A 72,089-nucleotide genomic window follows, 5' to 3' on the forward strand; every position below is an offset into this window, starting at 1 on the left:
CTATTTATCTGTCTTCAAATCCATTGTTTCTTTCTTCTGCCAGCTTATGTCTGATGTTGAGCCTCTCTAGTAAAATTTTTATTTCAGTTATTGAATTTTTCAAATCCAGAATGTATTTATTTTTTTTTTAATTTTGTGTATTTTGATAAGCTCTATTTGGTGATGTATCTGTCTTATATTTCCTTTTGGTTCTTTAGTTATAATTTTTGTTGGTTTTTTGAACATATCTAAAATAGGTAATTAAAGGTTATTTTCCTAGTAAATCCAATGCTTGACTTTCCTTATGAACAGTTTCTATTGACTGCTTTTTGCCCATGTATGGTCCAAAGATTGTTTCTTTGTGTATTTTATATATTTTTATTGTGGAAAACAGTATAAAATTGTATAATTTGTCAACTCTGGAAATTATATTCTTCCTGTATCCAGTTCTGTTATTGCTGCTATTTGATGTTTTTCTTGTTTTATTTTTTAAAAATTTTGATTGAAATATACTTGACATACACTATTAGTTTCATGTGTACAACATACTGATTTGACAATTATATACATTATGAAATGTTCACTGTGGTAAATGCAGTTGCTATCTGTCATCATACATAATTATTCCTGACTATATTTTCCTGTGTTGTCCTTTTCATCAATATGGCTTATTTGTATCAGTTTCCTATAGCCCTTCAGCTCTCCCAGAGTTAAGCTCTACTGATTTTCAAAGTCAGACATGATGATGGCTTGCCCCATGCCAGTCATTGGGGCCAGGGGTACCCAATGTGGGTCCTTATCCCCTCATTACTCAGGGAGGACCTCTGTGGCTATGATATCCCTCCCACTTGTGGGTTGATGCACCAGGGGTTTGGTGTCTCTGCACCCCCCCCATCCTTCTCAATGTGGCTTTTTCTTTATATCCCTTGCTATGGAAGAGTTGTTTGGCTGGTCTTCAGGTTGTTTTCAGAGTGAATTGCTTTTTTGCACTTGCATCCTTGATGTGTACATGGGAAGAAATGAGCTCAGTATCTTCCTACTCTTCCATCACCCCTACAACCTTCTTTGTTGCTGTTTGTTTAGGACTTCTCTGGACTCATTGTATAATGTCTGTATTCTTTGTGTGTGTATCTGCTGGTCTCTACTTGGTTAATTTCATAGAAGGGAGATATACTTAAACACCTTGAACTATTCGGTTTCTAGGACTTTGCTGAATGCCTCTGTGTCTAGGTGTGGGTGTGTGTTGGGGTACATATTCATTGCTTGAGCCAATAGATTAGAACTGTCATAACCTTCACATACTACTTATGTTAAGCCTAAAGGTTAAGCAGAGGTTAGAGTACCTTTTCGTGTCTCTTCTGGGCATGTGCATGGTCCTACACATGAACACAGCCTCCTAGATTCCCAGAAATATTATGGAGTTTTTCAAAGTATTTTAGTTCCCTCCTTCTCCCCTTTCCCTTTGTGGAACATCCACTAAACCAATGACGCATTTTATTAATGATTCTGTTTGATTCCACAGCCTCTGACAATTTTTTTCTAAGTTTTTAAGAAAACTTTAAACTTCATTCCTATTAATATGTGATGTCTCTACTTTTCTAATAATGGTACAGATAGCTATGTACCTCAATTCCAATGCTCCTAGAATTGAATTATTAATTAAAAATAGAGTATAATTATATATCAATTATCAATACATTTATTGAAAATATTGAAAATCCTTATTCATCAATGCATTTATTGAAAATCCTTATTCACGTTTTTGAGCTTTTTTTTTTTAAAAGATTTTTATTTATTTATTTGACAGAGACACAGTGAGAGAGGGAACACAAGCAGGGGGAGTAGGGGGGGAGAAGCAGGCTTCCTGCGGAGCAGGGAACCCAATACGGGGCTCAATCCCAGGACCCTGGGATCATGACCTGAGCCAAAGGCAGATGCTTAATGACTGAGCCACCCAGGCACCCTGTTCTTGAGCTTATTGTTTTAATCATAATAGTAAACTTCTTTTTAATCTATTTAAACTTAGCTTTCTGTATTGATTTAAATTTTTATTAGCTTTAGTAGAAAGTTTTAAATAATGACAATTTAAATAATTTTCTAATACTTCACCAATGTAGCTATAGGCATCTTGTTTTATTATAAAATTAAGTTTTAATTGTCATGCACAATGCCCAAGGAAAATGTAATGAATGTATTTGAGTATTATTCCTGATTAAATTTGTATATTTTATTAGATTAGAAACAAAGCTTTGCCAGTGGGAGTATATCATTACATGGTAGTATAGAATGGCCCTTATTTCATGGGAAAACTAGTTTTGTATTGAAATTGCATTTCTTTTTCTTTAAATCACTCTTTTCCTCTATCTTTTGGGAAATTTTCAGCAATTGTGAGACACTGAATAAATTATTTAATGTATGAGAAATAACCAAACACAATTAAATTTGTTTAACCCTTCATATTATTTCATGTTATCTAGATCTCTTGTTAAATAATATGGCATTCTTAAAAAAACTTTCTCATATAGACCAACCTATATCAAAATTGATAATTTTCCAGATTTTTGTGTTTTTACTTATAAATTTGAACTTAAAATAGGTTTAATAAGTAATCTAAAACATTGGGGTATTGATTCTGCAGTATATTAATCGGTGTTATGATAGAAAAAAATTCGTGGTAGTCAAATGCTTCTTAGAAATGTTGGATTAAAAAATGTTGAGATTTCTTTATGGCAGAAATTCTCAGTGCATTTGCAAAGTTTAAAAAATGTTAGTTTTATCAACCTGCCAATTTTCATCTTGACCAAAATTACATCATAAAATATTTTTATTAGTGTTCTAGAATATTGCTAATTACTAGAAGCCTAAAGATCCACTTTTAATATTTACCCAGCCAATTCACAGAAATTACTTAAATCAACAATTATAAAATATATGTAAAAATAAGGCAATTAAGTATAACAAAGAATGCAGTGCTACATACTGAATATTACCCATTTCCCATTTTACCCCACCAGACCGTCTAGGGCAGAAAACAGCTTTCTTTACCCTGGGCCAACCTAGTAAAATATTTTGAACAAAGATTTAACTGTACTGAGTTTCTTTCAAGGCTTTTAATAATATTTCAAGGTTATCAAGTTATGTTCCTCAGCCTTATGTAAACTTAGGTTTTGACCACCTCTGTAGTCTCATCTTGTGAACTAAACCCATGTTTATTGTTTTTGCTTGTTTTTTAAATCATTCCATACTCCTCTAATAACTATTCATTTTAGTAGATGAGCCACCTTATAACTCCTCTAGGTCTACTTCTCTTGAGGCCATTACATCAAAGTGAGAACTAGTCTCAAACTAGTTTTTTCCTGTGTTTTTCTTTTCTTTGACAAGTGCTGAGTAGTGAGAAAGTTAATTGTAATTGGATCAACTGTGTCTTTCATAGAGCATGAAAAATATTTAATTGCCAATACACATGTATATGGTTACTGTATATACTATATATATAATGCTATGACTCCTTACTTGGAAGTATGAAACACAGGGCAAAAAGAAAAAAAAAGGTGGGGAAAGGGAGAATGAGGCAAGGTTTCCCTCTTATTATGACTTTTTTCTTTCCTTTTCTTTTTTACCATTCTAAATTATTTAAGTTATCTTTTGTCACAAGCAAAGGGTTAGAAGATCAGTCTACAGGTCATCATTTGGTACAAATAAAGAAATGAGCTTAAAGTCCCATACACTTTACTGGTCCATGTACAGAGAGAGTAATGGTCCAAACCGGTGCTGTGGTCCACGGTGTCAGGGAAGTGGTCCAGATTTTCTTTATTCATATAATTGTGGGTTGGAAGTGGCTTTGCATGAAGGTTATGGAATAGAGTGTGGTTGCCATCTTTCCAGAGAAAGAGCATCTCATCATGCAGAGATGACGTAGAGATCATGTGCTCTCCCTGATGTGACTTCAGGAAAGCCGTCAGCATATTGACTCCAACCCCACGAAGAATGATGAAGTAGATGAGGACCTTCTATGTGTTATCTGAGCCCTCCTCACATGGGGTGTCTCAACATAGGCCTCCCCAGTTGTGACTGGAACCCATGTAGTAGCCCAGAAATCAGGGACTCAGCTACCACCTCCATTTTTGGCCTGAAGCTATCATTACCTCTTAATTCACACCATTATTCTAGAGATTAGAAATAAAATATGTATTCCTGTTTAAAAAAAGAATTATGACATTTAAAATTGTGATGGCAGTAAACATCAAGTTATGTTCCTTAGAAAATCTGTGCAATGAAACACATATTCAGTCAATTTCACAATTCAGAAGAAAATCATAGAAACTAGATATGATGAGAGAAACATTAAGAGAGAGAAGTGGAAAATAAAATCAAATCTACATAATGGCAACGTCATGAAACAGAACTGATATAAAATGATGAATGAAAAAACTACCATGTTAATGTGAAAGAAGAGCCCCATTGACAAATTTTTTTTTATTTAAATATTTTAATTTATAAAGCTCCAAAAACACCAAGCAAAATTAATGAATCATCACGTTACTTTTGCAAATTACAGAGGTTTTTTTTTTTTTCTTTTTAAAATTATTATTTATTTATTATTTATTTATTTATTTTGGTTTTGCTCTATTTTTGGTGGGTGGGGAGGGAAGGTAAAAAAAAAAAAAAGTTTGGTTTTTGCTTCAAGGAGCTTTCCTAAAGGGTGGTAACTCATTCATTACACATTCCCATTGATGAACACTGTTTTCTTGGCTTTCATGACAGTTTGAATTCAAGGTAATGTGCATGAAATTTATTTTTCTGAAATTCAGTATATACATTCAGACACACATGGGGTGACCCTTGTGTTCTCGTTCTCATACAAAAGATATTGGCACTTTGGCTTCAAGAACAAATAAAAAGTATCATAAATACAACTTGTGATTTGGATCTGGGCTAATGACTAAGGAACTATTCAGCTGTAATGGTCTTGGATATTTCAATGTCCTGTGAGCTTACAATTAATAAAGAGACAGCTGATTCTAAGAACTATGCCACCAGCAAGCAAGTGAAGGAAGAGTTATAAGTCTGATGCAAAGTTCAGAGCAAAATATCAACTATCGCCTCACTTTTGTGATATTTATAGAGAGTGAGGATAAGAATTATATGAATAATGATAAATAAAAAGTGTCTTCAGAAATGGGAAAATATTTTCATTAAATTTGCCACTTGCTCTAGTTTAGTAAGATGCTTGTGAGGAAAAGAAGTAAGGCAGGAAACTAGTTATGTTGTTTAGAACTTAAGAGCAAATAATGAATACCAATCAACTTCCTTGGTTTAATATTAATTAAATTGCCTTAAAGTGTTTTACTTTGTGAGGTGCCTAGGTGGCTCATTTAAGCATCTGCCTTCAGCTCAGGTCATGATCTCAGGGCCCTGGGATAGAATCCCATGTCTTCATCCTGCTCTCTGCTCAGCAGGAGTCTACTTCTCCCTCTCACTCTCCTTCTGTTCTCTCCCTCCCTCTCTCTCTCCAATAAATAAATAAAATCTTAAAAAAAAATCCCATGCTACTTTGTAACTTGAACACCTATGCTGTGCCTTGAAATTTCAAAGCAAAAAGTAAAATCACATAGAAAGCCAGAAATGTCATCAATGCATCTACACAGATGCTTGCTTGTAGTCTTTGGTATCCCAAACCTTTTTTTCACACATTGCACAGATGCCCTTTTTGTAGGCACAGCCCTGGCAGGAATGAGAACCTGGTTGGTTCACAGAACTTTTACAAATGCTGCAAGTGGAGAACGTATTCTTTCCATATGGATCGAATCTTGCTTTTTTTTTTAAGTCAAAGCTTTATTTTCGTTCAGCTTTCTTCTGCCACTTTCTGTGGTATTCCTTGCACTGTCTTGCCATGTGTTTGGAGTAATAACAGTACCAAGTTTCTTTTCACCCGGGAAATGCAGTTAGCTTCTCCCAAAAGATGCAGCCCCTTAACTTACATTTTTCACACACCATCCTTCCCAGGCGGTTCCCTTGGCTGCAGAAACAGCAGCAGCTTGGAAAATATCAACACAACCGCCAGGGAAGGATCTTTTCCTTTTTCTTAAAATCCGGAAAGTAATATAATGATGTATCAGTTGCTAGGTTCACATCCTTCCCATATTTCTGAAGACACAAGTCAAGTTAAAACTGATAGTTACCAAACATTTGATATGATAAAAACATAATACCATTAATGGAGGAGGAATTTCCTCTACTGAATATGAGTAGATGGAGGTGACTGAGGGGGTAAAGAAATTAAAAAAAAAAAAAAGTTTTCACAAGAAACTGAGAATGCATGAAACAAGGATGATAAAAATTCTGATTAACCACAGATAGTGGCAAATTGAATTTTAACAATATTTATGGTTTTCCAAAGCAACCAAAGCAGCTCATCTTCACGAGGCTAGTAGTGGGTACTAAAACTCTTTAATATACCCCATCCCCTACTACTATGATAAATTACACACACAAATGGTTGGCATTCTTAAGAAAATTGGTTAAAGAGAAAGACTAGAAAATAGAAATGTGTTTTCTTTTGCTCAGCAAGTGAATAACTTCTGTTAGGTTTCTGTTTCCTCTCTGGGGGCCTATTTGACAGTAGCCCATTGCCTTTAAGAGACAGCCCCACACCCTACTCAGTACAACAGTATGTTTTATTCTATGATTTCTGTAGGGCACAAATATCATAGTATGATCATGTAAAATACATATGTACATTTTTTGTTTCAAGTTTTTATTTAAATTCTAGTTAACATATACCGTAATATTGGTTTCAGTAGAATTTAGTGATTCATCACCTACAACACCCAGTGCTCATCACAAGTGCCCTACTTAATACTCCTCACCCATTTAACCCATCAGCCTGCCCACCTCCCCTCCAGCAACCCTCATTTTGTTCTCTGTAATAAAGAGTCTCTTATGGTTTGCCCCCTCTCTCTTTTCCCCCCTCCCCTATGTTCATCTGTTTTGTGTCTTAAATTCCACATATAAAAGAAATCATACAGTATTTGTCTTTTTCTGACTGACTTATTTGTTTAGCATAATACATTCTAGTTCCATCCACACCATTACAAATGGCAAGATTTCATTCTTTTGATGGCTGAGTAATATTCCGTTGTGCATATATACAGCTTATTCTTTATCCATTCATTAGTCAATGGATATTTTGGCTCTTTCCATAATTTGGCTATTGTTGATAATGCTGCTATGAACATCAGGGTGCATGTATCCCTTTGAATCGATATTGTTGTATCTTCTGGGTAAATACCTAGTAGTGCAGGGGTGTCTGGGTGGCTCACTTGGTTGAGTCTCCAACTCTTGATTTCAGATCAGGTCATGATCTCAGGGTTGTGAGATCAAGCCCTACATCAGACTCTGTCCTGGGCATGGAGCCTGCTTAAGATTCTTTCTCTCTCCCTCTCCCTGCCTAGCTCTTGTTCTCTCTCTCTCTCTTTCTCTAAAGAAACAAACAAAACAAAACAAAACAAAACAAAAACCTAGTAGTGCATTGCTGAGATATAAGGTGGTTCTATTTTTCTATTTTTAACTTTTTAAGGAACTTCCATACTGTTCTCCAGAGTGGCTGCACCAGTTTACATTCCCACCAACAATTTAAGAGGGTTCCCCTTTCTCCACATCCTAACCAACACCTGTTGTTTCCTGTGTTGTTAATTTTAGCCATTCCGACAGGTGTGAGGTGATATTTCATTGCAGATTTAATTTGTATTTCCCTGTTGATGAGTGATATTGAGCATCTTTTCATGTGTCTGTTAGCAATCTGTATGTCTTCTTTGGAAAGATGTCTATTCATGTCTTTTGCCTATTTATTAACTGGATTATTTGTTTTTTAGGTGTTGAGTTTGATAAGTTCTTTATAGATTTTGAATACTAATCCTTTTCAGATATGTCATTTGCAAATACCTTAAATGTGCACATTTTAATTAGCAGACGGTTCTTTTTATATAGATCTTGAAATACAAATCAGAATAAAATCCAGATGGAATAAGGACTTAAATGCATAGAACCTAAAATTACTGAAATACCACAGGAGAAAATTGAAACTCTGAGCTACACAATAAAAGCAGACATAGTGATTTGATTAAGTATCAAAAGCTTCAAAAAGTAAAAACAAATTTCAAAATAGAGAATTTCTGCAATGCAAAATAATCAATACAGTCAAGAGATCTCATAAAGAAAATAGAAATAGAAGATAAATATTACATTGAACAATTGTCACAAAGAAGCAATTCAGAAAAGCAAAATATAAAAGATAATAAATAAAATATTCAAACTGCCTAGTATTCAACTAAACAAAATTTAAAATTAATATAAACATTTTATTTATAAATTTGATTCAAAAATTAATTAAATGTAAAGCATTCAGATTTGTAGAAATATAAACTTTGGACCAATATTCTTTGTATTCTTTGGGTCATGCTTTTTATTTAATAATTTAGAGACTTTTTCCACATCCATTTATAAATTTATAATTCTTTCAGAATACCTTCAAAGTCTTATATATTCTGGATTCTTCATCACTTATTTGCCGTTCCTATGCAGACATTTAATTGTCATCACTTGGTTACTATACAAACAGTTCTGTAGTGGACAACCTTACCACCCAATTTTGTTTGGTTGTGTTTTCTTAGTACTCATCCATTCTCCTGGGAAAATCTTGCCCCTTTTCCCAACCATCAATTCAGGAATCACAAGATTGGTCATTTACTTTTAAAACTGTATTATATTATTGAGACATGTGTTGTTACTTTTGTGATCTCAGAATTCTTCCTCAGTTTGGTCTTATTATATTAACAAAATCATCTTCTATTGAAAGGTAAAAATATTTTCTTTTTACTGAAGATACACTTATTACTTATTTTTCATTTTCCTTTTGTTGGTGGCACGAAATTGCTGAGAAAAGGCATAAGAAACAACTTTATTCTGCCAAATATAATTATAAATCAGTTTAATTTTTAGTAATATTTTGTAATTTTTTTATACATTATATAACTTAAAATTAGGGTATTTACAAACTATCACAAACACCAGAATATTAAAATTACATATTACTTCTTTGCTCTTGAAATTACATCTGGTAAGCATTTTTTATTTTTTAAGGAACAATGTGGGTGAATGGTAGTCCTTTATTGGAGTATAATATAATCACACGGTTATATTTGTTTCAGGTGTACAGCATATTGATTCAACAATTCTATACATTACTCAATATTCATCATGATAACTGTAGTCACCATCTGTAACCATACAATATGATTACAATACTATTAACAATATACCCTGTGCTGTACTTTTCATCTCCATGACAGTTATCTTGTAACTAGAAGTTTAATTTTTTTAATACTTTGTATCTATTTTGCCCATCCTCCCATCTACTTCCCCTCTGGCAACCATCAGTTTGTTCTCCGTATTTATAGGTCTGATTCTGCTTTTTGTTTATTTTTTTATTTTTTAGATTCTGCATTTAAGTGAAGTCATAGGGTATATGTCTTTATCCATCTGACTTATTTCACTTAACATAATATCCTCTAGGTCCATCTGTGTTGTTGCAATGGCAAGATCTCATTCTTTTTTATGGCTGAGCAATATTTCAGTGTGTGTGTGTGTGTGTGTGTGTGTGTGCGCACGCGCGCGTGTGTATAAACCATATCTTCATCCATCAGTGGGCATTTGGGTTGCTTCAGTATCTATTGTAACTAAAGCTGCAGTAAACATGGGGCTACATATTTCTTTTCAAATTAGTGTTTTTGTTTTCTATGGGTAGATAGCCAGTAGTGGAATTACTAGATTTTATGATATTATTTTTAACTTTTTGAGGAAGCTCCATACTATTTTCCACAGTGGCTGCACCAATTTACATTTCTACCAAAATTGTACAAGGGTTCCCTTTTCTCCACATTTTTGTGAATACTTGTTACTTCTTGTCTTTTTTTTTTTTAAGATTTATTCTAAGGGCGCCTCAGTGGCTCAGTTGGTTAAGCGACTGCCTTCGGCTCAGGTCATGATCCTGGAGTCCCAGGATCGAGTCCCACATCGGGCTCCCTGCTCGGCGGGAGTCTGCTTCTCCCTCTGACCCTCTTTCCCCTTGTGCTCTCTCTCTCTCATTCTCTCTCTCTCAAATAAATAAATAAAATCTTTAAAAAAAAGATTTATTTATTCTAGAGAGAAAGCACACAAGAGCAAGGTGAGGAGGGACAGAAGGAGGGGGAGAGAGAGTCTCAAGCAGACTCTGTGCTTCAGGGCTCGATCTCACAACCATGAGATCACGACCTGAGCCAAAACAAAAAGTCGGACACTCAATTGAATATGCCACCCAGGAGCCTCTTTGTCTTTTTGATACTGCTTATTCTGACTAGTGTAAGATGATAATTCATTGTGGTTTTAATATTTCTCTAATTATTAGTGATGTTGAGCATCTTTTCATGTATCTGTAGGCCATGTCATCTTTGGTAAAATGTCTATTTTTGCCCATTTTTGAATCAGATTCTTTTTTGGTGTTAAGTTGTATACGTTCTTTATGTATTTTGGATATTAACACTTTATAGGATATATAATTTACAAATATCTTCTCCCATTCAGTAGGTTGCCTTTTTGTTTTGTTGATGGTTTTCTTTGCTGTGCAAAAAGTTTCTATTTTATTGTAGTTCCAACAGTTTTTGTTTCCCTTGGTTGAGGAAACTATCCACAAATATGTTGCTAAGGGCAATGTACAAGAGATTACTGTCTATGTTTTCTTTTAGGAGTTTTGTGGTTTCAGGTATCACATTTAGGTCTATAATCCATTTTGAATTTTTTTTCTGTGTGATGTGAAAAAGTGGTCCAGTTTCTCTCCCCTCCCCTCCCCTCTGTTTCCCACCCCTCCTCTCCTCTCTTCCCTCTCCCCTTCCCTTCCTTTCCCTCTCCCTCTCTCTTTTTCTCTTCTTTTTTCTTTCATATAGCTGTTTATTTTCCCCAAAACCATTTGTTGAAATGACTGTCTTTTCCCAATTGTATATTCTTACCTTCTTTATTATAGATTAATTGACCATATTGCTGCATGTTTATTTTGGGCTGTCTAACATGTTTCATTGACCTATGTGTTTATTTTTGAACCAGTATCATACTGTTTCGATTACTATAGCTTTGTAGTATATTTTGAAATCTGGGTTTGAGATACCTCCAGCTTTTCTCTTCTTTCTCAAGATTGCTTTTGTTATTCAGGATCTTTTGTTCTTCTATACAAATTTTAGGATTATTCTAGTTCTCTGAAAAATACTATTGGCATTTTGATAGGGATGCAGTGAGTTGGTGGATTGCTTTGGGTAGTATGGACATTTTAATAATATTCTTCCAATTCAAAAGTATGGTATATCTTTTCATTTGTTTGTGTTGTCTTTAATTTCTTTCAATAATGTCGTAGTTTTCAAAATATAAATCTTTCACCTCTTTGGTTAAATTTATTGCTGGGTATTCTCTTTGGTTATTTGTAAATAGGATTGTTTATTTCTATTTCTGCTATTCTTTATTGTGTAGAAATGCAACAGATTTCTGTATATTAATTTTATATTCTGTAACATTACTGAATTTATCAGTTTTTTTGGGGTAGAGTCTTTAGGACTTTCTACATGTCATCTGCAAATAATGACAGTTTTACTGTCTCTTTACCATTTGGGATGCCTTTAATTTCTTTTTCTGTATCTGATGAGGCTAGGACCTCCAATATTATGTTGAGTGAAAGTTGTGAAAGCGGATCTTCTTGTTTTATTCTTGATCTGAGCCTTAAGCTTTTCCTCATTAGTATGCTGTTAGCCTTGGCTTTGTCATATATGTTCTTTACTATTTTGTGGTAGTTCCCTGTAAACCTGTTGTGTTGAGAGTTTTTGATCATGAATAAACATTGAATTTTGTTAAATGCTTCTTCATCTGTTGAGATGATCATATAACTTTATCCTTTATTTTGTTAATATGGTGTATCATGTTGATTGATTTGTAAATACTGAAACTTACATCTCTGAAATAAATCCCACTTGATGGTGGTGAATTTTATTATTTTTTAAAATGTATTGATGATTCAGTTTGCTAAATTTTATTGAGAATTTTGGTATCTTTGTCCATCAGAGATATTGGCCTATAGTTTTCTTTTTTTTGTAGTGTCTTTTTTCTGTTTTTGTTATCAATGTGATGCTAGGTTTATAGAATGAATTTAGAAGTTTCCCTTCCTCTTTTATTTTTTGGACTAGTTTGAAAGAAGCAGTTATTAGCCATTCTTTAAATGTTTGGTGGAGGGGTGCCTGGGTGGCTCACTCAGCTAAGCATCCAACTCTTGATTTCAGCTCAGGTCATGATCTCAGGGTTGTGAGATGGAGGCCCATGTCAGGTTCCATGCCCTGCTTAAGACTCTTCCTCCCCCACCTCCTAAAAAAATATGGGAGCATTCACCTGTGAAGCCATCTGGTTCTGGACTTTTGATTATTGGAGGTTCTTTGATTACTGATTCAATTTCATTGCTAGTAATTGATCTGTTCAAATTTTCTATTTCTTCCTGGTTCAGTTTTAGAAGGTTATATGTTTCTAGGAATTTACCCATTTATTGTAGGTTGTCCAATTTGTTGGCTTATAATTTTTCATAATATTCTCTCATAATCCTTTGTATTTCTGTGGCGTTGGTTGTTATTGCTCCTCCTTCATCTCTGATATTGAGTCCTCTCTCTCTCTCTCTCTTTTGATTAGTCTTGCTAAAGGTATATCAATTTTATTTTGTCAAAGAATCAGCTCTTGGTTTCATTGATATTTTCTATTGTTCTTTTAGTCTCAATTTATTTATACTCTAATTTGTATTACTTCCTTCTAGCTTTAGGCTTTGTTTTTTTTTCTAGCTCTTTAAAGTACAAGATCAGGTTGTTCATTTAGATTCTTCTTGTTTCTTAAGATAGTCCTGCATTGCTACAATCTTCCCTCTTAGAACAGCTTTTGCTGCATCCCAAAGATTTTGGACCATTGTATTTACATTTTCATTTGTCTCCAAATGTTTAATTTCCTCTTTCCTTTCTTGGTTGATCCATTCATTGTTTAGTAACACATGTCCTTTAGCCTCCATGGGTTTGTGTTCTTTCTAGATTTTTTTTCTTGTAATTGATTTCTAGTTTCATACTGTTGTGTTCAGAAAACATGGTGGTATTATTTCTACCCTCTTAAATTTATTGAGGCTTGTACTGTGGCTTAACATGTAATCTATTCCACTTGAAAGAAATGTATATCCTGCTGTTTTTGGATGGAATGCTCTGTATATATCTTGTTAGATCCATCTGGTCTAATGTGTTTATCAAAATCACTGTTGATTTTCTGTCTGAATGATCTATCCGCTGATGTAAGTTGGGTGTTAGAGTTCCCTACTATTATTCTATCATTCTCAATTTCTCCCTTAATGTCTGTTAATATTTCTTGTATGTATTTAGGTGCTCTTATATTGGGTGCATAGATATTTTCAATTGTTCTATCCTCTACTTGCTTTGATCTCTTTGTTATTATGTAGTGCCTTTCTTTGTTTCTTGCTAAAGTCTTTGTTTTAAGTCTATTTTGTCTGATATAAGTATTGGTAGCCTGGATTTTTTTTTTTTCACTTCCCTTTGTATGGTATATATTTTTCCATTGCTTCACTTTATGTATCTTTAGGTCTGAAGTGAATCTTTTATAGGCAGCATATAGATGGCACTTAAAAAAATCCATTCCATCACCCTATGTCTTTTGATTGAAGCATTTAGTCTGTTTACATTTAAAGTAATTATTGATTGGTATATACTTTTTGCCATTTTGTTAGTTGTTTTCTGGCTGTTTTTATAGTTCTTCTCTTTTCCTTTCTTCTTTCTTGCTTCCTTCCCCTGTGGTTTATTGACTTTCTTTAGTGTTATGTTAGAATTTTTTTCTCTTTATTTTTTGTGTATCTATTATAGGTTTATTTTTTATAGGGTTTTTGTGGTTACCAATGGAATCATATGCAACATCTATGTGTATAGCAGTCTATATTATTTGGTTATATGGTTGCTTAAGTTTGGACACATCCTAAAAGCACTAAATTTTTACCCCTATTCATTTTATGAATATAATGTCATATTTTACCTCATTTTATTTTACATATCCCTTGTCTAATTTTTGTAGATAATAATTGATTTTGTTACTTTTGTGTTTTCACCTCCTTACTGGGTTTATAAGTGATTAATGTACTATCTTTAATATAATGTTAGCATTGGCTCCTTTAAGTGTCTGGCTATCCAGGCTGTGGGGAAGGAAAGGGAAATGGTGCTCATCAGTACTTTTTTTCTGGGAAAAATCTCCTGATGATCCCCGTCCCTCCATTACACATTTTAAGATTGATCAATGAATCTCCTTCACTTATATCCCAGGCACTTTTCAGACAGTTGCTTCTGTACTGTGTCACAGTGTGAGTTACTAATATGCCAGCTCTTTAAGGGAAGGGACTTAGTTTTCTACTGCCCTTTGTCTTGCTTGGTGTTAAGCTCATTGATTTTTAAAGCTCCTGAAGTTAATCCCCACTGTTTTTCAAAGCCAGATGTTATGGGTACTTGTCTTCCAAGCGCAGTTCCCAGGGCTGGGGGTGCCTGATGTGGGGTCTGATCCTTTCACTCCTACATGCTTGTGGTGCCCCTCCTTTTTGGGGTGTCACATGAGAGGTTTAGTTCCCAACTTCATCTCCACCCTTCTTACCCTTGATGTGGCCTCTTCTCCATGATTAACCAAGAAAGGTCTGTTCTGCCAGTGTTTAGGTCATTTTCAGAGTTGGTTGTATAGATATCCCATAGACATACCAAGATAATAGCTACAAGGTGAGTTCAGTATCCTTTTCGTATGCTATCTTCCAAGAAATCCTGTCTCTGGTACTTTTTGTTATAACATTACATTAAGAACATTTTTCATGCTATTGAATATTTTTTGAAAGTATGTTAGTATCTACAAAACATTCCATCTTATGAGTACCACATTAACTTACTATGCTTTTATTCCTAGACATTAAATGTGTTTCTGATTTTTCCTATCCCAAAGCATTTTATAATAACCATTCTTATACATTAATTTTTGTCAGTTATTTTATTTCTTTAAAATGAATAATTATATAATGCCATATAAAGTATGTTCTGGTCATTCAAAACCATAGAGGAAACAGTACATCCAAATGTATTAGTGTTTAAAAATCATAGCATGTCTAGGGGAATTTTAAGTAAATGAAAATGGTGATCAAATTTAAGAAAACTTGACACAACCAGCTATTATGTGCCACCTAATGTAAAGAAATAGGAAGTACAACACATCAACTTTGAAGTAAACTTACCAATCAAATCTAAATCTAATTGAATCCCTTGCTCAGTTACTAATTTAAAGGAAACACATAAAATCAAAGAAATATGTTAAAAATAAAACCTATAGGAATACAAACAAAAATCCAGAATTTGTTAATTCTATAAGGCAAGTGAACTCCTATAAGGAAAAAACAAACTTCATGGAAAAAGAGAAAAAAAAAAAAAAACCTATAAAGACAAGAGAATCATCAGCCAGGCTATCAGTATTTTGTGCCTTATTGGAATCCTGATTTCAATAAGCCAAGTTTGAAAGAGACATCATGGAAATATGTCCACTAACTAGATTTTTATAATATTAAGGATTTATTATTAAATTTCCAGGTTAAAAGCTAGAAAGATGTTCTGTTTAGTTCTAATGCTGATTTTTTTTTTTTTTTTGATGAAATGTTATGCTGCCAGGATTTGCTTCTATACAGTTCAAGGGTTAAGGGAAATTGGCTGGTATGAACCAAAACAGGATTAGACCTATGTTGATAATTGCTGATGCTGTTTATCTATCTTATATTTATATATTTTTGACTATTTAAAATGCCCTAAATGAGAGCAGTAGTAAATGAGCTTAATGTTTAAGCAGGTCACATACAATACAGTCTTGTACTGTATGTGTGTGTGTGTGTGTGTGTGTGTGTGTGTGTGTGTGTGTGTATAGTGAAAGATTTGGGAAAAGGAATAAAATGATTAGATTCACAAGTTAGAGCACAGTGTTATGAATGTAGACATGAATTGGTCTAGAAGCAAGAAGACCATTAAGACCCTCCTCATTTTCTATAATACCAGTTCTCATATTGGCACACGTTTATGTGCTATAATTTCTCTACAGAATAATAAGGAAAATAATCATTAAAAATGAAGTGTGGCAGCCAAATGGACTTCTTAGTAGAGGCAAGGAAGCCCTCATGTCTTGAGTAGGAGTGCAGAAAAAGTCAAGCATGAAGCCTGAGATTTATTGTCTTGTATAATTAACTTCAAAGGGAGGTAAACTCAAAGAATGCAGATTTGTTAAACCAAAGACATTGCCTGCTTTGTGAAAATCTGGGATATGGAATCTAGACATGCAGGTGATTGTTTCTGAAGATTTGACTCCTCTAATTCCATGGAAACTTCTAAGCTTGAAGAAATGCTTCCCTTCTTATTAAGAGCAATCATCTCAATAATCCTGAAAGGCAACATACATACCACTTAACATGTGACCTCACTTTCCCTCCTGATTATTTGGTCTATACCTAGGTTTAAGTCACAACAACTAGCTGAACACACACTGAGCTTGATAAATAAAGAAAGTACTATAATTTGCAAAACTGCAACCCTATCTGACTTATATTTATAGCCACTTGGGCAGGGTAAGTGGCACTTGATTAGAAGATAATTTATCAAAGGGCTGGAAGATAAAATAGGGAAGAGTTTATTTATTTGAGAATACTCTCTGGAGATAAAGGATTTAGCATCCTGGAAAAAAGACTCAGGAGATTGTGCAAGTTAACTAATAAGATGGCTCTCAGTGGCATGGTACACATGATGGCCAAGCTGAGCAAAATCACAATGTGTAAATTGCCATGTCAGATGATGGATAAAGACATTAAAAAGTTCAAGCAAATGGACATGTCAGAATGGATATAATATGTACAATCAGAAGATGAGCATGATGATTATGTTCTTTGGGAAAGCCCAAAGAACACAGAGAAGGCCACATGAATAACCTGGTAAGAAAAGCAGGAGCATCATTAAAAAGTTCAGTGTGGCTCAACTTTTCAGTCTAGAGCTAGAGATAGAAGGGCAGTTTTTGAACTTGTCTAGCTGAAAACAAGGGCCATGTATGGACTTTGAAACTGTACAGTCCAGAGGCAGCACTTAATTGCCAGCAACAGGTGGTACTTACCCATAGATCTTGTGAGGAGTAGCAGCCCTAGGAACCCAATCCAAAGGGACTTTTAGGGATGGTTAATAGGCTATGACTTCCCTGGAGGCAAAATAGACTGGTGGCAGGCAAATGTACTACTCAGCTTAAACCAGCAGAATAAAGCAAGGTTGGATGTCTGGGAACCTGAAGGTGGCCACCCTAATAAAAATATCATCCCTTGTAGAGTTTTCAGACCTGAGCTCATTGTTCAGATTTAGAATCCAGTGAACATTGGTTTTTCAACATTAATAAGAGAAGAGAGAAGAACCATATAGTCCTCTCAATTGATGCAGAAAAAGCATTTGACAAAATACAGCATCCTTTCCTGATTAAAACTCTTAGAGTATAGGGATAGAGGGAACATTCCTCAGGTTCATAAAATCCATCTATGAAAAATCCCACAGCAAATATCATCCTCAATGGGGAAAAGATAAGAGCCTTTCCCTTAAGATCAGGAACACATCAAGGATGCCCACTCTCACCACTATTGTTCAACTTAGTACTAGGAGTCCTGGCAACAGACAAGACAACAAAAAGAAATAAAATGTATTCAAGGTGACAAAGAAGAAGTCAAACTCTCTCTCTTCACAGATGACATGAACTTTATATGGAAAATCCAAAAGACTCCACCCCCAAATTACTAGAACTCACAGAGCAATTCAGTAATGTGGCAGGATACAAAATCAATGCACAGAAATCAGTTGCTTTCTTATACACTAACAATGCAACTGTAGAAAGAGAAATTAGAGAAACGATTCCATTTACAATAGCACCAAAAGCATAAGATACATTGGAATAAACCTAACCAAATAGGTAAAGGATCTATACTCTAGGAACTACAGAACACTCATGAAATAAATTGAAGAAGACACAAAAAGATGGAAAACTTTCAATGCTCATGGATCGGAAGAATAAACATTGTTAAAATATCTATGCTGCCCAGAGCAATCTGTACCTTCAGTGCCATCGCAATCAAAGTTCCAATGACATTTTTTCAAAGTGCTGGAACAAACAATCCTAAAATTTGTGTGGAATGAGAAAAGACCCTGAATCGCCAAGGAAATGTTGAAAAAGATAAACAAAGCTTGGGGCATCACATTGCCCGACTTCAAACTATATTACAAAGCAGCGATCACCAAGACAGCATGGTATTGGCACAAAAACAGACATATAGACCAGTGGAACAGAACAGAGAGCCCAGATATGGACCCTCAACTCTATGGTCAAATAATCTTCAACAAAGCAGAAAAAAATATACAATGGAAAAAAAGACAGTCTCTTCAATAAATGGTGCTGGGAAAATTGGACAGCTATATACAGAAGAATGAAACTCGACCATTCTCTAACCGCATACACAAAGATAAACTCAAAATAGATGAAAGACCTCAATGTGAGATAGGAATCCATCAAAATCCTAGAGGAGAACACAGGCAGTAAGCTCTTCGACATTGGCCACAGCAACTTCTTTCAAGATATATCTCCAAAGGCAAGTTTAACAAAAGCAAAAATGAACTTTTGGGACTTGATCAAGATAAAAAGCTTCTGCACAGCAAAGGAAACAGTCAACAAAACAAAGAGGCAACCCACAGAATGGGAGAAGGTATTTGCAAATGACACTACAGACAAAGGGCTGATTTCCAAAATTTATAAAGAACTTCTCAAACTCAACACCCAAAAAACAAATAAGTCAAAAAATGGCAGAAGACATGAACAGACACTTCTCAAAAGGAGACCTACAAATGGCTAACAGACACATGAAAACATGTTCATCATCATTAGCCATCAGGGAAATTCAAATCCAAACCATATTGAGATAGCACCTTACACCAGTTAGCATGGCAAACTTGACAGGGCAAGAAACAACAAATGTTGGAGAGGTTGTGGAGAATGGGGACCCCTATTGCACTGTTGGTGGGAATGTAAGTTGGTACAGCCACTTTGGAAAACAGTGTGGAGGTGCCTCTAAAAATTAAAAATAGAGCTACCCTATGACCCAGCAATTGCACTACTGGGTGCTTACCCCAAAGACACAGATGTAGTGAAAAGAAGGGCCATATGCACCCCAAAGTCCATAGCAGCAATGTCTGCAATAGCCAAACTGTGGAAACAGCTGAGATGCCCTTCAACAGATGAATGGATAAAGAAGATGTGGTCCATATATACAATGGAGTATTACTCAGCCATCAGAAAGGATGAATACCCAACTTTTACATCAACATGGCTGGGACTGGAGGAGATGATGCTAAGTGAAATAAGTCAAGCAGAGAAAGTCTGTTATCATATGGTTTCACTTATTTGTGGAGCAGAAGGAATAGCAGGAGGACATTAGGAGAAGGAAGGGAACATGAAGTGGGGGGAATCGGAGGGAGAGACGAACCATGAGAGACTATGGACTCTGGGAAACAAACTGAGGGTTTGGGAGTGGAGGGAGAGTGGGAGGATGGGTTAGCCCCATGGTGGGGATTAAGGAGGGCATGTACTGCATGGAGCACTGGGTGTTAAATGAAAACAATCAATCATGGAACACTACATCATAAACTAATGATATATTGTATGGTGACTAACATAATAAAATTAAATTAAATTTAAAATCAAGAAATCGTGCTAGAAAAATGAGCAGAAAAAAATTATAGGTAACATTAAAATCATATTGCAGAAATATACAAATTTCATATGGAAATCCCCATAGTTGAAATAATTTTATTTATATGCCTATGATGCCTTAATCATTCTTGTATGTAGGCTAAAGTTTCCTGAAGAATTTCTAAAATTGAATTTCACAGACCTGTACCCCTGAAACATATAATACAATATATGTTAATTTAAAAAAATAAATAAAATTGAATATGAGATCACAATATCTAAACATTTATAAAGTAATTTTTTGCAGATTCATTTATTTGCTAAGATACAGTAGCAGAACAACTTTGACACCATTGTTCTTTTCAAAATTTTACTTTAAATATATTTCTGGTAGGTGATGGGAAATATTTCATTTAGATACTGATATATTTTTTTCCTGCATATTATCCTACATCCAATAAAATTATAACACATTAGCAGAAACTTCCTTAATAGAATGCAGTTTGGGCAGATGATATTTTGGTAGAAAAAGTATACTTATGTTATACAAAAGTTTTTTTCTTTTTAACTATTACTAATCTTTTTTTCTCAATGTACAAGCAAATGTATAGTAAATCGGTCTTTTAAATCCAACAGTCATACTAAATGTTTTTTTCCCTATGGAAAATTATACTTTATATCACTGTTTTAATGTGTTCCTTCTCAGCTTTGAAAGTGTATCAGACTTGACTTTCCAGTTTTATCATTCCCCACCATCCTATGGCTATTTTTTCCCAGCATCACATCATATTATTCTAATCCTGAATGCTTGAAAGAAATATTTATTAGAACTATCTTGAAAATGTTTGCAACTTTTAGTACAGGTACTTTTGAAATTTACAGGTAGAAAGATCTGTAGATAAGTCTTTCCTATTCTTGGAAGACAAACCCCAGCACGTTTTCAACAATTTATTTGACTTTCATTGCCCACATCTTCTAAGCAATCAATTTATCTTTCTCTGCAGAGTCTGTGAACAGAACTGCATTTCCAATTGACAGGTGCAGGGATTTCCCTGGTTAGTTGCCCCTTTGCTCTTTTTCCTGTGCTGTCACCAGAGAGAAATGACTGTAGGCCTTGGCAATGAAAACATTTTCTGATAAATAGTGCCATCCATGTAGAAGGAGGACAACATATGTCCATATGCAAACCTCTGTTCAACTTCCTTCTTTCTAATAAGGTTTGTACTTTCTATGACTGTGCAAATCATTTTAGTATTCACAAAAAAAAAAAATTAAAAAAAGAAAGAATTTACAGGGGCCAAAGCAATGGCCATTGGCTTCTGCATGTGAAATTTGTTAGGTAGATGATCATTTTTGGTACTCTGCTGTTCATTTTTTCCAAGTTATACTTGTAGATCTTTTTTTCTCTTCCTGTCTATTTCATGTCTAAATGTCTAACTAATATGAAAAAGGAGCAATTTACCTACTAGAGAGGCAGGAAGTCATATAGAGAACCCAGTTTGAAAGAAAAGGCCTAGAGCCTGTTTTGTTCAAAGCTAAGGCTTTAAGTGTGTCCCTCTGTGTCTCCCTTGCTTTCTTTTCTCTCTCTCTCAAAGGTTTACCTATCTGTAAATGAGCACTGTGCATCCTTAGTGTGAACACATGGTACTGTGTAACATCTCCTCGTGGATTTTTATTTCATATATCATTTTAAATGGGCAATAAAATATATTGCTACTTAAGACATTAAGAATAGTGATTTTACAATATGGTACTTGCAAAAGAAGATGGCATTAATAATAAGAACAATAATACTAAGGACAGCCTTGGTAATGGAAATAAGTCAGAGGTTCTTGCTACTCAGGATCCTTTTGAGCTGGTCTTTTTAGTAGAATCCCATGATCTTTGTTTCACATCAGTGTCTTACTTTTATCCCTTGATAGAACACAAGAAAAATCATATGTGTGTCAAAGATCATGCCCTTGCTTCAAATTAATTCTCAATTTTCCCATTGCTAGGATTAAATTTTCTGGGCTTTCCCCCATGGTTTAAGGTGGTCACTTTGTGCTTCTCAAATTTATACAGAGCATTTAAAATTAATTCCTTTGATATTGTTGTCTGATTTTTGTACTTATCACTATAATAACAAATAGCATGTTATAACTATATAATAACTTACGTGTGTTTTGGTCTTATGGGTGTTTGTTTTGCTATGTTGAGTTTTAAGATACAAAATGCTTTGAGGAAAGGGTAGATTTTCTTATTTGATGGTTACCATTAAGGTTTGATGGTTATCAAGAGAGCAAACTTCATATTATAAATGGTCTTGAAAATAACAACAAAAAGTTTGCTTACAAATTCAGTGTAATCAGTTCTTAAAGCAGTACCACTATCAACTAGCTAACATATGTTAAACACCCTCACAAAACTCCATATTCATTATTCCTTCTAGAAATCACTTGGGTAATATTCATTTGGTGGATTTAAAAGTTTACTTATATGATGTTTTTTAAGTCAAAAACTTTTATTTTGTTAAAAAATGCTTTGAACAGAATAATAAGTCATTTAGCACCTATAATGGTAAATGTAGATATCAAATAACAGTTTTACTGGAAAAAAAATTTATGTAGAATACCTGTGGACCCAAGAATCTTACTTTTGTGTATCAAAAGAAGGTCTAATTATTTCTCATTCTTTACTACAAGAAGCATGATACCTTACACATGTGTCTAAATTAAGTGGATCTACTTTTGGGGAGAAATTAACCATCAACCCATTTATCCAGTTTAAATTCTAAAAAATACCCTCATTGGACATTATTACAGTAAGTCCTAATACAGCTGCATAAACCTGTATGTCCTTGATAGTTATTTCATATTCAATCTTTCTTATATCTTAAAAGTATTAAAAGTGGCTACACATAAGACAGGTAAAAGTATCCATTAATCCAGGAATACTCTTGGAGCAATCTAGACAGTGGCCCATGATCTTGAGTCAGTCTACTGAGTTTAAATTTTGGTTTTACTTATTATTATTAATTTATATTAGTATATATTATAAATTATATATTAATATTAATAATTTCCAGTTATTGGAAAACTTATGACTCCTTAAAATATCAGCTTCCTCATCTATAAAGTAATTCTAGCACTTAATTCCTGGGTTATTGTGAAGCCTAAATGATAGAGTATATAAGTTTTTAGAACAAATCTAGGTACCTAGAAAACAAAAATTAAGTCGTAGTTAATTTATGAGGTAGCCCAAAGTATTAGCTATGCTTTTCCTTCCAGGAACAAGGCAATCACTAAATAGCACTCAAAGCTCTGTCCTTTTTTAAAGCTTAAAAAAAAAAAAAAGTTGAGATTTGCTGAAGAGAGAGCATCAGAATCTCTCATTTTACCATTTTGGCATCATTTCTTTGGCACAGGAAAGTTGATTATTTCCTAATGTGCACCTAATATACCTTGTTTGCCTTTTGAAAATTTATGCTGCTATTAAACATCAAAACTTGTGTCACATGGAAATGTCTTCCTGGGAGGGTGTGCTGTTACTGTGGAATCATCTGTTTGTGCTATCATTAGGTACAAAAGCTTTGAAGTACGACCTGAAGCTAAAATTCTCACAGATGTTGCATGGAAATAAACTTCAAAAAGGATGCACAGTGCTCATTCACAGACAGGTAAACATCTGAGAGAGAGCGAAAGGAAAGCATGAGACAGAGAGGCTCACTTAAAGGCTTAGCTTTGAACAAAACAGGCCCCAGGCCTTTTCTTTCAAATTGATGTCTCTATTTATATGGCTTCCTGCCTCTCTACTAGGTAACTATTGAAGCCTCCCTTTTTGAACTAATTTACATTGACCTCTTCCTTAACTCCCACTAGTTTCTTTTAAAGTAAGGTTTGTTTTCCCTAATGAGGATCGGCTGTGAGCAGGGGTGACCAAAAGAAAATAAATTCCCTTTTAACAAGCTATGCGTCTACTTAGGCTGATATTTGGAGAAGAGGAGAGGCCAAGAATACAGACAAGATCTTGAGTCTACAGGTTTAAAATTGGAAATCCTATAAATGCAATGTATGTAGACTCACCGCATCTTTATTTAAGAAATTTTTATATTCTAGACACTAAAACTACAAAATAAGGACAAGCAAAGGCATAAAAAGAATGACCATTTTTGATAACTCGGGCCATCAATTAAACTCTTTCTCTACTTTTTATAAGTGTACAAAATTTAGGTCAAGTTTTACTTTAATGAAATTATTCTTTTTCTGTTCATTTTATCAACTGATGGAAATACTGATGCCATCACAGAATGAACAACAAGAAAACAAAACTACCAATTAGAAAGGGTCAATCTATCAGAATGATAACTTGATCTCTCAAAGCCTACAGCTTATTCAAAGCCCCAAAATAATTTTATCAAACAGTATTGTAACTAGAGATAAACAGCCCAGCTCCCTTTGAGTTTTCAGGTCTCTTGTCTTCTATTATTAGTTTATCATATGATTTATTTTTCAAAAAACAAGGATCTGACAAATTTATGCCACTAAATCTCTTCACTACTTTGATCTTCATTTATGCTTTAGGGCAAAACAGCTTATGTGATGCTCAGCTTTATGGGGTGTAGATTCTTTGCCCTTCATATACGAGCCAAGCTTCCTTTACCTCCAAGCATTCTGGAACTGATCGATGGCAAGTCTGCCTCAAAAAGTCTTTTCTCTTCTTATCCTCAGTAAGAATATATCAATAAATAGGAAGAGATGATGATGCTACCAAAGTCTGTGAGCACAACTTCTAATTTCGTCAGCTCTGCTGATGTTACCTCTGGCTCAGAGGTTCCATTTCCTCTGCCTCTATGGGATGCATCAGGATTGCTTTGACAGCAAGCCCCAAAGGCATATGGCAGAAAGTTTCTTGCTTCTTAAGACTGCTTTTATTGGCTCACCAGTTCAGTGCAGTAGCAGCTCTAATAATAACCAGGGAGCTGGTAAAATAATCCAAATAGTGCTGTCCTCAGATTCTGAATTAATGAAAAAGAAAGCAAACTCATTTGAGTGAATATACCTTATTCTGAAAAGAAAAAGCAGAAAAGGATATTTTACTGGCTAACACTGATTATCTATTTTATTTTTATTAAAATATTTTTATATTCTTTTTTCTTAAAAGCTCATAGGTTTTATGTCATAAAAATGTGGGTGGAAATCCTGACTTTATCACTTATGAGCATCATGACTGGGAAAATTAGGTTAACCCTATAATCTCCTTGAAATTCAGTCATCTTACCTATATATTTTGAACTCAGCTATAAATCAATTGAGATAATATGCTGATTGAGGTTTTGTGATGTTTATTTTTTTAAAGATTTTATGTATTTGTCAGAGATAGAGAGCACAAGCAGGGAGAGAAGCAGGCAGAGGTAGAAGCAGGCTTCCCACTAAGCAAGAAGCCAGATGCTGGACTCGATCCCAGGACACTGAGATCATGACGGGAGCCGAGGGCAAAGCTTAACCAACTGAGCCACGCAGGTGTACCAGTTTTGTGATGTTTAAATAGCATAATATGTGCTCATGTTTAGGATTATGATCGACACAGAAGTCATCACTTAGCACAGATTGTTTTTGTCTTAAAAAACAAAAACAAAAAAACCCAAAAACTTAAAACTCTTTCTCTCTGCAGGTTAAATATACCTACTTCAAGAGCAGGAGTTCCCTGACTTCATTCTCTATTCCTATAGATTTTAGTGTTTCATTGGTCATAATGAATTGAATCATGGGCCCCAAAAGATATGTTCATGCCCAGTTACCCAGAACTCTATTGTACAGCATAAGATATGATTAAGTTCAGGATCTTGAGAGGAACAATTTATCCTAGATTATCCAGGTCAGCTTTAAATGCAATCACTTTTATCTTCGGAAAGAAAAACAGAAGAGAAGACCCAGAGGGACTGGAGCAAGGCACCCACAAGCCAAAAATCACTTGAAGTCACCAGAAGTTGGAAGGGGCAAAAACTGATACTCCATTAGCTTTTGGAGGGAGTGCAGCCCTGCCAACACCTTGATTTAGCACTTTTGGCCTTTATAAACATGAGAGAATAAATTTCTCCAGATTTAAGCCACCCAGTTTGTATAATTCTTTATAGCAACCATAGGAAGCTAATGTATTGTCATTTTATCACTTTTAACGGTTCTCTGTGTGTTTGGAAAATCTTATCAGTAGAATGCTAGGACCCTCAAAGTAGAAATCACATCTTGTTCCTTTTTGTGTTGGACTCAGTACTTAGCACAAATTCATACACATAGCAGGGGCTAGAAGAAAATTCCTAAATGGATTATTGAATTCTACATTAGTGAGAATTATTCTGGACCTAAATATAAACATTAAGAATAGGTCGGTAAAAAGTCAGTAAGGTTGACCAACTATTGGGGCTCCCGGGTGGCTCAGTTGGTTAAGTGTCTGCCTTTGGTTCAGGTCATGATCCCAGGGTCCTGGGATCGAGCCCTATGTCAGGCTCTCCACTCAGCGGGAGCCCGCTTCTCCCTCTCCCTGACGCTTCCTCTGCTTGTGCTGCTCTCTGTCAGATAGATAAATAAATAAATAAATAAATAAATAAATAATAAAATCTTTTAAAAAAATGTTGACCAATTATTAAGGGAAATATCCTAAATAAAAAAAATATTTAAAAAAGATATTTTTAGGGGAAAGGATAAAATGCATTCGTTTTTACACTGAACAAATTAAAAATATAGCATAGTAAATAACTGATTTGACAAAGCTAAGAGATTGACAATCTAAGAGAATTACTAACAGAATTTTTGTATATTGATTATACTTCTGGTGTCCAGTTCAACTTGTAGGGAGCTTGGAAGTGGTCACTCTTCCTCACAATAAGAAAAAAGATGAATAAACTGAAAATCACTAACTCTGTTTAGTCATCAGAGAACCAAAGCCACAAGGCAAACTGTTTTCCCCAAAACTGAAGAGAGAGGTGAATACAGAGAATCACAGTTTATTGTGTGTATAAGTCCTGAAGTGGAACAGTCTTGTCACTAGTAACAATGCTGGTAGGAAAATAAATCACAATTGACACATTGCTAGAGGCCCAGAGTGTACTTGAGAATTAAAATTGCCACATGGGCCCAGCCTTTAATGAGTTTTATCTCCAGGAGCCCCATCAGGGTCTCCCTGTGAAGATTGGAAAAAAAATCATCTCCCACTTCTAACAGGGGAGGTGAAAAGTCACTTTTTTTTTTTTTTTTTTGAAGTCTTTGTTCTTCTTAACAAGGCCTGCCCTCAAGGGAAACTATTTTAGCAGAACCTGTTTGGAATTTATCTAAGTCTAACCTACATGGCAGAAGGGAAATTTCCAATTCCAGCCTTCCAGCTCTTTGAAAGAGAAGAAAATGCCAGATGATATATTGGAATACATGTTCAGTTAAGTGAAGTATAATGAAAGAGGCATAATTCCTTTAGTGGGTCAGAGAAGCTACCACCCAGAGTGACTGGTTAGGGGCATCCTGGCCATTACCAAGTCAATTTGATATAGAATCTAAGAAAGACTCAACACCAAGACTCAAGATAATTACTGATGGGTGGACTCTAGCAAAATTAATAAATTAATCAAAATAGGAATGCATGAAGATCAGAAAACAAGAGATGCTACATAGTGGAGGGAGTCCTAGGTTGAAGATGAACGAAAGTCCAAGGAGGAAGACGGTGCAGCAAGACTAAGGGCAACCAGTCCAAACTGGATTAGAAGAAACCACCTGCAAGAAAATGTTATGGTTAGGAAAAAGTAGACTAGATCTGCAGAATCATTTGGGGAAAACTATTTTTAAATAGAGAAAACAAGGCAAAGGAAACACTGAAATAATTATTATCTCCAGAAAAACTTGAGAGTATACAGAAAGGGTGTTTAATAATAAGTACAACTGGGTCATGTAGTGAACGCACATTACATATTTTTTTCCTCTGTGTATATTTGTCAATTTCATTTAAGTAAAGGTAAGAAAAGAGATATGTGTGTTTCATATGGGTGAATTAGTTTTTTAAAAGAATATTCATAAAAATACATATTGCAGAGAAGAGGTTTCACCTTCATGGTGATCAGCAGTTATATCTCAGATTTTGTAAAGTTGCACTTGCTAAAAAACATTTTATGTAACGTGGCACTTATGTAAATTTTGGCTTTAGCTGGTTTTTGGTTTCTGCAGCAAAATTGCCTGGTTAACATATTATAATAAATTGTATTGTTTCTTCATCATTTCTCTTTACCCAATCTTGTTTAACATTTTTTCTTCACTTTTTCTCCCACCTGATTACACTTAACACTTTCCTTCTTTTACAATCTCATCCCTTCTTAAGATATAGAGCTGATTCTCTTCTAAAGGATACACAATATGTGCATGGATGAAAATTAATTGGGATTCTGTACACCTAGATTTTGTATCATTTCATTTTTTTTTAAAGATGTTATTTATTTATTTGAGAGAGAGAGAATGAGAGATAGCACGAGAGGGAAGAGGGTCAGAGGGAGAAGCAGACTCCCCGCCGAGCAGGGAGCCCGATGTGGGACTCGATCCCGGGACTCCAGGATCATGACCTGAGCCGAAGGCAGTCGCTTAACCGACTGAGCCACCCAGGTGCCCAGATTTTGTATCATTTCAAACCCATTTTTTTGGCACATCATTTTCCAACATTTTGCCATTTTTTTTTGTTCTTCCACTGATTAGTTATTTCTTATATCTCCTTGGGTCTCACTTTGTTTTTTCCTTTGATAGGAAACAAAAACACTTCAAGAAATCTATCATTGTGTTCTTAGAATGGTTTTCTTTAGGCTTTGTTTGGAGTGCTCAGTTTAATGTGGAAATAAATTATTCATATAAGTTAGGCACTTTGTTGTCTAAAAAATGTTAACTAAAGATGGACTAGAACATATCTTCTATCTTCAGAATTCTTAGCTCAGTCATATAACATTTATAAAGATCTTATATATCAATCTTTCTTATAAACTAAGAAGTTCAACATCAGTAATTTGATAATAATGTATTGCTGACAAATACAACTGCTCTTTGAGGCCTATTTTATTATATGTAATTTACATATAAGGAAATAGAGACTTATATGAGTAGTTGCTCAAGATGACATTGTTAATAAATAAGAGATGATGCTAAAATTTAAAAATATATGTATTTAAACCCATACATTTAAATCCAAATTTGGTATACAAAATATTGATAAATATTGTAAATATTGAGATATTGGGGGCACTCTTTCATGGTCATTTATATTGTATAATATTTACTTGATTTTGACTATTTTTTAGCCTCAGTATAGACTAGCCAAAAGGAAATAAAGAAGACAACTTTTCTGTAAGAATTCTTTTTTTTAAATCCATGATATGGAATTAAAAACTAAAATTCAAAAGATCAATAATGTATACATAATAATGGATGGTATTGACTTCTTAAATTGTCAAAAAGTAAATATGTTGGCATAAGCCTGTGCAAGATTTAATTATAGGCTTAAATAGACAGATCCATCCCTACAAGCAGTGTAAAGCATTTTCACTGACAGGCCATGGAGTCCCTCTTATTGAATTCTGCTCAATAGCTAAAGAAACAGTCATCAATTTGGTGACTTAAACATTTAATTTTCTAGAGACATCAGAGTAAACACCCAGTGGAATGAGAATTATGCCCACAATTGCAATTTGTATTACAAACAACAACCGACACTGCAAAGTGACATAAAATAGGTTTGCATAAACTGAGATACCTAACATATTCTTGACTAAGAAAGGCCAACACTGTAAATATATTTTTCTCTTGTGGATGTATATATATAGTAAAATTTAATAAAAAAAAAACCTCATACTTAGAGTCTGGAAATGAAACTGAGAATCATTCACCACACTTTCTTTTGTACAACTTTGTACTTCCTTTTGCCTGTTTTTCTTTTATAGCCTTGGTCTAATTACACTTACTTCTAGCCATAGTCTTTAAACTGCCATCTCCAGGCCTATGCCCCAGATGGGTTATGTAAAGAAAATCATAGATGCAGTCAGGCAGATGGCCTTGTCAATCAAGTGCCTCCAACCTTTTGGTTAACCCACCCTCTTGCTCTGCTCGTTCATTTTCACAATCACTGGGGAAGGACAAGATCTAAATTTTTCACTCTTGCAGGTTTTCAAAGTCCTCATGTTTCTCTTTACTTCAAGGAGACAAGATTTTTTCACCTAAAACACAGAAAAATAGAACACATTAGGACATAACCTCTTTAAATTCATAACAACAGGGGTGCCTGAGTGGCTCAGTTGTTAAGCGTCCGACTCAATATTGGCTCAGGCCATGATCTCAGGGTAATGATATGGAGCCCCATACGGGGCTGCATTGCTCAGTGGGGAATCTGCTTGAGATTCTCTTTCTCTCCCCCTCTGCCCCTCCCTCCCACTTGCACATGCTCTCTCTCTCAAAAAATCAATCAATCAGTCTTCGAATTCATAACTCCACATCCCCAGACATCCCTGTATAGGAACACATATTTTTTCCTCCTCCCCTGTATTTATACATCCAAGGCCATCTTCTCTACTAGTACCCTGAATGTGACCATACTTGTATAGCCATCCCTTATTATCGTATATGAATCACATGACACCTGCTTATTAGATATCTTCAACAGCTTTCTTCATGGGCTCTTCATGTGTCTCTCATAAAGAACATATTAAAAAAATAACCTTCAGACTATATACGGGGACCCTCTGTGTTATCTTTGCAACTATTCTCTAAAAGCCTAAAATGACTCTAGACTGAAAACTTGAAGACCCTAGAATTCTACCTCCTTTTACCAACATTAGCCTAAGTCTCCATTGTTTTTCATACACAAACTTTGTGACTAAAGTTTCTCAACTTCTTTCATTTCCAAATCATTTGGACATTATGGTTAATGCCCTAAAGGACCACACCAGGGATTTCCATCCAACAAATTTGATCAGCAACTTTAGACCCAACTTTTTTATTTAGCCGCAGTGTTTCACACAGTCCAGCACACCTTCCTTTGGAAATATGCCACTTTTTTTGGTCACAATAGGAGCAGAGATTTTAGCTCCATGAGTTCCTTTTCTTTGTGGACTCCTTCACATATAGATCCCAACTATCATCTAGGACTCTGAACTAGACCCTCCTCTCTCACCCGGCTTTTATTGCTATGTACATGAAATAACTTTCCAATCAAAATCTCTAGTCCAGGCAACTCTATTGTTATTTATAATGAGCCCCATATTTAATACTTCCCACTGGGTGTTTAAAAATACATCTCAAAGTTAATATAATCAACTCTCATTTTACCAAATTTTCCTTCATCCAGACTCTTCAGTTTCAGTGAATGGGCAGCCATTCACCTGTGATTAAACTATACATCTTTGAATCATCCCTAAATCACTTCTGCACATTCTCTTACCAATTTATCACTAAGTTTTCTTTCTAAAAACTCCTTAGTCTTAATTTTTTGCAATACTTTTTAATCTACACTTGAACAGCTAGATTAACTTCATGAATACTCGTTCCACATTTGTTTTTGCTCCTGGAATCAACTTCACACACCATAACGAAAGTTATCTTTACCAATACAAATCTAATCATGTGATTCCATGTTTATAATCTTCTTTTATGGCAGAAAATCTACAATCTATGGCATGGAAAAATACATATAACCCCTAGCATAGCTTCCTATCCTTCTTTAGCCCTAGCTTCTATTGGCCCAATATTCCTGCCCTCCCCTTATTTCCTCAGGATATGTATGCCTCCTTTTCCAAAAAAATTTTCACAGATGGTTTTCCCTTTGCTTGGAGGATTCTCTCATCAGCTTGTCCATGAAATAATCCTACTCTTTAGTTACATCTCAGTTTAAACATCCTCTGATAGTCTTTACATTACCTGCTCTTTGCTGTTATTGATCTAAGTTTCCAGACCAACAAGGGGTCTTCCTCAGAGTAACTTCCATAGTGACAGATTTCATAGTGGAACATAAGAGACATGTACATGTATACCATTCATTACATTTCCTCCTGGTAAGGGTGGGAAGTATATTTTATTTAATTTTAACAATTTTCTCTATCACCTACATATCTCTGCAGCATTGCACACAGAGTGGAAGTTTTCCTTTTACCTCCACTCAATAACCATGAACTTGTATTGTTGCCAAATGCAATTTTGGGTACACTAAATATTTATTGGCTTGGGCTGCCATAACAAAAGATCATGGAGTAGGTGGCTTAAACAACAGAAATTTATTTTCTCACTGTTCTGGAGACTGGAAAGATCAAGATCAATGTCTGGCAGAATTCACTTTTTGCTGAGAGCCCTCTTCTTGGTTTGCAGGTATCAGTTTTCTTGCTGTGTCCTCACATGGCAGGGAGAAAAAGAGATGAGAGAGAGATAGGCAGACAGACAGGGAAGATGGGTAATTTCTGTGGTATTCTAAGCATATCACTTGTACTTAAATTACTAACTGTACATGAATCAGATTTATGGGCTCCAGCAGACTACTCCAAATTCTGAATTTAAACAGCTCTCCTCTCCTATGTTTCCGGAAATTCTCAAGAAATCCATCCTTAACTACCCAAGAAGCTGTATACTGTATTTCTTATGGTCAGGGTTCTTGGTACTGTGAAAGACTGGGAGAAAAAGGATATTTTATATATATATATATATGTAAAAATATAGTTGACGCACAGTGTGTCATTAGTGATTTGACAACTTTATGCCTTATGCTAAGGTCACCACAAATGTGGCTATTATATGTCACCATACAACACTATTAAAATATCATTCACTATATTCCCCATGCTGTGCCTTCGCTCCCTCTATTCATTCCATAAATAGAAGACTATATCTCCTACTCTTTTTCAACCCTTTTTGCTTATTTCCCAGTCCCCCACACCTCTGGCTACCATCGGTTCTCTGTATTTATGAGTCTGTTATGGTTTTTTGTTTATTCATTTGTTTTGATTTCTGGATTCCACGTAGAAGTAAAATCACATGGTATTTGCCTTTCTCTGACTTACTTCACTTAACCTAATGCCCTCTAGGTCCACCCATATTGTCACAAATGGCAAGATCTCATCTCTTTTTTTTATTATTATGTTAATCACCATACATTACATCATTAGGTTTTGATGTAGTGTTCCACGATTCATTGTTTGTGCGTAACACCCAGAGCTCCATTCCGTACGTGCCCTCTTTAATACCCATCTAAGTGTTGCTTTTATCTCTTTCTCCTGATTAATCACTTTAGCCTGTTTAGATCCCACCAGCACTATTTCTGAAGGTGTTTAAACTAGAATATACCTGGATTTTAATAGCTTTTTACCAAATTCTCCTCTGCAACATAGGAAACACTTTAAATCATCAGACTTGATGTATTCTTTAATTATTGATTTTGGCCTGTATTGGTTCTGTTTATTCCAAGTGTAATTCTGATCATATCTAAGTGGGCTTTCAGATATTACTTCACTATCTGCAAATATCACTATTGTTGGCTGGCAATCAAACTTAAAAAGAAGCAATAGGTGCCGGAGTCCAGCTCCAGCAGGGAAAGGGTCCTTGAAGGAAAGGACGGCGTCGGTGAGTGAGGAGACACGGACACAGGATCAGGTTGCAAGCATCTCTTCCCGATCGCCTCGGCGGGACTTTATTTATACATTAGAATATTTCCTTGTTTTTTCCATTCTTTCATTACATATGATTTTATTTTTTACATCTTATCACAATCATCTTAAATCATTTTGGATTTAAAAACACAAAGGTACTAGACAGAGCGTGACCGTGCGAGACGAAGTGTAACCTATCTGCTATTGTGTGCTAATGCGGAAAAAGTTATATTTTTACTCTTGCTTAAAGATTATCTAAAGTTTATTCTTGCTCCCAAGGCAACTTACAGTGTGTGCACCCTATCCTATGAAAGTAATATAAGGAGGTCCCTGTACTGTGGGAATGACATGAGATTTTCCTTTCCTAGAACTCTGATGTTTTAGAGGTGCCCGAGGAATCTCATCAATAGGGACTTTTACTGGGCCTGGATCCAACAGCTCCCTTAAGCGAAACTTATTAAAGAACTCCACGTTGCTCATGTTAGATGAATTACGGATTGGAAGACATTGGGTATTTTTGCTTCTTGGCCCATCGTCAGCCTTTTTGGAATCAGTTTCATTGTGAATGCTTACACAGGCATAACCAAATTTATAAATCATTTTATCATGAAACCCCGGAAAAAAATCCCATGATTATAAAGATTGACACATATAAAATGAAAGGAAGTAGGAGGAGCCAGCTGTGGCGTCTCCTGATTTTCAGGATTGTCCCCCATACTTGGCCTTTGTCAAACAGCATGAGTAGCTTGGCTCGTGCCAAATAGGTTTTTAATAATGTTATATTTATTTGATTTATAAAAAGAAAACAAACAGAAATGACAGCATGCTCAGCATCTTCATCTCATCAGTTGGCTCTGTCTATTCCTCATCTGTATTCTTATCAGAATTTGTGCCCATGTGTATTTCTCATCAGAATGGGGCACATGAAGGTGAGAGTCAAGATGTGTGCACATCACGTTGACACAAAGAAACCACAGTCTCAGCTTCCCACATTTTTTTAAATAAGATTCTAGTCACACGTATGCATTGTATAGCCCACATGCCCACTCTCAGGAACCCATGAGCAGATGCAGTTTCACAGATCAGGAGTTTCACAGCAAGTAAGGCAGTTATGATATTCCACACCCATCTTCATTTTTTATTTCCAAACAAACGTTATTGTGAAAAGCAGACCCAGATATTATTGTCCAAGGTAGTTCTAGGTCAAGCCAAACTTGACATCATTCTTTTACTCTCAGATGTTATTTTCTCCAGATTCCAATTTTTCTTTGTTACCCTACTATGGTGACATATTAATTTTGCATAGTGTCATCTCCATGTAACTTTTGGTATGGAGTCCATCTTTATGTTTCTTGCTCTAATTCATGGCTGTAGTATCCTCTTAAATCCTGTTGAAAGCACAATTTTTGTTAATAATTGTCCTATTTCCTTGTAAACTTTTTTTGAGGGCTTGTTTTCATTCATCCAAGTGATCACCTGTTTTAACTGCTATATTTTTAAATTGTATGCTTATCTAGTTCTCTAGTCATCTTTACAAATATGCATTTTATTTTATTTTTCTTTGTGGAAATTTATAAAAAACATTTCTTGACTCCATCAGATAACCAGCAATAATAGCAGAAATATTTAAATTAATTATGATTTTGTTAACCATAACTGGGAGAAGTATATGCAGAAGTAAATCTTAAGGCAAGAGAGGTAAATTCTTTCATAAAATTTATGTAACTTAAAAGAAATAGTACCTATCTGGAAATAATGGCTAAAAAACAGCTACCAAATTAACATGAGCAGGATTTTTTTTTTAATTGGTGATTTTTGTATTAACTAGGATTACTAGGGGATGGACAGATTTTCCACTATTTGCCTATTTCGGTGTAAGTGCTGAGAATAAGGAAATATATCTACCACCAGCTCTCTCAAGAGTGCTATTGAAGTACAAATAAGTCTATTCCACAGCCTGATTGTCTCCAAACTTTTCCAGTGCATATTTTCATATATTAATATTGCTGTAATTTGAATGATTCTAATTCTCACTCTTCACCACCAATATCATCAAAATTAAGTATTATTTTGTATACCTTTATTTGTACAATTAATTACTTTTGAGATTCTGATGTTTAATATGAAACCAAATCACTAATTTAATAAATAATTTAATAAAATAATTTGAGTTAAGTCAAATAACTATAAATAATCAAATAATAATACAAATACTTTGATAATCAAATAAAATAATTGTATCATAATAATGAAATAATTTAAATAGTAATCCATCATTCATTAATTATTTCATCATTAATTTCCATGCATAGAAGAAGAAATTAAATAACAGTGATATTACTTATACATTTTTTTAAGTTTCTACACTCATACTTATTTATCTGAAATTGAATCTAGGCTTTCTTTATTTATGGTCAACATGCTATACCTGCTACTTCCCAATATGAATAGAAATTTGCCCCACTAGGAAAATCTTCGATCATATCTGTAGAAATGTGGGTTGGGATTTATCAGATGACTTAAATTACACAACACTTGGAAGACCTAAAATATATCTCTTCATTTGTTATTAAGGTGTTTAGTTTTATAGGAAATAATGTTTATTTATTTATTTTTAAAAGATTTTATTTATTTATTTGACAGAGAGAGAGAGAGAGAGAGAGAGCACAAGCAGGGGGAGTGGCAGGCAGTGGCAGAGAGAGAAGCAGGCTCCCCACTGAGCAGGGAACCTGATGCAGGGCTCAATCCCAGGACCCTGGGATCATGACCTGAGCTTAAGGCAGATGCCTAACTGACTGAGCCACCCGTGTGCCCCTATAGGAAATAATGTTTAAAGCTAAAAAATATTTTCTATGTTTTTCCATTACATGGAAATGCCACTTTTTAAACTTTAAAATAATGATTTTGAAAAAAAATCAAAGCTCATTGAACATCATGTTTACCTGTGCTTTTAAGACAATGAATCAACTTTAATTTCCTTATACTGATTTTAAAAGCTACAAATTTTCTTTGCATAAATTTTGTCTTTTGTAAAATATAGAGCAGCCAAGTATTATGAAAATCGATTATTTTAATTAAATTCAACTAATTATACTTCAGTGTATTTTTTAAATTCTAAAGAATTTTGTAATTTTTATTAGTTTCATATTTTTAACAATGTTAAGTATATTTTGTGTTTTAAGTACATTTTTTGATACTTCTTCTCTAAGAGCTCTCTGTATAAGTGAAAAATCAGGCATATAAATAGATAAATAACAGAACAGTGTGGTATTTGCCATGTGGCATAATTATGAAAGATGTAGCAGTAGTATTAAGAAAAAAAGAGAATTAAAAAAAAGAGGCTAATTATTGGTATTAGATAAAAATCAGAAAAGCCTTTGGGTAGAAATAACATCTAAAGGAAATTTAGAATATAAATAGAGTTTAACATGAGAATAACAATGTAGAATTAATTATCTAGGAGGAAGTAGATTTTTATAAAAGAGGGAAATGTTTGTGTCCATAAATTAGGCACATAGCATAAGAATATGAAAATTAATAACACAGGAGGATTAATAATCTGTAAACCAAAATTGTCAATAGTGACAGTAAACTGACAAGTTTTACAGTTAAAATTATCATTTTCTATCCTTTTAGAAAAAAGGAAAGCAAAAACATTCAAATACATTTAAACAGATATTATCCTGATTTCTTTTCCTTGGATAAATGTGAAAGAGTCATAATAAAGGCAACTTAGAACCCCAGAATGGCTTCTTCTCAACAGTATTTGTTCTTTAAGGAATGCATGACAACAAGAGTGGATTGAAGAAAGAAATTAAATAAACATAAAGCCTTATGGAAGTCTGTTGTCTTTGTATCTGATTATGGACACATTGTTAAAAACACTGGCAGAGACAATAGTGATTTGAAAAAAAAGAATTGAAAGTAATACTCTATGAAAGAATTTGATTCTCAGAAATTATCAAAGATATGAAATAAAAAGGAAATGTTTTTATCTGATGAGGATGAGAAAAGTTAAAAACAAGTACAAAACTTAGGGTTGGTTCAAACTCCTCCAAGTATTTTGGTTGAGAACTTAAATTTGTATAGTATTTCTAGAACACATACCTTTTCTCTATTCTAGCTTTGGAAATTTACTCTGAATACATTGTCTCACATATATATTTGTATGTTAAACATTAAATAATGTTAATGGTTAATTTTTCATTAAATTTGTCAATTTGTCAATCTTCTAGATTTTCCACAATGGGTGTGTATTACATTGATAATAATAAAAGGTGCACACATTTTAGAAATATTTTCCTCCCCAAAATAATCTCACAATGCATTAGAACTTAAAATTCTCATGCTACATTGATGCCAGGTGCGTCAAAGTAATTTTCTTTTTCAGAATAATTTTCATTTTGGGGAGCCTGAATGGCTCAGTCGTTAAGCATCTGCCTTTGGCTCAGGTCATGATCTCCGAGTCCTGGGATCAAGCCCCACATCGGGCTCCCTGCTCTGGGGGAAACCTGTTCTCCCTCTCCCACTCCTCCTGCTTGTGTTCCCTCTCTCTCTGTGTCTCTCTCTGTCAAAAAAAATTAAGAAAAAAAGAATAATTTTAATTTTAACAAACCTTGTCACATGTCTATGTTTTGTGCCAAGACCTTTACCCTGTAGTGTCTTTTTTTTTTTTTAATGGATCCAAGTCTTTTAAAATATCAGTGCCTGTGTCTCTTAACATTATGCTTATATAAGTAATAATTATCAGTTTAAAATCAGGGGATATAAGATGCAAAGCATCCTTCATACGATTGCCGATCATACCAGTCCTGTTCAGTATTCTCTGGTGCACACATGTTATGAGATGCCGTATGTTTAATTTAATGTGTCAACTTGACTGCTCTAAGGGATGCCCACATAGTTAGTAAGACATTATTTCCGGGTATGTCTGTGAGGGTGTCTTCATAAGAAATTAACATTTGAATCAGTAGACTGGGTAAGGAAAATCCTCTCACCAATGTGGTGGTGGGTATGGGTTATCATTCCAATCTGCTGAAGGCTCAAATAGAATAAAAATGCAGAAAAAGGGCAATTCTCACTATATTATAAGCTGGGACATCCATACTCCTGCCCTTGAATACCAGAGCTCCTGGTTCTCAGGCCTTTGGACTCCAGTTGATTTACATCACCACTTTTCTTGGGTCTCCCTATTGTAGATGGTATATTGTCATATATCTCAATCTCTCAAATTGCATGAGCCAATTCCCATAATAACTCTCCTCTTATATATCTATATATCCTATTATTTTTCTGGACCCCAATACAGATGCTATCGACAAATATCATCCTCTCTAAAAAAATTGTAGCCTTAATAAACATGCACATTTAGTCTATTTTCTGAGAACTGCATGAACATTGCAACAAACGAATTTCATTTTGAATGCTTTGCTAGTAGACTCTTACTAAACTGAAGAGAAAAATAACTGAGTTGTAATTGCATACCTATACAAACCAAGATACCTTTACTCTGTATGTGTAAATATTGGAATAGAACATTCAGTATTTCTTTATTTTTACAGTATGATTATAGTCCTATAAATAGAAAACTAGCTACCAGATATATCTTATAAAGATTGTGAAAACATATTTGCAATTATGAAGGATAAATGAGTAACTTACATACATTATTCAGAAATATAAAATGTAACTAGAAAGGAAACATGTAAACTACAAATTCATTTCTTTTTTTTTCTTGTATGATAATTTTTTTTCATTTTATGTTAATCACCATACATTACATCATTAGTTTTTGATGTGTTCCATGATTCATTGTTTGCATATAACACCCAGTGCTCCATTCAATACGTGCCCTCTTTAATACCCATCACCAGGCTAACCCATCCCCCCCACCCCCCCTCCCCTCTAGAACCCTCAGTTTGTTTCTCACAGTCCATAGTCTCTCATGGTTCATCTCCCCCTCTGATTCCCCCCTTCATTTTTCCCTTCCTATTATCTTTTCTTTCTTTCTTTCTTTTTTTTTTTAAATATAATGTATTATTTGTTTCAGAGGTACAGGTCTGTGATTCAACAGTCTTACACAATTCACAGCACTAACCATAGCACACACCCTCCCCAATGTCTACCAGATTTTGTTTTATCTAGACTTTGTTGTTCTTTCCCCATTCATTAGTTTTATTGAAAACCTTTTTTCAAGATTCAAGACTGTTCATACTAATCTCTAGGGATTTTTTAATTTTGTATTTGCTACCGATCTCTCTACCCCTTGACTGGTGATAGTGTTACGTGTTAATGCTGTTGCTGTTATCATCAAAATTTTAAGGGTATAGAAAGTTGATAGTACTTTGGTTATTCAAAATCAATAAATGTTTAAAAAGTTTATATATTTTCATGTTTAGTTTTTGTGACATATATAATAGATTTTTGATAAAGTGAAGGACTTATTTCTCCCCATCCTATTCATTTTTTTGAACTTCCATAGTTGACCATATTTTGGGCTTGAGTCCTTTTCATCTCTTGTTCTATGTCTACCCTCTTTAAGTACCAATCTATATCTAACTACCATCTCTGCATCTATTATATCATGCATCTCTGTGTCTAGATCCGTTTTATGTATGTACATTTTTGTATCTATATTTTCTCTCTAAATTCTATACATTTGAAGGCATATAAAACCAGTGCAGACTTTATATAGTCATATTTAAATACTCTCATGATGGATATTGAGTTCATCTTCAGATGGTGCTATCATATTATGTTTCATATTTACTTTTTTTTGCTAGTGGGACTGAGCAAATTTTCGTGTCTTTGATCATTCTTGTGTCACTTTTGTAAATTACTTTTTAAAAATATTTTAAAAATTTGTATCTGCTGTTTATCTTTTTCATATTGATATGTGATCATAAAATAATTACTGGATGGCAATTCTTCTGTTTCAGATTTGAAGATATCATATATCTAAACAACTAGAGCATCTTTTATCATTTAAAACATCATTCTGTTTAACTTGGAAAGTCTACTTATCTTTGTATATACTTTTATTGAGTATTTTTAGTTTATCCTTACATTAGGCATAAATTTAACATTCTATATTATTTCTGGTTTTTTTTTTACATTTAGGTTTTTAATTAACCTATTGTGTGTGTATGTGTGTGTGTTTTGTAAGTCCAGTTATATTTTTCACAATAAAAACCAATATATAAAATGTAATGAATAATATCCAATTTCCCCCTATTGTCTGTTGGTATAAATATGAATATATATTTAAATCTGCTTGGGGTTCTTTATTCTTTTTTGATGATGGTTTCTATTTTTTATGATTCATTCTTCTAAATTACCATTCTTTAAATGTCTTGACATCAGATAGGGCATGTCTCTGTCTTAATTCGTTCTTTTAGAATTATTGTGACTATTCAGGCATCCTAACAATTTATTATAAAATTTAAAATTACCAATTGAATACTTATATTTTTATTTATTTAAATTTTATTAAATTTGTTTTAAATTTATAAATGAATTTGGGAGAAATTGGCATCTAAACAATTTGAGTCAACTCGTAGAAATTGTATATATTTCTTTTGTTTTTGCTCTGTGCATAAAAATCTTACACCTATTTTATTAGATATATTCTTAAGCATCATTTATCTTGCTGCTATTTTGAATGTGATCTTTTACTATTAAATGTTCTGCTTGTAATCACTGGCAAGTAGAAATGTCATAGATTTTTGAACATTTACCTGACTTCTGGCAAAACTTCTGGCATAAACTCACTTATTAATTCTAAAACTTTGTCTTAGATTCTCTTAGATTTAAAGTGGTGACAATTTCATCATCTGTAAATCACTGCAACTCTTTTTTTAATTGAAATATAGTTAGGATACAATGTTATATTTGTTTCAGGTATACAGCATGGTATTTTGACAGTTCTATACATTGTGAGATACTCACCATGATAAATGTAGTCACCATCTGTCACCATACAAAGTTATTACAATACTATTGACTATATGCCCTGTGCTGTCATAAAATAAGCCACGGGGATAAAACGTACAGCACTATCACTTTTCGCTCTTTCTTTTATGCTCCTTAAGGCTTTCACTTACTCTCTCATCCTCTCAAACTCATGCACCTCATTCTCCCTTCCTTCTTACTTAAGAAAAAATCTTAATCAGGACTTAAATCAAAATACTAGTGAGGTAGAGGAGTATGGAATATTTTTAAATTTCTAATATAATATCTCTTTGGTCCTCATTGTCCTTCGTCGTCTTTCTCTCCCTTGATTATTAATATTTGTACTAGATACAGTGCTTCCATTCCATTTTCTCTTTAATTCATTAAAATTCAGACTTTCTAATTACAGAAAGATAGATTTGGGGAGGCAGGCCTACTTAGGTGATCTAGATTTGTAAGTGATTTTTGAAACGAATGTTCTATTTATGTGTATTGTGAGGCAAGCTTTTACCTGTGTTCTTCAGCTATCCTTTACATCGTCTTACTTTTTTTGTCAGATGCGTCAAAGTGAGGAATTTTAAAATTTATAACTTTGTGGATTTTTCATATCTTTCAAATTTTCCTTAATGTATTTCAATATAAGGCATATTTGGTACAAAAAATTGTGGTTGTTTTTTCTTCATGGAGGATTATTCATTTTATCATTAGTTAAATAATCACTCTTACTCTCAATTATTTTTATCTCAATTCTATTTTGCTGCAGTTGATAGTGATATACAGACTTTTTTTGAAGGGTTCATAATATTTGCCAGATTTATTTAGTGAGTACTTATTTAGCTAAGCAATGCACTGAGCAAGCCTCATATATTTAATTCTTTATATCTGTTTCTTTTCCTCTTTAAAGTTCATTTTTTTTGGTTTCCTATGGGGAAATGCTTGGGGCTTTATTTATTCCTTATTGTTTCTTTAGAAAAGTAAGCATTTTCAAGTATATAGAGATCATTGATTTATCAATACTCGATTTTGGGACAGCATATCTAGTTACATAAAGAATGTTATATCTGTAATTATAAGTGATAGACAAGTACTTTTGCTTTTTTTAAAATTTTTAATTATGGTAAAATACACATACAAAATTTATCATTTTAACTCATTTTAAGTGTATGGTTTAGTAATATTACCTATATTCACATCACTGTGTAACCATTACTTCCATCCATCTCCAGAACTCTTTATTTTTCAAAACTGAAACTCTGTGCCCATTAATACTAAATAACTGCCCATTTTCTTCTCATCTCAGCCCCTGACAATCACTGCTTAACTTTCTGATTCTATGAATTTAACTACTCTAAGTACCTCATATAAGTGGAATAATGCAGTATTTGTCTTTTTAGATTTTTTTTTCCTTTGAGAGAGAGACTGAGATAGAGAGCATGAGAGGGGGGAGGGTCCGAGGGAGAAGCAGACTCCCTGCTGAGCAGGGAGCCTGACACAGGACTCGATCCCGGGACTCCAGGATCATGACCTGAGCTGAAGGCAGTCGCTTAACCAACTGAGCCACTCAGGCGCCCATAATGCAGTATTTGTCTTATGTGAATGGCTTATTTCACACAGCTTAATGTCCTCAAAATTAATTCATCTTGTAGGTGTGTGCTAGAATTTTCTTTCTTTTTATATTGCTGAATAATACTCCATTGTAGTTATGTACCACATTTTCTTTGATACTTGGGTTGCTTCCACATTTTGGACTTTGGAAATAATGTTGCTATGAACATAGATGTAAATATATCTCTTTGCTACCCTGCTTTCAGTTTTGGGGCGTGTATACCCAGAAGTGTAATTGCTAGATCATGTGTCAATTCTACTTTTAATTTTTTGAGGAATTGCCATACACTGACAGTGTACCAAGTTCCAATTTTTCCATATCCTCACCAATACTTGTCACTTTCTGTTTTCTTTTGTTTTATAGTAGCTATCCTAATAGGTGCAAGGTGGTATCTCATTATGATTTTTATTTTTATTCCCTAATGATTAATGATGTTGAACATCTCATGTGTTGGTGATTTGTGTATCTTCCTCTTAGAAATCTATTCAAATGTTTTGCTCATTTTTTTTTAAAGATTTTTATTTATTTATTTAACAGAGATAGAAAGAGAGCATAAGTAGACAGAGCAGCAGACAGAGGGAGAGGGAGAAGCAGGCTCTCTGCTGAGCAGGGAGCCCGATGCGGGGCTTGATCCCAGGACCCTGGGATCATGACCTGAGCCGAAGGCAGCCGCTTAACCGACTGAGTCACCCAGGCACCCCTGTTTCGCTCATTTTTAACCCAAGTTGTTTGTGGTTTTTTTTTTTTTTGTCATTTAGTTATGGGAAATTTTCTTGGTTTTTATTCAAAAAGATCCTTGTAGAATACAGAAGATATAGATAGGTAGGTAGGTAGGTAGATAGATAAATAGAAGATAGATAGATATTAAGGATAGTGTTTTAGTATGGTGATAAAATATAAAATTTATACAACTGCATTTAATTTGTATAAAGCTATTTTTTATAATCCAGTGGAATATTAAATTTTCCAAATACAATATCAAAATGGCAAAATTACCAAGAAGATATACCAAAAATATTTTCCTTAGTCACTGATTTACTTTCATTTTTGGTAAAGAAATACTGAATACATTCTGTGATATATATATTTTTTGTTTTGTCAAAAATCAGGTGCACTAAAAATACTCATTTTATCTTTATTTCCTTCAAATATATTATGATTAAGGTAAACCCTACAAACATATTCAAATATAATGACAAGATGGCAAAAATTTGAATGCCAAGTAAATAGTATTTGTAAGGTAAAGTGAAATTTTTAAAAATTTTTATGGAAATATCAGATTATTAATAACACAAAAGTATAAAACCAATAAAAATATAGTCTATTTTACAACAGGAAGCTTTGGTTTGTCCCCAACAGATTACACTTTAACTGACTTCAACATTTCCTAAATTTTACAATTTAAAAATGTGTTACTTTTACATATTTGACAGCAGATATATTCCAGTGGCATTGAAAATAAAAAGAGCTTAGAATAATTAGTTAAGAAAAAGGAAACTATCAGTGTCTTTCATTGTTACCATCACCCATCTGTGAGCCACATCAAAAATTGCATTTAATTTGAGGCCACATTTTCCAGCTGATTTCCCTAATGGAGCAAATTTGATATTTATGACTATACAAGTATTATCTATAACATGGAAACTTGTATGGTCCAGTGGTCAAGGATGTAGGCTTCCAGTCCAAAATGTCTGCTTGAATTTCTGCTTTGTCATTTAGTCTCTATGTGAACTGAAGCAGATTGCTTAAATTTATATATGTATATAGTTGTGTTTTTTTTTTTCAGTCTATAATATGGGAGCCATGATGATAATAAATGGACATTTTTCACAGAATTACTGTGGAGATTAAAAGAGTTAGCTAGCATACATTAAGTCATATGTACCCTAATAAGTTTACTGTATGAAAACAGATGTAGAAGAGAAAATTGATTAGCATAGCAAGATTTGGGTTGAGAGTAGGTCAGAAGCCCATATCTACCACTTACTAATTACTCTGGGTTAATCGTACTATAAATTTGCATGTTTATATTTAAAGTGGGGATATTATTTGTTTCATTTCCCAAGGTTTGCTCTGCGGTTTTAATGGTTTAATTCGTTTAAAGGGCTTCATACAGTGACTAGTAAAGAGACAAAGTCAATATGAACTACTATTTTTAATAAATGATAACCATCAAAATAGTGCTCTTGCTTTAAACAATAATGTATACTGTATTGCTTTATTAATTTTTAAGTTAATCTTATTTACTTTTTCACCTCTGCATTTGCTGTTGTAATATCTTCTTTCTATGCACCTGCCCTTCACTCTTGCAGCCAACCCAATTCATGGCTCCCAGTGTCAGTGGCTCTAACTCTTATGTATGTACATGGGTGGTTGAAAGGTGATTCTGAAGAAACACACACACATTCAAGTATAAGACAGAATATTTGTGTGGGTGTGTGTGGGTGTACTTTCAGCATACAGATTATAGAAATATTCATCTAATTATATTTGAGTTCTTCCTGAGCTGCCTCACAGTAAATATCATGATAAGATACTCCATTCAGGCTATGAGTTGGAATTATTATGCATCCATTTATACACCAGTATGATTAAGCAGCCTTATGGTATGTCAATTTGATAGATTTTGTACATTACTAAAATTGTTGCTTATTCTATATTCCCTGTTTTTTCCATTTTTTATTTTTTTAAAACACTTTCAAATACTTAAAAAGAGATTTATAGGCAAAGCAACATCTTTGCAAACATCACTCAAGTCTTCTAATATAATTTGCTCCCAGCTCTAAAAACATCTGTCATTTAATGCAATGTTCTTTTATGTTAATTCATGGAGAAAAAGAAAAATATCACATAAAATAAGATGTATTTTTATTATAATAAGTCATAAAAACATAGTTTTACTTAACCAACTAAATAAACATTTACTGGTATTGTAAATAAGTTTAGAAAGATAAATGCCATTTTTAATGAAGTATTTTCTCTCAGTTGTGTTATGAAACTAGATATATATGAACATGTCAGAACCCATCAAATTTTACACAAAGTGTTTTTTATTGGGTAAATTCTAGAAGTTAAAAATGGAATCACTATGCTTCCCCTTTAGCGTCTTAAAAATACCAAATTTATCTAATTTACCTACATCATTCTTAAAGGATATTTTATAAGAATGATATTAAATAAGAAAAATGGAATTTCCCATGTGTTTTAAAATATGTATCAGTTTTGAATATCTTCTAAAAAGAGGCATATGCTTATGTTCACATATTTGCTCTAAATCGTGTTTAATATTATAACAGTTTGAAATAAGCTAATGTAATGATTTATTAAATATGAATATAAAGAATGATTTATTGTGTTGTAATGCCTATTTTAATAATCTAGTACATAAATGTGTGAATGTGTTCAAAATATGTATTGGTATAAATTATACCTAACAATTAAGTTCAATGTCAGGCCAATTCCATTTTCATACTAGATGCTCTATTATTCAAATCAGAAAACAGATATGAAACAAAAGTGAACAAAAATATGCCTTTTGAATCAAGGCAGGACATATCTAAATACAGAAATCATAATTTACTTACCAGGTGAATATATCTGAGACTGGAGCCTAGTTATTTATCATTCTGGAGTAGAGCACCTCAGCCGGGACTGATTCTACCCTCTACCAGAGTTTATGTATTTTAAATGTTTCTTTAAATACACTGATCTATATTTGAATGCCAAATTTGAGCAAATTATTCTTGCTAACACTTAACAATTCACACTATTATACTAACCAATATTTGATAAAATTTGGCAAGTGGTTTAAGATTATGTTTTCTTCTGTTATTCAACAAATATATTGAATGTCTATAATATGCAGGACATTTTGGTTTTATTTAGGTTCTAAAAGAAAGTCATGGATCATTCAAGGAACTTGTAGCATTTTTTTTTAAAGATTTTATTTATTTGAGAGAGAGAGAATGAGAGATAGCACGAGAGGGAAGAGGGTCAGAGGGAGAAGCAGACTCCCTGCTGAGCAGGGAGCCCGATGCGGGACTCGATCCTGGGACTCCAGGATCATGACCTGAGCCGAAGGCAGTCGCTTAACCAACTGAGCCACCCAGGCGCACAGCATTTTTAATAAGGATTTTAGAGAAAAATGCAATGATTTTATTTAGGGGATCAAAGAAGTCTCCAGCAAATTGTTGTATCAAGCTGAACCTTGGAGGAAAGAGTGGAACATATAGATATGGATTTAGGGGTAATTCAGAGAGAATGAACATTTTCAGAGGGAATTTTGAAGTGAGAACAAGTAGCTTATTATCAGCTGGACCACAGGAAGCAATGAGAATTGATGGTAGGAAAGATTTTGTAGGATTTTTTTAAAGATTTTATTGATTTATTTTTGACAGAGAGAGAGAGACAGTGAGACAGGGATCACAAGCAGGGGGAGTGGGAGAGGGAGAAGCAGGCCTCCCACTGAGCAGGGAGCCCGATGCGGGACTCGATCCCAGGACCCTGGGATCATGACCTGAGCCCAAGGCAGACGCTTAACTGACTGAGCCACCCAGGCACCCCGAGATGTTGTAGGAATTTCAAGGATAGGCTAAAGTATTTAGATTTTATTCACCATGCAACTGGAAGACCTTAAAAATGTTTCCATAATGAGCAATAGTATCAGTGTTATCATGCAGGAAAATTAGTTAGGCAGCAACATCCCAAAGTACTTAGAGCAAGAAAAACCAAAAATGATGTAACACATGGATTATGATAATGCCTATTCTGTGCCCCAATATTCTATTTCCTGAATATTCACTCTTTAATCTAGTAAGGATAAATTAAATGATAAGAGCAGAACTGTAAACATGAAATAAATTTAATTGTTAAATGTCAAACAAAAGGAAAAATAATTGTCAACAAATGTAAATATCCCGTATTTGTTGTTATGAAAGTATATTTAATTTATCATCATTTAAAATGTATATTTTTGCTGGGTATCCAATTCAAAGTCAAAAGCTTTTTTTCTCTCTCAGAATATAGAATTTATGGCTTCATTGTCTGCTGTCTTTCATTATTTCTGATAATATAGCACTTTTATTTTTTATAAGCAATAATTCTGACATGTATTCTCTTTTAGTTTACTTTTGTTTTTTACTATGGTATTATAGTCGCGTATGTATATTCTAATCTCTGTTTAGAAATGACAGGATCATTGGGATTTTTGATTCTAACTTTTCACATCTTGACTGAGTTGTGATAAATTCTTACGTATCAGAAGATCTTATGTTTGACCCTGCTCTAATATATCTGTCCTCTCTTTCTGGAAATTTAGTTATACATAGTAGATGATTTAGTCCCAATTGTGGGAAGATTTTGGACAGTAGAACATCACTAATAACCTTCCTGAAAGACTGGCATGGATACCCATTGGAGCAGGCAAGGAAGTCAAGGAAGCCGGGTACATCCAGCTGCCAAAGTGGTACCACACTAGGGAGCTGGTGGAGAAGACTATGGAAGTCTGTCATCTGTGCTTTTGGTTATGGATGTGGGATTGCTGGTGGTTGGCAGGGTAGGCAGTTGAGAAGAGCTAAATATAAAAGGAAAAGTTAGGGCAAGTTGAAAGATGCTGGCACCTGTGCATTTCTCTCATTTCATGGAGTATAGAATAGGTTAAAATTGGTTTGTACTGTTGCATCAGTCTCTTACCATAAATAAAATGAGAACTTTCAGAGGCTGATGGCAGGTGATTCTGTTTTCCAAATGACATATACATTTTCTTCTGAACAAAACCAGTAGGAAATAGTTCCAGCTTAACTGAATTGACATAATAGAAAAGAAATATAAAAGTTTGTGTAGAATTTTTGAAGCTGAATTTAGTTCTCATCTGGTTGCTTGTATGAATGATTAATAAATTAAGTTATATCATTCTCAATATTTGTCATGGAGTTTAAAATTTCCTACTTATATATCTTTTAATATGTAAATCATTAGAACACTTGTATCTCCTTTTCAGTGTGTATAAATATTTATTTTTCTTTTTTATCATTTGAATGTTTCCATATAAGGGCACTTGTGGTTCTAGAATACTTCCAAATTTTCATGATCTATCATTATGAAAGTTGCCTATCTAAAGTTTCCACTACTTCCTGTTTCAGGAACTCTAAATAGATATATACTGGGACATTCCAATCTCTTTTTTTTTTCAGTTAATTGTTGATTAATTCTTGCATTGGTTTAATTTTTTATAGTATCCTCTTATACTTTCATTGGCTCTGAATTGACTCTATTTCTTTATGCTGTATAGTTATATATTTATATATATCATTAATTCACTGTATATATGTAATATATGTATGTATATTTTTATTCCTCCTATGTTTTAAATTGAATATTTAACATATTTTTGCATTAGAGTTGTCTATTTTAGTGTTATGATTTTACACTATTTTTTCTATTTTGTATATATTAATATTTATATATTTGATAATCCTATAAATGATATACATTTCAGATTCAAAATCCAAAAAATTAGTGTTTTTTTCTTCCCCATTTGTTAGACTTTTGGCTATCTTTAATGAAGTTATTTTTCAAATTTTACATTTTAAAATATTCTTCAAAAATCTTTTTCTCTAAAAGAAAAAAAAAGGCACTATTGCAAGTACAAGTATATACTTCTACCTTAGGGGACTCCAGTTCAGAACCAAGACATATATTGGCATCATGTGGTTTGTGTTCCATAAAATAGATTCCAGATCTTGTCCCTAAGCTAATACTAAGATTGTCCCAGGCCCTTATGAATCTCTTCTTCAATACTAGCAGTTGGTACCGGTCACAGGTGTTTTTAGTATCTGTGCACATAGAGGATCTCTGCTGCAGTCCTGTCTTAACTCTTGCTGCCAGTTCACATTTCCTAAGCACATTAATTTCTCCTAGGCTGGTACCATGAAAAGGTTGAAATCCTACCTGTGGCTTATTGCAAGGACCAGGTCTTTGCTGCTTTATGGCCTCAGTTCATGGGTTTTATGCATTATCTTTTCTAGACTATCAAGATGTACGTCCATAATTAGAGTGCCTGACTCCATTTTTTTGATATCTGACTGTGGATAGCTTTTTTATTTTTTTTTTTTTATTTAAAGTCCGTAAGTTAACATACACTGTAATATTGGCTTCAGGTGTAAAATATAGTGATTCATCACTTATATACCCGGTGATCATCACAAGTAGACCCCTTAATCCCCATCAACTATCAGGTTGTTCTCTATGGTTAAAAAGTCTGTTTCATGGTTTGCCTCTCTCTTTCTTCTTTTCCCTATGTGCATTTGTTTTCTTTCTTAAATTCCACATATGAGTGAAATCTTATGGTATTTGTCTTCCTCTGACTGACTTATTTTGCTTAGCATAATGCTCTCTAGGTCCATCCATGTTGTCACAGCTGGCAAGATTTCATTCTCTTTTACGCCTGGGCAATATTTCATTGTGTGTGTGTCTACACACACACACGCGCACACACACACACACACACACACCACATCTTCTTTATCCACTCATTAGTCAATGGACATTTGGGCTCTTTTCAAAATTTGGCTATTGTTGGTAATGCTGCTATAAACATCAGGGTGCATGTATCCCTTCGGATTAGTATTTTTGTGTTCTTAGGGTAAATACCTAGGAGTACAATTGCTGGAACATAGAGTAGTTCTATTTTTAACTTTTTGAGGGACATCATACTATTTTCCACAGTGGCTACACCTGTTTGCATTCCCATCAACAGTGCAAGAGGGTTCCCCTTTCTCCACATCCTTGCCAACACCTGTTATATTGTTCATTTTAGCCATTCTGACAGGTGTGAAGTGATAGCTCATTTTAGTTTTGATTTGTATTTCCCTGATGATCAGTGATGTTGAGCATCTTTTCATGGGTCTGGTTGGAGATCTGTATGTCTTTGGGAAAGTGTCTATTCATGACTGCTGGCCATTTTTTAACTGAATTATTTGTTTTTGGGGTGTTGAGTTTGATAAGTTTTATATCTTTTGGATCTAACCCTTTATCAGATATGTCATTTGCAACTATCTTCTCCTATATTCTAAACTGCCTTTTAGTTTTGTCAATTGTTTCCTTCACTGTACAGAAGCTTTTTATTTTGATAAGTCCCAATAGTTTATTTTTGTTTTTGTTTCCCTTGCCTCCAGAGACATATCTAGAAGTTGCTGCAACCAATGTCAAAGAGATTACTTTCTGTGTTCTCCTCTAGGATTTTGATAGTTTCAGGTCTCACATCTAGGTCTGTAATCCATTTTGAATTATTTTTTGTTCATGGTGTAAGAAAGTGGTCCAGTTTCATTCTTTTGCATGTTGCATGTCCAGTTTTCCCAACACCATTTATTGAAGATACTTTGCCCCATTGCATATTCTTCCTGCTTTGTTGGAGATTAATTGACCATACAGGTGTGGATTCATTTCTGGGTTTTCTATTCTGTTCAGTTGATCAAGTGTGTCTGTTTCTGTGCCAGTACCACACTGTCTTGGTCACTACAGCTTTGTAATAGAGCTTGAAGTCCAGAATTGTGATGCCTCTAGCTTTGCTTTTCTTTTTCAAGATTGCTTTGGCTATTTGGGATCTTTTGTACTTCCATACAAATTTTAGGATTGTTTGTGCTAGCTCTGTGAAAAATGCTGGTTGTATTTTGATGGGATTGCATTAAATGTGTAGATTGCTTTAGGTAGTTTAGGTATTTTAACAATATTGTTCTTCCAATCCATGAACATGGAATGTTTTTCCAATTCTTTGTGTCTTCTTCAATTTCTTTCCTAAGTGTTCTAGTTTTCAGAGTGCAGATATTTTACCTCATTGGTTACATTTATTCCTAGGTATCTTACGGGTTTTGGTGCAATTATAATGGGATTAATTTCTTAATTTCTGTTTCTGCTGCTTCATTATTCATGTATAGAAATGCAACAGATTTCTGTGCATTGATTTTGTATCCTGTGACTTTACTGAATATGTGTATCAGTTCTAAAAACTTTTTAGTGGAGTCTTTCAGGTTTTCTGTATAGAGTATCATGCAAATAGTGAAAATTTTACTCTTTCCTTGCTGATCTGGATGCCTTTTTTTCTTTTTGCTGTCTGATTGCTGTGGCTTGGACTTCCGATACCATGTTAAATGACAGTGGTGAGAGTAGATATCCCTGTCTTGTTTCTGACTATAGTGGAAACAGTCTCAGCTTTTCCCCATTGAGGATGATATTAGCTGTGGGTTTTCCATATAAGGCCTTTATTATGTTTCAGTATGTTCCCTGTAGATCTACTTTTTGAGGGTTTTTATTATGAGTGGAGATTGTACTTTGTCAAATGCTTTTCTGCACCTATTGGTCTTATCCTTTCTTTTATTAATGTGATGTATCATGCTGATTGATTTGCAAATATTGAACCACCCTTGCAGCCCAGGAATAAATCACACTTGAATCATGATTCTTTTATATATCACAATCATGATTCTCAGTGATTCTTTTAATGCACTGTTGCATTCAGTTTGCTAGTATGTTATTGAGATTTTACATCCATTTCCATCAGAGAATAAGCCTATAGTTCTCTTTTTTAGTGGAGTCTTTAGCTTGTTTTAGTATCATGATAATGCTGGCCTCATAGAATGAATTTGGAAGTTTTATTTTCCTTTTCAATTTTTTGGAATAGTTTGAGAGGAATAGGTATTAACTCTTCTTTAAATGTTTGGGAGAGTTTGCCTGTGAAACCATCTAGCCCTGGACTTTTGTTTTTCGGAGATTTTTGATTACTGATTCGATTTCTTTGCTAGTTATCGGCCTGTTCAAGTTTTCTATTTCTTCATGTATCAGTTTTGGTAGTTTATATGTGGGAGTTTATCCATTTTTCCAGGTTGTCCAATTTGTTGGCATATAGTTTTTCATAATATTCTCTTATAATTGCTTGTATTTCTGCGGTGTTGGTTGTCATTTCTCCTCTCTTGTGATTTATTTATTTGGATCTTTTCTTTTTGATAAGTCTGGCTAGGTGTTGATCAATTTTATTACTTTTTTCAAAGAACCAGCTCCTAGGTTCATTGGTCTGTAAATCTCTTTTTTTATTTCTATATCATTTATTTCTCCTCTAATCTTTATTATCTTTCCTTCTGGATTTAGGCTTTGTTTGTTGTTCTTTTTCTAGCTCCTTTATGCGTAAGGTTACGTTATTTTTTGATATTTTTCTTTCTTTTTGAGGTAGGCCTGTATTGCTACATATTTTCCTCTTAGGACCACTTCTACTGTATCCCAAAGGTTTTGGATCTTTGTGTTTTCATTTCCATTTGTTTACATGTATTTGTTTTATTTCTTTTTTGATTTCTTGTTTGACCCATTCATTGTTTAGTAGCATGCTGTTTAACCTCCATGAATTTGTGGTTTTCTAAATTTTTTCTTGTGGTTGACTTCGGGTTTCATAGTATTGTGGTCATACAATATGCATGGTATGATCATAAACTTTTTGAGGACTGATTTGTGATCTAGTATGTAATTGATTCTAGAGAATGTCCCATGTGTGCTTGAAAAGAATGTGTGTTCTGCTGTTTTAGGGTGGAATGTTCTGAATATATCTGTTAAGTCCTCTGGTCCAGGGTGTCATTCAAAGCCATTATTTCCTTGTTTATTTTCTGTTTAGATGATCTGTCCATTGATGTAAGTGGGGTGTTAAAGTCCCCTACTATTACTGTATTACCAATTAGTTCCTTTATATTTGTTATTGTTTTATGTTTGGGTGCATCCATATTGGGTGCATAAGTATTTGCAACTATTAGATCTTCTCTTTGGATTGTCCCCTTTATTATGATATAATGCCCTTCTTCATCTCTTGTTACAGTCTTTGTTTTACAGTCTAGTTTGTCCAATATAAGTATTTCTACTCTGGCTTTCAGTTGCATAATAAATGTTTCTCCAACCACTCACTTTCTATTTTATTAATTTTATTTTGTTATGTTAGTCACCATACATTACATTATTAGTTTTTGATGTAGTGTTCCTTGATTCGTTGTTTGTGTATAACACCCAGTACTCCATGCAGTACGTGCCCTCTTTAATACCCATCACCAGGCTAACACATCTCCCCGCCTCAAACCTTCAGTTTGTTTCTCAGAGTCCATAGTCTCTCATGGTTCATCTCCCCCTCCGATTCCTTCATTTTTCTCTTCCTACTATATTCTTATTTTTTTAACATATATTATTTGTTTCAGATGTACAGGTCTGTGATTCATCAGTCTTACACAATTCACAACATTCACCAAAGCACATACCCTCCCCAATGACCATCACCCAGCCACCCCATCCCTCCCACCCCCCACCACTCCAGCAACCCTCAGTTTGTTTCCTGAGATTAGGAGTCTCTTATGGTTTGTCTCCCTCTCTGGTTTCATCTTGTTTCATTTTTTTCATTTATGATCCTCTGTCTTGTTTCTCACAGTTCCCCATTTCAGTGAGATCATATGATACTTGTCTTTCTCTGATTGACTTATTTCGTTTAGCATAATACCCTCTAGTTCCATCCACGTCATTGCAAATGACAAGATTTCATTTTTTGATGGCTGTATAATATTCCTGTGTGTGTGTGTGTGTGTGTGCATACCACATCTTCTTTATCCTTTCATCTGCTGATGGACATCTTGGCTCTTTCCACAGTTTGGCTATTGTGGACATTGCTGCTATAAACATTGGGGTGAACTTACCCCTTTGGATCACTACATTTGTATCTTTGGGGTAAATACCCAGTAGTGCAATTGCTAGGTCGTAGGGTAGCTCTATTTTCAACTTTTTGAGGAACCTCCATACTGTTTTCCAGAGTGGCTGCACCAGCTTGCATTCCCACCAACAGTGTAGGAGGGTTCCTCTTTCTCCACATCCTTGCCAACATCTGTCGTTTCCTGACTTGTTAATTTTAGCCATTCTGACTGGTGTGAGGTGGTATCTCATTGAGGTTTTGATTTGTATTTCCCTGATGCCCAGTGATTCCAACCACTCACTTTCAATCTGCAGATCATTAGGTCTAAAATGAGTCTCTTGTAAGTGGCATATGGATGGGTCTTGTTTTTTATCCACTCCCTTTTGATTGGAGCATTTAGTCTACTTAGATTCAGAGTGATTATTGATAAATATGTATTTAGTATCATTTTTTTACTCATTTTTTCATTGTGTCTGGAGATTTTCTATGTTCCTTTCTTGTCTTTGTCACTTTTGGTCTTTCCTTTCCACTTGGTGTCCCCTTTAATATTTCTTGCAGGGCTAGTTTAGAGGTCATGAATTCCTTTAGTTTTGTTTGGGAAACTCTTTATCTTTCCTTCTATTCTGAATGATAGCCTTGCTGGATAGAATATTTTTGGCTGCAGATTTTTCCCATTTAGCACTTTTCTGAATTAATTTACATTTCTCATCATCTATCTCTAATTTTTTACCAAAGATTTTAATATACTTATTTGGCAAAAAGTTTTCCCACCCCCTTAATTCTGTGAATATGCTGGATCACTTTGAATTATTTTTGAATGTTAAACTAATTTGAATTGTTGAAATAAATCCCATATAATGACAATATATTATGGTTTTGTGAATTTCTAGATTTTATTGCATCATATTTTATTTAGAGTTTTTGTGTTCATGTGTTAATGGATCATACTGCCTTTACATTTGTGTGTGTGTGTGTGTGTGTGTGTGTGTGTGAGAGAGAGAGAGAGAGAGATTTTGGTATATACTTATTCTGGATTCTTAATATATGGGGTCAATTATTTTTTTAAATATGGAGAAATAATTGATTTTTCTATTTCTTCTTGTTTTTGTTTTGGTAAGTGTGTTTTTCTTTCCCAAATATTTTATACATTTCACCTAACGTGTCAAATGTATTGCCACAAAGTTGTTTATATTACCATCTTATCATTTAGGACTGAAGGATCTGTAGTGTAGCGTGAGTAGTTTGTAGTTTTGCTTTCTTTTCACGCTCTGAGTTTCAGTGTTTATAAATTTTATTAAAATTTAAATAGCCTTAGGCTTTATTGGTTTTCTTTTTTGAACATGTTTGATATTTAATTTTTGCTTAGACCTAATCATGTCTCTCATATTGTTTTCTTTGTATTTACTTTTCTACAATAAAAGTTTAGATAATTGTTTTGCTTTTTCTTTTTAATATTTTACTTAAATTTTTCTCTAAATACTTGTTTCACCACGATTCCCCCAAAATTGATATTTTGTTTTCATTACCTCTCATCCAAAAGTATAATTGCCATTGCATTTTTTTTGCCATTGCAATTTTTAAATACATTTTGTGTTTACACATTCATGAATTTCCTAGTTGTATTTTTAGTTTCTAGTTTAATTCTATTGTGGTGAGTATACCATATATGATTTACAATTTGGGATATTTGATAAGGCTTGTTTTATAGTTCTTTATATAAACTATGTCTGTTTTGGTAAATAGTCCATATGTTCATGGAAAGGATGTGTATTTTGCAAGTGTTGGATGCAGTTTTGCAAAAGGATCTTTCTTAACAATTATCTAGGTGATTTTATGTATCTACAAAGAAAAAGAGCCATCTTTTACTGTGTTTGTAGCCTTTGATTTCTTCACGTTGTAGATGAACAGCTGATATTTCAGGTAATATTCAGTTGTGACTTACATATTTGACAGTTGAGAAGATGTGAATTACTGAATTGTTAGCAAATATTAAAGCCCATTCTACAATGCTGCCACCAAAAGAACATTTTATAAAGAAAGTCTGTCCTTGGTTTTTAAATGCATGAATTAACTGATGAAAAGAAAATCTATGTTAATGGATTTATATAGCTAAATAAATGATGAGCTAGTGTGTAAATGGATTCCTAGGAAACTCAGTAAATGTTGAACAACCTATTCTAATAATTTTTCTCCTTGCTGCATTTCAGTCATTTGGATATGTTTTCAAGCCCAGCTCTAATTACAGATAACACTTTCTTATTGTGCAGCAGTAAAAAAAGAATCTCTCTGAGATCATTTGATATGTCTGTGGGGAACAGAGGCTTCCCAGTTCTGGACATTTTCTTAGTGTTTTCTGTACTTCTCCAGTATATTTCCACCCTCTTTATTTTTTCCTGAAAATATAAGAATAAGAATAAGAAGTAAATGTGTGATACAGATGTCATCCTTATTAGAAAATAAGCTGGAGGATTTGACTTAGCCTGAGAGCCAAATGGGCCTATTAAATGAACTTCAGCATTCAGCACCTTTAGCCTCTCAAAGACAGATAGTCCCAGACAGGATAGGTCTGACTCTGTAGAGAAGAGCTGATGAGTGTTTGTTTGTTTGTTTTTGATGGGTGTTATCTTTGAGAGAAATATTCTCAAGTTGAAATGGCGCACATCATAGACAATTGTGTTGTATTGCTTCACCAGTACAACAACAGTGCTTTGTAACAAATCACCTACAAACTCAGTGGTTTAGAACAATACATTTTATTTATCTATCTATCATCTATCAATCATCTATCTATCGATCATCTATCAATCATCTATCGATCATCTATCTATCATCTATCTATCATCTATCAATCTATCATCTACTATCTATCATCTATCTATCATCTATATCTATCTATCTATCTATCTATCTATCTATCTATCTATCTATCATCTATCTATCATCATCTATCAGTAGGTGGCTCTGCTTCAGGCTGCCAGCCTACTGGGCTTGACTTAAGGCTGCAGTGAGTTTCAAGTCTGCTCTTGGGTTTCCACATTCTCTTTGCACCTGCACATAGCTGAGCATGCTTTCCTCTTGACAGATCACTGAAGCACAGAATGGAAGCAAACACCTCAAAGCCTTGGCTCAAAACTAGCCTGTTAACAATTCTACTCACATCTTCCTGCCCAAAGCAAGTTGTGTGAATATATACAAATCAATGGGTCTGCAAAATATATAAAACAAATCATATGAGGCATTAAAAACTCACATGACAAAGAGTAAATACGTAATTCCAAATATAGGTGAGAGTGGAAAACTGAGGATAACTCCACCATCCCACAAACACCTAGTTATTATGTCTAAATTTAGTAATCAAAACAAGAAAATCTACCTTCTCAATAGTTGAGTAAGGAAAAAGTTACTAAGCAGTTCAGAATTACTAATGTGTCTGCCTTCCCAGTTTCAAAATATTTATAATAGGGAAGAAAAGTTTCTCTTTAAAAACTAGTACATCATTATTAGTATACTTAATAAAGATTATAATAAAAATCAGTCTAAAAATAAGTTTGATTTCAATAGGATTTTTCCAGAAACTTGTGAAAGGTTATTTCATTTTAAGTGAAAATGAGAGAAAATAATTATTCTAGATGTTGATGATCATACACATTACAGTTTTTATAGACATAATTCCTTGACAACTTAAAGAAATTTAGAGGAAATGAAACAAGGGTAACTTGGACCCCTATTACTCTGTTTTGAAGTTATTATATCACAGAGACTGCTCCAAAATCCATGTTAAGACTAAGGCCTTTTATAGAATTTGGACTTTTGACAAGAAAATATAATTATAAATTTCATTGTGTGTGAATTGATTGTCTCATTTTTGGAAACTGCTAGTTTTACTATATAATGCAGGAGAATTTACCTGGACAAAATAGTGGAATGCATATTGTCAGATTATCACCTCACTTTCCAGGGATTATAGTTCTATAAAACTTAAATGAGGATAAAAAAAGGAAGAGATAAATATAGAAACATATTTCTTTAAGTTTTTTTAAATGTATCTTTGGAACACATTTTAAAATGACTCCTGGAATGGTTAATATGTTAAACTTATCTAAATAGAAGCAGAACAAAGGACTTACTCCTAATTTAGAATCTTTGTTCATGTCTCTGCTTTAAAATTTTTCAAAGTTCCTTTGCTTTGAAGAAAAGCACATAAAACTTTCTACAGCACCTTTCAAAAAAAAAATCTTTTCATCAAGTAAGCAAAAATAGGTGATTGTGATTGATGAAGGTTAAAATTTGCTTGTAGCAACAAAGACTTTTGCCTTTAGTATATATTTTTGCTGAAATTGCTTGAAGATACTAAGCTACTTTTGTATTAAAGTGTCCATATCCATTAAATAGTGATAACATTTTAAAGCTAATAATTTCATCAGCAACAAAACATCTCTTATGTTTCATTTAAATATATTACCATTCATTTTTTCATAAAAGATTCAGGACAGCTTATAAGAGGCAGTCTAGCTCTGTGTAAGATAAGTATTATATATATCACAGATATATATATATATAATGGTACAGATTCTTGTATTTTATGTCAGTAATGAATTATTAACACTAAGTAAACTGAAAAATTAATCAGATATTCAAGAAAATCATAAAAGCTAATAAAAAGTTATAGCTACAGTGCCGATAGAGAAAATGAAAAATTGAAAAATGCTTTATTAATTCACACAAGGAAGGAAAAGAGGAAAAAGGAATTTTACCCAGCAATAAAAATAAATGAATTTTTCTTACACTCTAGACCATGGATGAATCTCAAGATACTATGCAGAGTATAAGAAGCAGGAAAAAGAAAATCCATATAAATGAAGGTGTGTATGTGGGTGTGTGTATGTCTAAGACAAAACTAATATGTCATGGGGGAAAATACCTTAGAAATTTGCTTCCAGATGAGGAAATTGTAAGAGAAACAAGAAAACTTTCTGACTTAAGAAAAATGTTCTATATGTTGATAGAAATACATGAATGGACCATCATTTTTCTGAAAGATCAAATTTAAATATAGAAATAAACTTAATAGATTTGTTTTCCATAGTGGTATGAGTTTGGATTTCTAAAATATTTTCTGTGAATTCTAGATTTAAAAAAATTAGTAATTTTATTGAGTCTCTTTTATCGCACATGAAGCAGTAGATCACAAATGTAGAAACAAAAGACTAGAATGCCCACTTAGTGTAGATCTGAACTGGAGTTTTAGGTACAAGTATAAATTCATGACTGTAAGTATATATTTATATATAAATATATATAGATTTGCATAGGAATATTTATATAGAAAATAGATTTAAATAAATCTATACATATAGTTTTAAATATTTGTATATATGTATGTATATATGAATATAAAATTCATACATAAATGTATATGTCTATGTATGTGTTACATATGCATGTATGTTTGTATATTTTTCTAGTTTTGCTTTTTTTCTTATTTATTTTTAGAGAGGGGGAGGGGAGGGACATATGGAGAGGGAGAGAGAGAATCTTAAGCAGGCTCCATGTGCAGCACTAAGCCCAATGTCCGGCTTGATCTCATAACCCTGAGATCATGACTTGAGCCAAAATCAAGATTCAAATACTTAACTGACTAAACCACCCAGGTGCCCCTCTAGTCCTGCTTTCTGAGAACACCAAGAAGCAATGAAAGACCTTTATCAATGACCATACCTAGCATCCATAGTTTGCTTACAAAAATTAATATATTTTTTCTTAGATTGTTTTAGATTTACAGTAAAATTGAACAGAGTACAATGACTTTCCATAAACCTACTCATGTTTCTTCCCCCAGTTTTCACTATTATCTCTCATTAGAGTGATGACTCTGTTGCACTGATAAGCCAATATTGATACATTATCAATTAAAATTAAAAACTTACATTGTTTCATTCTTTGTGTTGTACATTTTATGACAAATGTACATTTTGACAAATGTATAATGGCATGGATCCACTATTAGAGAACCATACTGAATAGTTTCACTGCTTTTCTCTATCTACTCCTCTCTCCCTCCTTCCAACCCCACCCTGACCTCCTGGGATTCATTGATCTTTTTACTGTGTCCATAGTTTTGCCTTCATGGAGTGACACATAGTTGGAATCATGCAATATGTAACTTTTTATTGGCTTCTTTCATTTAGCCATATGCATTTAACATTCCACCATTTTTTTTCATGACTTGAGAACTCATTTCTTTTTATTGCTGAATAGTATACCATTGTATGGATTTACCACAGTTTGTTCATCCATCCACTACAGAACATCTTGGTTGCTTCCTAGTTTTGGCAACCGCAAATAAAGTTGCTATAAACATTCATGTGCAGGTTTTTGTGTGAACATGTTTGCAGCTCATTTGGATAAATGCCTAGGAGCATGATTTCTGGATTGTATTAAGACTATGTTTAGTGTTGTAGAAACTGTTAAACTGTCTTTCAGAGTGGCTTTACCGTTTTGCATATCCATAAACAATAGATGAGAGTTCCTGTTGCTCCAAATTTGCACCATCATTTAGTGTTGTATTTTAGATTTTAACCATTCTGATAGGTGTATAGTGATATCTCATTGTTGCTTTAATTTGCAGTTTTTTTTTAAGATTTTATTTATTTGACAGAGTACAAGCGGAGGGCAGGGGCAACAGGCAAAGGAAGAGGGAAAATCAGGGAGCCCATTGTGGGGCTCGATCCCAGCACCCTGGGATCATGATCTGAGCCAAAGGCAGATGCTTAACCATCTGAGCCACCCAGGTGCCCCCAAATTTGCACTTTTCTAATGACACATGATATGTGAATCCTTTCATATGTTTATTTGCTATTTGTATATTTTCTTTGATGAGACTGCTTTTTACATAATATTCTTATTTTTTAATTTTGTTGATTGTTTTCTTGCTGTTGTTTTAAGAGTTCTTAATATATTTTGTGTAATAGTCCTTTATCAGATATGTCTTTTCAATCTTCCTACATGGCTTGTCTATTCATTTTCTTTTTTTTTTTTTAAAGATTTTATTTATTTATTTGACAGAGAGAGACACACCAAGAGAGGGAACACAAGCAGGGGGAGTGGGAGAGGGAGAAGCAGGCTCTGCACTGAGCAGGGATCCCAATGCGGGCTCGATCCCAGGACCCTGAGATCATGACCTGAGCCGAAGGCAGATGCTTAACGACTAAGCCACCCGGGCACCCTGTCTATTCATTTTCTTAACACTGTCTTTCACAGAGAAGGAGTTTTTAATATTAATTCAAGGATGGTGCCTTTGGCATTTTAACTAAAAAGTCATCGCCAAACTCTAAGTAACTTAAATTTTCTCTTATTTTATCTTCTAGGGATTCTTTAGTTTTGTATTTTACATATAGGTCTATGTTCAATTTTGACTTAATTTTGTAAGAAGTGTAAGGTCTTTTCTTTTTTTGCACGTAGATGTCCAGTTTTTACAACAACATGTTTTTCAAAATAGTATCCTTTCTCCATTGATTACATATACTCCTTTTTAAAGATCAGTTGACTATACTTGTGTTGGTCTATTTCTGGGCTGTTATGTTTCATTGGTCTATTTGTCTGCTTTTTGCCTATGCCACACTATCTTGATTACTGTAGTTTTGTAATAAGTCTTAAAACCAGGTAGTGTCCTATGTTTCTGTCCTCCTTTGATGTTGTTTGGGATTTTCTGGGTATTTTGCCTTTCTATTTATATTTTAGAATCAGTTTGTTGATATCCACAAAATAAGTTGTTAGGACTGATTGAGATTGTGTTGAATCTATATGTCAATTTGGGAAGAACTGACATCTTTACAATATTGATTCTTCCCGCATGTATGTATAGTATCTCTTCATTTACTTACTCTTTGATTTCTTTCACCAGAGATTTATAGTTTTTATATATATATATAAATCTTGTCATTTTGGTGTTAAATAGTACTGTGCTTTGAATTTCAAATTTTGACGATTTGTTACTGGTATATAAAAAGCAAATGACTCATGTATTAAATTTATATCCTGAAATTGTTCCATAATTCCTTGTGGTTACCAGGAGTTTTTTTTTTTTGTTGTTGTTGTTGAGGGACTTTTAACCTAGATAATTATGTAATCTGCAAACAAATACAGTTTTATTTATCCCTTCCCACTTTGTATACCTTTTATTTCCTTCTCATGTCTTATTGAATTAGCTGGGACTTCCAGTACAACATTCAGTAGGAATGGTGAGAGTGGACATGCTAGCCTTTTCCCATATCTTAATTTTCATTTATTTTTATTTTTTTAATTTTTTTTAAAGATTTTATTTATTTATTTGACAGAGAGAGACAGTGAGAGCAGGAACACAAGCAGGGGGAGTGGGAGAGGGAGAAGCAGGCTTTCCGCTGAGCAGGGAGCCCGATGCGGGGCTCGATCCCAGGACCCTGGGATCATGACCTGAGCCAAAGGCAGACACTTAACGACTGAGCCACACAGGGGCCCCCAATATCTTAATTTTTAGATACAATTTTCCATGGGGAGAATCTAGGGATCCTTAAAGAAAAGCCCTTTCCTGAGCTTATGCCAAGAAATATATACTAAATGCTAGAAATAGCCAGAGAATGATGGGGACAGAGGAAAGGGAATAAGGGATGGCATGAAGAGGTTTTCTCTGAGTATATTTCAGACAGTTTGGGCATCAAAATAAATAATGGTAGCAACTGATTATAATTCATTGAATAAATAAAAATCCATCAGCTATTAGTGTTATACATAAGTGAGCTAAGAGTAAAATGTCAGTTAATAAAAAAAATATAATGATAGAGTTATATAATCATGCTTGCTAAAACTATGAGTGGTAAAGAGAAGATATTTCCATAGTCTCAAAGTATCTCTCTACAAATTATTAATGACAATATGAAAAAGAAAACTTTACATAGGAGAGATATGGTGGACATCACCTAATCCAAGTGATCAAAATTAACATTAATAATTTTAAGATAAACCAATATCATGCAGCTTCTAATACTATGCACCAAGATGGATACATCATATTTATCTCAATATTACCAAAAGGCACAATTTGAATCCTAAAGAAATACTATATAAATCCCTATTAAGGGATATTCTGTAAAAATGTCTTACCTGGATTGCCTGGATGGCTCAGTTGGTTAGGCGTCCAACTCTTGGTTTTGGCTCACGTCATGATCTCAGGGTTGTGAGGTTGAGCCCCACCTCAGGCTTTGCACTCAGCATGGAGTCTGCCTGAGATTTTTTTTCCTCCTCTACTCCTCTCCACCCCCTGCTTGTACTCTCTCTTTCTCTCTCAAATAAATAAATAAAATCTTAAAAATAGATCTTACCTTTAGTTCATAGGACACTCAAGATTAAAAAAAATGTATATACTAAATTCCTTCAGATTAAAGACCTAACAGTGAAATATAATGCTTGATGTTGGATTAGATCCTATCAAGGAAAACTTTTGATAAATTACCCTATTAAGATAAATGATAAAATTTTAATGTGAATTTAGATTAGGTTATAGTATTGTATTTGTATTAAATGTACTGATTTTAATAATTGTTCTGTGGCTAGTTAATAGGATACTTTTGTCTTTAGGATATACACACTAATTGTGTAGAGATAACAGGGTTCACTGCATCCATCCCTAGAGGAGTGGTGAGTTTGTATAAAAGACATATAGTAATTTCTTGTCCAGGCATAACTTGGAGATATTGTGGGTTAAGTTCCAGACCATCATAATAAAGTTAATAGGGCAATAAGGTGAGTATCTCAATAAAGTGAGTCAAAAGATTTTTTTATTTCCAAGTGCATACAAAAATTATATTTACACTATAATGTAATTTGTTAACTGTGCAATAGAGATATGTCTTTAAAAACTGTACATAATTAAAAAATATTTTGTTGCGGGTGCCTGGGTGGCTCAGTCATTAAGTGTTTGTTTTCGGCTCTGGTCATGATCCCAGGATCCTGGGATCGAGCCCCGCATTAGGCTCCCTGCTCTGGTGGGAGCCTGCTTCTCCCTCTCTCACTCCCCCTGCTTGTGTTCCCTCTCTCTCTCTCTCTGTCTCTCTGTCAAATAAATAAATAAATAAATAAAATATTTAAAAAAAATATTTTGTTGCTAAAAAATGTTAGCCATCATCTGAGCTTTCAGTAAGTCACAATCAATGATCACAGATCACCATAACAACTATAATGATAATGAAAAAGTTTAAAATATTGTGAGTTACCGGGCGCCTGGGCGGCTCAGTTGGTTAAGCGACTGCCTTCGGCTCAGGTCATGACCCTGGAGTCCCGGGATCGAGTCCCGCATCGAGTCCCGCATCGGGCTCCCTGCTCGGCAGGGACGCTGCCTCTCCCTCTGACCCTCTCCCTTCTCATGCTCTCTCTCTATCTCATTCTCTCTCTCAAATAAATAAATAAAATCTTAAAAAAAAAAATAAATAAAATATTGTGAGTTACTAAAAAGTGACAGACACAAAATGAACAAATGCTATTGGAAGAATGGCACCAATAGACTTGATTGATTCAGGGTTGCCACAAACCTTCAATTTGTATAAAAGAATATCTGTGAAGCACAATAAAGCAAAGTATAATAAAACAAGGATATCTGTACTAGTCTTGTGATATATAACATTAGAAATATTATATATTATTACATATTATTTATACTTTAACATGTTTAACATGTTACATATATATGTTATATATATGTATACATATATGTTAGCCCTTCCCCCAGAAAGGTTGCATACAATAGAACCAGGCATTGTGTTTTATCCTAAATGCATATATGGAATCTTCTATACTGCTTTTTAATAATGTTTCAAAAAGGATATATTATAAAGTATGAAAATCAGAATAAATATGACAAAACAATTACTTAGAAAAAGTGGAAAAATAGAGCCATTGTGCTTAAAGATTTTGCAAATTCTCAAAGAAAAGAAACTGTACAATGTAATGAGTCATTCAGTAAATGGTATCCTTATGCAAATAATGGGAAGTTTCAAAACAGTTTCTTAGAACACCCTGATATAAAAGTTAATGGCAACATTTTTGCTGTTTCCTAATGGTTATTTTTACATCAGAATGTATTGTAGATTAATGGATGGGCTTCATAATTCTTAGAATAGCTTTCTTTTTTTTAATACTTATGTTTTTGGAACATATTATATAATTGATTGCAAACTGTGACAAATTGAGAATTTATTATCTACCATGCACTACATGAAGGATTAGCATACAATTGGTCATTTGATGTTTTTCAGACTTTCAAGTTTTATAATTTGCTTTAAATCACACAAGTAAGAATTAGTACACAGATTCAAATTGATACTCCAGCTATGTTATTATAATCCCTGTGTAATATCACTTATTTCCCTGTAATAAACATTGCTAAATGAAATCATGATGGTGTATGCAAAATAACTTAAATATGCATCTGTCAATGGAAGTGATTTTCATCAACATAAATTCATTGAGCATCTATGAAGATGATGGTTTTACTAGCGTTAAATATACAAAGAACAACTATGCCCATAGTAGATGTGGCAAGAAATAAAGGTACTGAGAACTTTGCATAAAACTAAAATTAAAAATAAAAGTTATCTTTCTGCTAAAAATCCAATTATATAGAAAGTATTTTCACATTGTACCAAGATAGTGTTCATTAAGGATATCAACATATATCACTTAAAGAGGCATTCTACATCTACATAAATTTGGGAAATACTGAATTAAGCACAGTTGAAACTTACACTTCTTAGAGCATTTAATATGCAAATTCATAATTGTATATCACTTAGAAGTTAATGTAATATTCAGTGTACCTACAGTTCAAATTACTATAGAACCACTGCTTCCTTCCTCAGTATTTTTCTTCTTTATCTCTCTAACAAAATGTTTCCCAGAATTAGAGTTTTGCAGAGTACATGCATTGTATTTACAGAAAGCCTGGGATGATGCGAAAAGCTTCAAGATGAAAGATGATTAAGTTGGGAAAATGGTTAAAAATCAGCTAATTGGCAGGAAACAGACATTTCATCTATTTTGAAAAGAAAAATCAGAGACTGAGAAAAAATGTTACTTGATGAGGAGAAAGCTTCCATGCAAGAATATATTATCTATGTTGTTGAGATAAATGTCAACGAACAGTGAGGAAATGAAAGGTTGAATACAGATTCATTGTAACAACAAATAAATATGGCCTCTGGAAAAGAGAATTAACATGGAGAAAACACTAATAAAAATTGTATTATATTTGGTAATAAGTATCCAGGATTTGGAGAAAAAGACAATGATAACATACAAAGGAGTAAGGGAATAATCTGTAGATCAAGGACCCCAACTACGCGAGGCAAGTACTCACCCTTGGAGAGGGTGTGGGATGCTGCTTTTGACAAGGCAGAAAGGCCCTATGTCAGGTTCTCACGTGTGACCTCTTGCTCAGCAGCATCCCCTAAAGACTTATTTGAAATTCTGTCTTAGACTCTGGTAGTTGGCTTGGACTGCTATAACAAATTGCCATAGAATGGATGGCTTAAACAAATATTTATTTCTCACTGTTCTGGAATCTAGAAGCTCAAGATCAGGGTCCCAGGATGCTTAGATTTTTGATGAGGGTCCATTTCCTGATTTATAGATGGCTACCTTCCTAATTTAACTCTGGATGTAGGAGGAGATGCCTGGCATTCTGTTTTTATAAGCCCTCCAGATGTTTCTGTTTCATCCTTACTTTGGGAATAAATCCATTTCATGTTAATTCTGAGGAAACAGTGATGTTTTAAAAAAGATAGTGTGTCTTTAAAGCATTGACATGAAAAATGCAGAAAATAAAATGACCCAAGCTTCAGTCCTTTTAAGAAGGCTTAGATTAAGCCAGTGATTGAGAATAAAGAATTGAGGACTCCTGTAAAATGCAGTATAATTTTTACCAAATATAAATTAAAGGAAAGAGGAGAGTTAATGTGAAATAAGAAAAGATTAAGTATTTGATTTACTTATTCCTGTTTAAGGAAGTTCTAGAGCTTAAGAACATGAATGGTGAAAGGAGGTAGAATGGATGCTACAGAATCAGGTGTGCTCACTGGTGGATTCTCAAGTGGGCTTCCGATTCTATTGGGCTCCTTAGCATTGAAAGGCAAACTCATTTTTAATTGGATGATTTGTGGGGTTTTTTTGTTTGTTTTTTGTTTGTTGTTTTGCTATTGAGTTGTATTTGTTTATGTAGTTTGGGTATTAACTCCTTATAAAATAAATGATTTGCAAATATTTTCTCCCATTCTGGAGGTTGCCTTTTCATTTTGTTGATCATTCCTTTTACTGTGCAGAAGCTTTTTACTTTGTTGTAGTCACACTTTTATTTTGTTGCTTGTGCTTTAGGTGTCATATCAAAAATAAAATTTTTTAAAACCCATGTCTAGGAGCATTTCCCCTATGTTTTCTTATAGGAGTTTCATGGTCACAGGTCTTACATTTAAAGATTTAATCCATTTTGAGTAATTTTGTAGGTGGTGTAAGGTAGTGGTCTAATTTCATTCTTTTACGTTGTGAATATTCAGTTTTCCTGTTCCATTTGTTGAAGAGACTGTTTTTTCTCCATTGAGCATTCTAACTCCTTTGTCAAATACAATGAGCAAAGGGCAAATTGACATTTTTCCAAAGATGACATTTAGATGGCCAACAGGTACATGAAAAGTTGCTCAACATCATTAGTCGTTAGGGAAATGCAAATCAAAACCACCATTAGATATCACCCCATGCCTGTTAGAATAGCTATTATCAAAAAGACGAGTTTTAGTAAATGCTGGTGAGGATGTGGAGAAAAGGGAATATTTATGCACTGTTAGTGGAAATGTAAATTGGTGCAGCCACTATTGAAAACAGTATGGAGTTTCCTCCAAAACTTAAAATAGAATTACTATATGATCCAGCACTATCACTTCTGGGTATATATCTGAAGGAAGTGAAATCACTATGCCAAAGAGATATCTGCCCACCCATGTTCATTGCAGCATTACCTGGAATAGTGAAGACATATAAAAAACAAACGAACCAAAAGAAAACTTAAGTATCTAAGGACAATTGAATAGAGAAAATGTGTATATATTTATACATATATATGTATGTACACACATATAACATATTTGTTAGTCATTAAACAAGAAAGAAATTCTGCTATTTGTGGCAACATGGACAGATCTTGAGGGCATTATGCTAAGTGAAATAAGCCAGAGAAAGACAAATTTTGTGTAATCCTTACATGAAATAAAAAGCCAACCACACTCCTAGAAAAAGAGATATTTGGGGCTGCCAAAGGTAAAGGTGGAGTGTAGTAGAATTGAGTGAAGACGGTCAAAAGGTAAACTTTCAGTTATAAATAAGTACTAGGAATATAATGTACAACATGATGACTGTAGTTAACACTGCTGTATGATATATTTGAAAGTTGCTAAGAGAATAGATCCTAGAATTTCTCATCACAAGGAAAAAAATGTAACTATATGAGGGGGAAGGATGTTAACCTAAATTTATTGTAATCACTTTGCAATATATGTATGTCAAGTCCTTATGCTGTACACCTTAAACTTACACAGTGTTGTATACCAACTATATCTCAATACGCCTGTAAAAAAAGGAAGGGAGGAAGGAATACTCATGTAATCACAACTCCTTAGAGGAAGAGTGAAATTGGAATCTTGATGATGTCTAAGAGTATACGAAGGGACTGAGATTTAGACGTTCCAACAAATGCAAAAACTAGATTCATTGAGACATTGTTTTCAGAGATAAGAATATTTAGGTTATCATTTTTGAAACTTTTCCAGGTGACAAAGTCCTATACAGTGACACAGTGTAAATGAATAATTACACTAAGATTTAGCTGACTGTCACAGGAGTCAATCAATTTTTAAAACTGTTAGACAAGAATGAAAAATAGGCCACTGTTGTGGAGTTTGACATTTTCAAAGGCGTTAGCAGGAGGATAAATATATATATATATATATATATATAGTATTGTATATACTGTAGAAGTTATTAAAGTAGTTGGAAGTACATTATATGAGAATATTGAGAGATCAAATAAAATAGTAAAATAAAATTGAGACATGAGAAAGACTAGTAGAACAAAGGTTTTAAAGTAATTTGTGCAATTAGGGAATATATTGATCTCTTTCTCTCTTTTTTTCCCCCAGCAGATTAAGGGTAGTAGGAAAATATACCTCTAAAGGATTCATCAGAAGTGTTTGTCACCGTCAGATCAGAAGTGGGCTTTATTTAACACAAGTATACAAAGAGTGTCCTTTTGGAAAAAGTAGAAACTGATTAAGAAGACAGTATAGACAAAGCACAACAAAATAGACAAAGCACAACACAGTGCTATACCACAAAGAATGAAGGATTAGGCTTGAAAAGTCTATATTTAAACTGTGTTTATTCTGACTCTCTATCAGGTCACTATTTGATCTTATGTAAATTACTTAGTTGGGTTTACCTACCTCTGAGAGAATGTACAATGCATTGATATGATTATCTGGTATTTACTTCCTCACACTGCAATATTCCATTAGAATTCCAGGAGAAATTAAGCTTCAAAAATTGTGTTTGTATGAGTACCCTTAAAATATCATTGAATAAATTATTATGGAGAATTCTAACTCTAACAAATCAAAGAAGCCATCAGAATAATTGCCAGACATTGTTATTTCTTTTAAATAAGACTATAAAGATCATAACATTTTGCTTTTTTTAAAGCACTAATGATATTTTTCTATATCATACAATTGTCTCTAAATGAATAAATGTGTACAGTCAAATGTACATACTTTTAAGAATTCATGTGCATTAAGTTTTCCTAACTAAGCACGTACTTTTAAATTTTTTTATCCTTATATAGAATTTAAAATTTTGACTTAGTTCAATATCAGTTGAATCAAGTCTAATCATGGAAGTAATTGTGTTTCCAATGGCCTAGGCATCACAGAATAAATAAAGTCAGATTTTTAAACGTTAGGCTGTTTATTTGCATTATGAGAAAAATTAAAAATTATAAATATTATTTGTACTAATTAACCATCCTAAACAAATGTCGTTGGTGGAAAAATGGGTTTATGCCATTAAAAAAAATACCAAAACTCCCTAATTGGCATTGATATTTGGTATCATGCAAGCCTCTTCAAATGAGCTGAGAAGTATTTTTTTTAAAGATTTTATTTATTTATTTGAGAGAGAGAGAATGAGATAGAGAGCACGAGAGGGAAGAGGGTCAGAGGGAGAAGCAGACCCCCTGCTGAGCAAGGAGCCTGATGCGGGACTCGATCCCAGGACTCCAGGATCATGACCTGAGCCGAAGGCAGTTGCTTAACCAATTGAGCCACCCAGGTGCCCAAGCTGAGAAGTATTTATGCCTCCTGTATTTTCTAAAAGATTTTGTATGGATTGGTATGACTTGTTCTTAAATGTTTGATAAAAATTTACCTGAAACTGTCTTGGCCCTGAGGTTTTTTTGGTATAAGGCTTTTTTAAAATGGAAGTTCAAGATAGAGGAATATATGAAGTTATATTTTATGTGTGACCTTTGGTAACTGGTCTTTTCAAGGTATTTCTCAACTAATACCAATATGGTTTTCTGCAGAACATTCAGAAATTCTGGATCCCCTCAGATAATAGGACAGAAGCTCAAGAGTTAGAGCCCTTTAAGGTAGGACTTTAATGTTTACTGTTGCCTTTCCCACATGAATGCAGTGTTGCAACCATGATTAGAAACTAATGAATTAATGATATAAATGTCCACATACAGTGTAGTATCACTGATACCATGATAATCTATTCCAGCAGAGATACCACATTTGGGACAGTATCTGCAATTGAAGCTACTGCTGGTTCAATTTGTGGTCCATTCTCTTCCAGTATTTCTTGTTTTTTGTTGTTGGGTTGTTTTTTGTTTGTTTGTTTTCTTTTTGTGTGTGGGTTTTTTTTTTTTTTTTTGGCTGGTTTTGTTTTATAGACAGCAGACTTTGGAATTAAACAGGAATATATTGGGCACCATTAATTTTTTTTTGTCATTTAAGACAAGCCAACATTCTCCAACCACCATCAATAATAGAGCCCTAAGTGTCAGAAAATCTAAAGAAGATCCAAATCCCACATCCCACTTCAGAATCTGTTTCCAAAAGTAACTTCTTTTACCAATTGTTGTAGGTCAGTGTCCCTTAGAAATAGACTCTGAAATGGAAATTTGTGTGAAGGTAGTTTATTTTGTGGACACTTGACAAACGTAGGATTGTACAGGGTAGGATTATACACAGGAAGAAGTTGAGAATGGTGATGCACATAGTCCT

Source organism: Callorhinus ursinus, unplaced genomic scaffold (assembly GCF_003265705.2).
Source record: "Callorhinus ursinus isolate GAN/ISIS: 27379988/994484 unplaced genomic scaffold, GSC_fseal_2.0 scaffold3, whole genome shotgun sequence".
Classification (NCBI taxonomy): Eukaryota; Metazoa; Chordata; class Mammalia; order Carnivora; family Otariidae; genus Callorhinus; species Callorhinus ursinus.